The 72089-nt window shown below is 44.7% G+C and overlaps 1 protein-coding gene across 1 annotated transcript; it reads right to left on the reverse strand.

Moving 5' to 3' along the window:
* Positions 1–39576: 39576 nt before the first annotated feature.
* On the reverse strand, positions 39577–40179 carry LOC110587510 (60S ribosomal protein L7a; the record flags this gene model as incomplete). The annotated part of the gene is made up of 1 exon (XM_021697725.1): positions 39577–40179. A coding segment is annotated over one exon (552 nt), but the record flags the coding sequence as incomplete, so codon positions are not given.
* Between the last annotated feature and the right edge of the window lie 31910 nt (positions 40180–72089).

The following is a 72089-nucleotide window of genomic DNA, read 5'->3' on the forward strand; positions in this document are numbered from 1 at the left end:
GAGAAAATACCCCGCACTCCACAGACTTCTGGAATTCACAGCCCCTACATACTCCATGTCAGTAGTGAGCCCTGATCACTGGCCAAAAAAATGTCCTCATATATTTCCACAATGCCTATGGTCTAATCCCAAACCCGGAACTTCACAGATGGTCCCTGGAGGGAAGTGGCTTCCCCCAGATCACACTGAATCCAAGGGATCACCGGCACCAGAACTTGGGTGCTTGACTCCTAATTCTGTCCTATTGTTCACAGCCCAAAGTCTCCTTGGGACACTGCTTACACTCAATCCTGCTCAGTTCTATGACTGGCTATCAGTCCTATCGGCCATTAACTCTCTATTGCCTGTAAAGCATTAATGAGCTAAAATGTTACCTGAAACTCTTGAAAGCCTCTCTGCAAGATTTTGATAATGTACCCTCAGGTGACTCCGATGTAGAATGTCTATGACTTGTTCACACTCTGAGAATTATTCCCTAAATTTAGTGTTAAAAAAAAATCTATGGAAAAAAACATGGTTGTGGGGCACCTGGGTGGCTCAGTTGGTTAAATGTCTGCCTTTGGCTCAGGTCATGATCCTAGGGTCCTGGGATCAAGCCCCGCATCGGGCTCCCTGCTCAGCGGGGAGTCTGCTTCTTCCTTTCCCTCTGCCCCTCTCCCCGCTCATGCTCTCTCTCTCTCTCAAATAAGTAAATAAAGTCTTTTTGAAAAAATGGTTCTATGGTCAGATAAGTTTTGGAAATCCTGGATTAACCAAAGGTGAAAAGTTCTCTTACAGACCCTTTGATTAGTGAACATGAAGGTAAATCTCTAAGATGGAATATGACTTGATTCGTTTTCCAAGTTTATTTGATCATGAACTGTCTCCATCCCATGCTTTGTTGTTTTTTGGTTAAGTAGCCTGTTGCTAATGAAATAGAGATTATTCACATCTCTACCCTCATTTTGTAGATAAAGAAGAGTGAATAGATACTGCCTGAAGTGAGAAGTCTAAAAAGGCTATGGGAGGTTTGTGTATTATTTCAAATAGAAAATAAAGGAAAGAGATATTTGACCCTTTTCACTTTCATTTTCTAGGCCCCATAAGGACAAGCTCATGTCTTACTTTTTTGTTGTTGTTGGTTTGATTCTTTCTATTGCTCTGGCACAGAGCCTGGCCCATAGTTGTTACTCAAATAATGCTTGTTAAATAAGTTATCTAATGAATTAAACAATCAATAGCAGTCTACTTAAAAGATGATGGGATAGCTTCAGGTCATTCTGAGAAGTGGGATGTTTCCTTATATCTCTTAGGAACAGATTGATCAGAGAACTCAGTCAAAGACTCTTCAGCAAGAGCATCGCAGAGCCAGGAAAAACTTTTAATCTCCACATTTAATACTAACCATAATCAGGATGGGCAGGAACAGTTGTGTAGGTTATGCACTGCACAAACTATTGGTGCACCAGCCACTCTTTCCAAGTAATGTGTTTACAGCTGGGGCGGGCTGACAAGACATGCTCATAGAAACAATTAAAGAACAATCAAAGAGAGTTTGCCGTTATTTTTACATGCCAGGGGGTGCTATGGTTCAAGCTTTAGTGTATTTGTTTATATTATTTTTATCCTTGGTTGGCTTTGTGGGGTGCAAGTAGTCATGGACTATAGGGAGTAGATTGTGGGTGTTCAGCAAATTTTTCTGTGATAAAATCTTGTAGTTCCAAACCTGCTCACTTTCTGCCTGTTGCTGCTTCCCAAACACTAGATTCCCGTGCCTTTGCCCAAGCTGTTCCCTCTCCCTAAGTCACCCTGTCCTCTGGTCTTCCTGACACATTGCAGCTTATCCTTCAGGGCCCACTTCAAATGTCACCTCTTCTCTGCAGTTTTCTGAGACCTCTCTGGGCATTCTCCCGCCAGTGGCTGAATTCACTGTTCACTCATATCTGTGCCAGCAGCACCTTTGATAAAGACTGTTTGCAAATCGGGGCGCCTGGGTGGCTCAGTCGGTTAAGCGGCTGCTCAGGTCATGGTCCCAACGTCCTGGGATCGAGCCCCGCATCAGGCTCCCTGCTCAGCGAGGAGTCTGCTTCTCCCTCTGCCTCTGCCCCTCTCCCTGCTCATGCTCTCTCTCTCTCTCTCTGTCAAATAAATAAATAAAATCTTAAAAAAAAAAATAAGACTGTTTGCAAATTGATGAAAAGCAAGAGAGGGAAATGGTTAAACTTTACCTTATACCCTGAGAAGTTCAATCCACAAGCGAAGCCCATGCCTAGTTTGTATAAGTAACAGTGACTGTTAGCTTCTGGATGTTTCAGTCCTAGGTGTGTTCCCTGAAACTCTTCTGCACAGCTCCATGCTTATGGGCTGCTCTTCCCCACACATATTCTGTCTTCTGTCCCCTCAGCTATACGATGAAAACACTATCAACATGTTACATCCTCTTCATCTACCTCCCTAATTCGATTCGACCTTTCCCTTTGAAATTGTTCATTTGTGCTATAGATAAACTTCAAGCCAAAACCCTTGGTGCCTCTGCATATTCTCTTCTGACCCTTTTCAATGATTACGCTTAGTTTTTTATTCATATGAAATCAGTGTGAGCCTATTCTCGGTTTCCTTTAGTTTTTGCCACTTATCCTTCTCTCAGAGGCTCATTATATATTGACCACAGTCGACATCATTGCCATTTGAAGAATTTATAGTTTACTATCTTGTTAATGAGCTAGAGTTTTCTGTTTATTGTTTGTTTTTTTGATTGTTTACATTTGTCTCTATCTTGTAAATGGCACTAGTGGGAATAGTTTTGTACCTTTCATTTTTTTGGTTATTTCCTTGGAAGTTTATTTCCCAAACAGAATTGTCTGACCACAGCTCTTGTAACATTTGCAAGTTACTTATCCAACCAATTTGCAGCTACTGGAGTAATATATAAGTGTACCTGTTTCCTTATAAATCCTTATAAATTTTAAAAAATTAAAAATTAAAAAAAAATACTACTAAGAAAAAGAGTAGCTAAACCCAGTGAATGGCAACTAACATTCTGCCCAGTGTCAATAAAGTAGGATGGGGACTAGGGCCAGTTGGAGAATGCATACCCCCCCAATTTTTGTTTAACTTTTGATTATTCAACTTTCAAATATTTGTCATCAACTTAATAGAGATATAATAATGTCCTAAGCCTATTTTGGGTTGCATTTCTTTCTTTGCCAGAAAGCTTGTGAATTTTTCAAAGTAATCATGTACTCACTGCATTTTTTTGAGTACAAACAATATTTGATCACAGAATGAGTTACCTGCTTCTGGAGTGCCTGGGCTGCTCAGTCAGGTAAGCCTAGGCCTCCGGTCATGATCTCAGGCTCGTGAGATCAAGCCCTGGGTTGGGCTCCATGCTGGAGGTGGAGCCTGCTTAAGATTCTCTCTCTCCCTCTACCTCTGCCCCTCTCCTGCTCTCTCTCTCTCTCGCTCTTGCTCTCTCTCTTTCTAAAATAAGTAAATAAATTTAAAAAAAGGGGGGGGGATGATTTACCCACTTCTGCTGAACATTTAATAACAATTAGGCATAGTCGGAGATGGAGATTATGTTAATAACACAGAATTAATCATTTAATAAAAAAATTAGGAAAGAGAAAGAGCTGTTTTAAATTCCCCAGATAGGAAAACTTTCACAAAAGCCACTATGTGGAAAGTGTGGTCATCTTCACAACAGGAAGGATCGAAGGACATACAGGGTTGCAAGACTCTTGAAGATTAGCAGTGCCAATCTTCACGCCAGCATAGATACTGAATAAAACCACTGTCCCTCCTGTCTTAGATTTTAAAATCCAGATACCCGCAGGGGCAAAGTGAGGAACAAAAAAACATTTACGGGGCCAGATAATAACGTCGTAGGAGGTGAAGACTGGAGAGAATTGGCAAGTGATGCTCATCTACAACCTTGAACTTTTAGTGAGGAACATTCTTTGGGCCAAACAAAAACACATGTGTGGGCCAAGTTTGGCCATTGGCCACCAGGCTGTGCCCTAGGCTTAAGGCTTCTTTTAGAGACAGTACTCAGATGCCAGCAGGGGCCTTGCACAGATGAGGAAGATGAGGCAGACAAGTGAGGTGTGAGAAAGAGTTTGGTTGCCTTTTAATACTACTAAGAAAAGAGGCACCTGGGTGGCTCAGATGGTTAAGCGTCTGCCTTTGGCTCAGGTCATGATCCCAGGGTCCTGGGATCGAGTGCCGCATCGGGCTCCCTGCTAGGCAAATCTAGCATCCCTCTGTCTCTGCCCCTCTCTCTCTGACTCTCATGAATAAATAAATAAAACAAATAAATAAAATAAATAAAACACTGGGTGCCTGGGTGGCTCAGTCGTTAAGCGTCTGCCTTCGGCTCAGGTCATGATCCCAGGGTCCTGGGATCGAGTCCCACATCGGGCTCCCTGCTCAGCAGGAAGCCTGCTTCTCGCCCTCCCACTCTCCCTGCTGTGTTCCTGCTCTCGCTGTCTCTGTCTCTGTCGAATAAATAAATAAAATCTTTAAAATAAAATAAAATAAATAAAACATTAAAAAATTAAAAATTAAAAAACTAAAAATTAAAAAAAAATACTACTAAGAAAAAGAGTAGCTTAAACCCAGTGAATGGCAACTAACATTCTGCCCAGTGACAATAAAGTAGAATGGGGACTAGGGCCAGTTGGAGAATGCATGCCCCCCCAATTTTTGTTTAACTTTTGATTATGGACATTTAAACATACAAAATAGAGGGAGTATAATAAAGCCTTTGAGCCCATCAGCCAACTCAGTAATTCCAGCCAGTTAGGGAGATCCTTGCCCATTTTGCACCTGTGAGTGGGAGCAGGCACTAGGCCACCCCACCTGAAAATTAGATGCCAGAGTATGCCAGCCCCACCGGGCTTTTAAAAGAAGCCAGACGTTTTGATTTTTATTTGAAACCTCCTGACTTTTATATGTTGGTAATTAGTTTGAAGTTTGTAATACATTGCCGAGGTCAAGATTGTGCTGCCAGTTGCTGATTTTTGGTAATAACATTACTTGGAAAAAATGCTCGTGGTAGAACAGGAATGCAGTCCAATGCGGAGCTGATTCTGAGTCCCTTAAATATATTTTATGTGTCCCTTAAATTTTGTGTGCAAAAACATTGCCCCATGGGATGGGCCATGGCCGGGCCTACACGTAGCTTTGTGATGGTTCTCCTAGGTGCAGTCTTGCAGGGATGTGTACCCAGGCTTTCCTCTTCCTTTACACAGTGAGCTCCTTGGGGAAACTCCTTGAGGGAACTCACAGTCTCTCCCTAAGGCCCAGAAGATAATAACAATCAATCAAGTTTTGAGGAATGAACGACCAAATAAAAACATGAGAGCCTTTTCTTTTTTTTTAAGTAGGGTCCACACCTAACGCAGAGCCTGAACTCACGACCCTGAGATCAAGAATCAGACGCTTAACCAACTGAGCCACCCAGGCACCCCCTTTGAGAGCCTTTTTTGTTACACTTGAGTCTGAGTCACTTCCAACACCATCAAATGAAGACGTCTTCAGGCCCACTGACATGTCTAATATTTTCCTTGTTGCTTAGAAAAAAATTTATTGTAAAATGCTCCATTCTTAATAATTAAAAATTGAATAACTAATGCAATGTATTTTTTGACTGATTTATATTTTTATTTTTTAGGTCATGAGTTGATTAATGCATCAAGAATAACATGATCGGGAGGATGGGTTAGCCTGGTGGTGGGCATTGAGGAGGGCACATTCTGCATGGAGCACTGAGTGTTGTGCACAAACAATGAATCATGGAACACTACATCTAAAACTAATGATGTAATGTATGGGTATTAGCATAAGAATAATAAAAAAAAAAGAATAACATGATCTGTGGCCTCCTCCGAAGATAAAAGCATACGGTAATTAGATGGTGTCGAACAGGAATATTTGAGCACTGAAGATTGTCGGCTACTTGAGCGTGAGGACAATGCCTCAGACTTAAAACATTTGATATATAAAATTGATATATAATTCAGATACCATAAAATTCAGCCCTTTAAAGTGTCCAATTCAGTGGCTTTTAGTATATTCACAAAGCTGGGGCGCCTGGGTGGCTCAGTCGTTAAGTGTCTGCCTTTGGCTCAGGTCATGATCCCAGGGTCCTGGGATCAAGTCCCACATTGGGCTCCCTGCTCAACGGGAAGCCTGCTTCTCCCTCTCCCACTCCCCCTGCTTGTGTTCCCTCTTTTGCTGTCTCTCTCTCTCTCTGTTGAAAAATAAATAAAATCTTAAAAAAAAAAAATATTCGCAAAGCTGAGCAACCATCACCACTATTGAGTTCCAGAACATTTTCATCACCCCAGAAAGAAGACCTTACCCCTTATTAGTCATTCATCATTCCCTGCTCATCCCATCCCCAGCGACCACTAACCTACTTTCGGTTACTATGAATTGGCCTATTCCGGGCACTTCATGTAAATGGTAACGTACAATATGTGACCTTTTGTGTCTGGCTTCTTTTACTTAACATGTCTTCATTTATTTTTTTAAATGATTTTTATTTATTTATTTGAGAGAGAGAGAACACAGCCGGGAGGTGGGGGCAGGGCAGAGGGAGAAGCTGACTCCCTGCTGAGCAGGGAGCCTGACAGGGGGCTCAGCCCAACAGGGGGCTGCAGGATCATGACCTGAGCCGAAGGCAAATGCTTAACCGACTGAGCCACCCAGGCACCCGTACTTAGCATGTTTTTAAAGTTCATCCCTGTTATAGCATGCATCAGTACCAAATTCCTTTTTATGGCTACATACTATTCTATTGCTTGGATATACCACTTTGTATTTATCCATTCATCAGTTAATAGACATCTGGGTTGGCTATGAATATTCATGTCCAACTTTTTGTGCAGATATACACTTTCAGTTCTTTCAGATATGTATCAAGGAGTAGAATTCTTGGGTTATGTAGTAGTAATTCTGTGTTTAACTTTTTGAGAAACTGTCAGACATTGATTTTACATTCCAAGCAGCAGTGTATGAGGGTTCTACCTTCTCCACATCCTGTCAACACTTGTTATTGTCCATCTGTTTGATTATAGCCATTCTAGTAGATGTGAAATGGTATCTCACTGTGGTTTCAATTTGCATTTCCCTAATGACTAATGATATTGAGCATCTTTTTGTGTGCTTAGAGGCCATTTGTATATTTCCTTTGGAGAAATGTTTATTCAAATTAAAAAAAAATCAGATTATTTGTCTTTTTATTGTTGAGCTGTCATTGTTCTTTATATATTCTGGATACTAGACTATTATCAGATCCGTAATGTGCAAATATTTTCTCCTGCTCTGTTGTCTTGATGGTGTCCTTTGAAGAACAAAAAATTTTTATTTTGATAAAGTCCAATTTATCTATTCTTTTTTGTTGTTGTTGCTCGTGCTTTTGGTGTCTTAGCAAAGATATCATTTCCTAATTCAAGGTCATAATTGTTTATGTCTCTGCTTTCTCTTAAGAGTTTTATGGTTTTAACTCTTATATTTCAGTCTTTGATCTATTTTGAGTAAATTTTTGTTATCTGTTGTGGATAGAGGTCCAAATTCATTTATTTGCATGTGGATATCCAGTTGTTCCAGCTCATTAGTTGAAAAAAACTATTCTTTCCCCATTGAAGGTCTTGGCACAATGCTTTAGACTTTTAAAATGTTATTCTCTGTAGGACTTAGCATAGTTCCTCCTTTTACCTGGTAAGCAGGCAAATATGTTTGTTGAATTAAAGTGGGATTCTGAGTAATTGAAGCTCTTTTTTTTTTTTTTAATGTAAGAAGTAAAACTTTTACAGACAACTTACTGAAAGAAGAAAAACTTTTTTCAGGAGCTTGGGTACATGGCTGTGCAACAGAGTCCCCATTTACTCCTGGATTGAACTAAATCAACTCGGGAATACCATTAAACTGATTAACCAATGAGGGTTTACAGTTCGTTGTTTTGGTCTCCACTTTCTGGGGTGCAGGATTGGGCTACCAAGGTGATTCTTTCCCAAGAAGACATTGGGAAAGTGTTCTATACTTTCCAATGCAGGTGAGTTTACCAGGGCGACGCAGGGTGTGGGCACCATTACCTGCCACCCTGGTGCCCCAGCAGAGCTCACTGATCCATCCTGGCCCTCTTTCCTGCCACGCCCACAGAGGATGGCCCCATCTTCCCCAACACTGGACTCGAGGTATAGCTGGCACTCAATGTAGATGGGAACAAAAACGAAACTTGCTTGCCTAACCCTGCAGAATCAAAATGAATCCCAAAGGTAATATGGCAAGTTACGTGATTATGTGGCTCTCCCAGAGAGCCCAGCAAGTGAACAAAGGCTTTTTTTTTTTTTAATCTTAAGCTTTTTCTTTTAATGGGGTTAAATTATGAATTACGCCGTATTTGGTTTTCCAAGTTCACACTAGTTTGCTTCGGGCAAATTTGTTCGTGATATAATGTGCTTATTATGTAATACCTGGTTTGGATTATAATATTTTGGGTAGGATTTTTGCTTATGTGCTAACGTGTTTCTTATTCTCCTCTTTTTTTTTTTTATCTTTTTTTTTAAAGATTTTATTTATTTATTTGACAGAGAGAGACACAGCGAGAGAGGGAACACACCAGGGGGAGTGGGAGGGGGAGAAGCAGACTCCCTGCTGAGCAGGGAGCCCGATGCGGGGCTCGATCCCAGGACCCTGAGATCATGACCTGAGCTGAAGGCAGACGCTTAACGACTGAACCACTCAGGCGCCTCTTATTCTCCTCTTTAAGAAAAGTATCCATTTAGCCTCGCACACAGCAAGAAGTCCGGATGTAGATGGGCTTGAGGTTCTCTTTCTCTGAGGTTCTCGGGCTCTTCCACTCTCTGAGAATATGGACTGATTTTTTTCAGTCTGTTGTCAGAGAGCATTGCCTACCCTATCTCTCCGGCCTTCCCCCAAAACACCTGGACGCTTAGCACGACAAGTGAGCGGATCCCAGGGCTGCACTGGTACAGCCGACACCAGACACGGGACATCAGGGGACACCACCCAGGAGAGAGTCGGTGATGGTAGCACCCCCTTCCGCCTGGTCGAGGTCACCGTGGGCAACACCCGGCCTCTGAGAAGGGGCACCGGGCAGGCGTGCTGCTCCTCTGCAGGCTGCCCTGCGTTGGCCCGGGGTGGCAGTGGTGGGAAGTGCCAGCCAGCACAGAGTGAGGGGGAGCCCAGGTAGCAATTAAGTGGGGATAAATAGCCATTACCAAGGAGGCCTAACAACTGCAGGAGACCGCAGTCTATGCACGAGCAACCGCTTATTTTCCCATTGATCCTTGGCGGGATAGGGCCCTGCCTTCTGCAGTGCCCCAAATAACAGGCTCACAAAGCCCAGTGCTAAGAGGTGGCATCTGAGAAGAATCCGTTCAGGTCTTCCTGTCTGTTTCATCTTAAGGCCTGCCAGGAGAAGAGATAATTACGGGTCTGAGATTTTGCTCCATCACAGACAATGGAGGGATCAACAGATGCCTCTCTGAAATCAGATTAAAAAATTTTTAAAAGGTTTCGGCTCAGGAGGATACCAGCATTTCCCACAGGTTTCAATTGGATGAAAACGGAAAGGGAGAGATGGGGAAGGAAGAAAGGAAGGGAGGGAGGGAGGGAGGAAGGAAGGGAAACCTGAATTCTTAAACATGGAAATGATCCATGGGGAGGGTGCTAAACACACTCTGCTTTCCCATTGCCTCCGCTGAGATATCGCCCTTGGCCTGTCATGTCACCTGAAGGCTCCTCTTCAGGACTCATTCCATTTGGAGTCGAGACTCCCCCATAATCCTTTGTGGTCACTGCCCACCCCAGCTAACCATGATCTGATTTCTACCACCATGCATCACTTTTGCCTATTTTAGAACTTCCTATAAAAGGAATACATACGGGCTCCTGGGTGGCTCAGTCCATTAAGCGACTCTTGATTTTGGTTCTGGCTCATGATCTCCGGGTTGTGAGATCGAGCCCCACATGGGGCTCTGCACTGGGCATGAGTGCTAGAGATTCTCTCTCTCCCTCTCCCTCTGTGCCTCCCTGCGCCACCCCCTTTTTCCCTCTCGAAAGAAGGAAAGAAAGAAAGAAAGAAAGAAAGAAAGAAAGAAAGAAAGAGAAAGAAAGAAAGAAAGAAAGATAGAAATAATATGTACTCTTCTGTCTGGCTTCTTTCACTCAGTGTAATTGTGAGATTCATCCATGTTACTGCAGGTACCAACAGTTTGTTGTTTTGTGTTGCTGACTAGTATTTCCTTGTGTAGGTATACCGCAATTGGTTAATCTATTCACCTATTGATAGACATTTGATTGTTTCCAGGTTTTGGCTATTATGGATAAAGTTACCAGGAATATTTATAGGAAAGTCATTTTGTGGATATGTTTCTACCTAGAAATAGAATTTGCTGGATCCAGGAGAGGTAAAATTATAAATTTTGTAGGAAAGTCACAATAAGGTTTTCAAAAGGATTTATACCATTTTACTCTCCTATCATCTTTGAATGAGCTTTTGGTTGTTTCACATCCTTGTCAACTGTGGCAATTTATCAGCCTTTTAAAATTTCGCTACAATTGCGTTTTTCATATGCATTTCCTTGGTAACTCATGATGTTGGATACAGTTTCATGTGCTTATTATTCATTTGTATACATTCTTTGGTGAAATTTCTGATCAAGATTTTGACCATTTAAAAAAATTGGGTTGTTTTTCTTATTGTTGAGTTGGATGGATTCTTTTTTTTTTAAAGATTTTATTGATTTATTTATTTGAGAGAGAGAGAGCATGAGCAGGGGGTGGCAGGGGGAGAGCAAGAGGTAGAAGCAGACTCCCCACTGAGCTTGGAGCCCAACCCGGGACTTGATCCCAGGACCTGAGACCATGATCTGAGCTGAAGTCCGACGCTTAACTGACTGAGCCACCCAGGCGCCCTTGGATTCTTTTAAATTGGAATTCAAGACATTTGTCACATATAGGCATTGGGAATATTTTCTCCCACTCTGAGGCTTGCTTTTCTACACTCTTTGAAAAAAAGAAGTATTGATGAAGTCACATTTGCTTCTTTCTTCTTTAGTAGTTAATATTTTTTGTGTCTTGTCCAAGAAATCTTAGCTCACCCCAAGATTGCTTTTTTTTTTTCATTTTCCCTTGAAAGCTTTATAGTTTGGGCTTTTCTGTTTGGTCTGTGATCTATTTCAAAGTTAATTTTTTTTTTAAAGATTTTATTTATTTATTTGACAGAGAGAGACACAGTGAGAGAGGGAACGCAAGCAGGGGGAGTGGGAGAGGGAGAAGCAGGCTTCCCGTGGAGCAGGGAGCCCGATGCGGGGCTTGATCCCAGGACCCTGGGATCCTGACCTGAGCCGAAGGCAGATGCTTAACGACTGAGCCACCCAGGTGCCCCTCAAGTTAATTTTATGTATGAGTAAGACTGGGGTTGAGATTCACTTTCCCCCCTCAAATATATACAATTGTTTCAACACTGTTTGTTAAAAAGACTTTCCTTTCTCCACTGAATTGATGACATTTCAGCTGAAAATTAATTGGTCATATATAGGCGGGTTCATTTCTGGACTCTCTTGTTCAGTTTTTCTGGGAGAATGGAAATATTAGCAACATTAGGGGCTTCTAATCCATGAATGTAGCATACCTCTCCATTTCATAGGTCTTTAATTTCAGCAGTGTTTTGTTGTTTTAAGTGTAGAAGTCTTACACATCTTTTGCTAAATTTCATCCCAGATAGTTGATGTTTTTCGATGTTATTGTAAATATACATTTAAAACTTTTAGTTTTTACTTGTTAATATCTAGAAATACAATTTATTTTTGCATATTAACCTTGTATTTTGCAATCTTGTTAAATTCACTTACAAGATCTAGTGTTTGTTCTATAGATTCCCATAAGGTTTTCTACTTACACAATCAAGTTGTCTATAAATATCGACAGCTTCAGTTTTTTCCAGGCCCTATGCTTTTTATTTCTTTTGGGGGGGGAGGGGGCTCAATTTTGAATAAAGCTGGCAAAAGCAGACATCTTTGCCTTGTTCTCAGACTTAGTGAGAAATGGTTTAATTCACCATGAACTATGATATTAATTGTAAGTTTTATCGTTCCTTTCATCGAGTTGAGGAAGCGCCCTTCTCTTAGCTTGCTGACAGCTTTGATTGTGAAAGGTGTTCAATTTTGTCAAATTATTTTTCTGCATCTACTGAAGTTTTAGTATCAGGCTTATATTAGACTCATAAAACAAGTTGAGAAGTGTTTCTTCCCTCTTTATTTTTCGGGAAGAGTTTGTGTATGATGGTATTATTTCTCTCTTTAATGTTTGATGGAATTAACCAGTGAAGTCATTTGGGCCTGGAGATTTCTCTGTGGGTTTTAATTATAAGTTCAGCCTATTTAATAGATAGGGAGCTTTTTAGAATTTTTTTTTATTTCTCCTTTGTCTGTTTTGGTAAGTTATGTTTTTGATAAGTTATGTTAAGTTATCCATTTTTGGTGGTGGGTTGGAGAATTTATCCATTTTATCTATGTCTTTTATTATATTGAATGAAGTTATTCATAATATCCTCAGAGTACTTGTTTATATCCATAGGATCTATTGTGACTAAAAAGAGCACTCCTACATTGAATGGGAGTTGGCAGAAAATCTCTAAGAATCTTTCCAATGGGAAATTCCAGGGTTAACAAACTGTCGTGGGAAGAAAGACAAGACGAGTCTTCTCTGTGGTCCTCTGCCTTTAGATTCTTAGCTCTTCAGCTGGGATGGGAAACAGGAATACTTTCCTCACTTACTGTCACATCCTTTCCTCTTCCTTTCCTTTCCTGCTCGCCTTTTTAGAGGACTTGCTCCAGTCTTTTGCTCTCTTGCAAATGAACCTAAAATGGCGACTGGAATTTGTCATGGTAATTTAAACAGAGTTGCTTCCTTAGCCACAAAAATTTATTTGTGATTCAGACTCTTAGATGTCTCAGAGGTCTAATTAGGATTTTTCACTGAGCAAGCCATTTATAACCAATACTTTGAAAACATAACATAACCTTAGATAGTGAGTTAAGGTGATTTTACCACAGCAGGTACGGGAGACACAGGTTCCCCCCAGCTTTCTCCCCGTGAGCTTCCTGGAACTGAGACTTGCAAAAACACCTAAGGAGGCAATGTCTTGGCTGAGGGCAGGTCTAACTGCTCCTCTAGCCCATTGCGTCAGCCAGGGGTGAAGTAGTAACCTCAGAAAAGATGGTCATTCTTCCCAGTTCCCCGACTATTGTAACCCAGTAACAGGTATTAGAAAGGTTTCGTTCCTGGGTGGGACAGGAATGCAGGACCGATCCTCCTCCCTAGCCACCTGCCTGCCCTCTACTGCCAACACTCACTCGCACACTCACACACACAGCAGTGTTCTGCACTGTTTCTTCTCCAAATTATCAAATTATCCCGTGGTCAAAAGGTATTCGGTCCCATCCAGTCCCTCTCAGTTTGTGGTAGGACTAATTTGTTAATGGGGCTCCAGAAGGAAAGTGCCTAATGTTCCTTCTAATTGGACATGACTGCTTCAGAATGACTGCGGCTGCCAGCCAGCTCTCACTGTCCCTGAGGCTGGATAATAAGCTTCTGCCCCCCGCCCCTGGGTCCTGACCAAGACCATTTGAGGTAATGAACTTGGAAGGTTCATTGTAGATTGTAAAAAAAAAAAAAAGAAAAGAGAGAGAAAAGCACAGTCCAGCTCTTGTCAGTGGGTTCAGTTAGGGCTTCTGTCAGCTTAACAAAAGAAATTCAGGAAAGCTAGACTAGGAAGGGGTGGGAGGGAACACGCAAAGACGGACGGGGGTGGGGAGAACCCATGATGGTAGTGCCAGACTGAAATTCCGCCAGGACCTTGGTTTCTAGAAGGAGAAGTTCAGAAGTTACCATGATAGGGGTTGAGTTCCCAGTGTCAAATGGGAGGCTCCGTAGCGATGGGTACCATAGGGCAAGGTTCACTACGCATCACTGATCTGAGCAAACAAGCTCCCCCATACCTCTCGAGCTCACCATAAATCCCCATCACCCACACTGATACAGAAACAGGGCCCATTGTGCATATTTAGACTAATAATTACCCTAATCATTGCTGATTGCTTTCTGAGACCGAATCTTAGAGCATTAAACTCAGAATCTATCACTAAAACCATTCCAAAGATATTTTTTAAAGCTTTTTTTTTTTTTTTTACTGTGAAATATGGAAAACATACAGAAAAGTGCGTCAAACATAAATGTACAGCTGGAGGTATTATTAAAAAGAGAACACCTGTAATTCGCACTCAGGTAAAGAAACAGGACTTTGCCAGAAGCCCCATCCTGCCCTGTCCTGATCACAACCCTTTCCTTCACCCCTAAAGGTAACCACACCCCTGACTTTTATGCTAATAAGTTCCTTGCTTTTTTTTTTTATAGTTTCACTACCTAAATAAGCATTCCTAAACATTAGTTTAGTTCTGCCTGTTTTTGAGCTGTATGTAAATGGGAATTCATACAGTATGTATTAGCCTGGCCTCCTTTGCTCCACACTGTAAGATTCATTTACGTTTTTCATGTGACTTCACTGTTGCTATGGAATATTCCATCCTATAAATGTGGCACAATATATGTATTCAGTTGTTGAATTGCACTTAGGCTACTGGCCATTTGACTATTACAAACAATGTTTCTTGGAACAGTCTTGCTCATAAATACACATATCTCCATATTATGTAGCTAGCAGAGAAACTGCTGGTGAGAAGCCTCCCAGAGAGATTTGACAAGACTAGTTGTTAAGTCATTATAGATGGACAGAGGAGAGACTGCTTATCAGAAACTAATCTGTAGCTTTATGTGGTAACCGGCCTTCAAGATGGCCCTGAGTTATCCCTACTTTCTGATATTCATGCTTTTCTGTTGTCCCCTTTCACACTGTGTCAGGGATGGTCTTTGCAGCCAACAGAATATGGCAGAAGTGATGGGTAAGGATTTCCAAGGCTAGGTCATAAAAGACATTGTGGTTTCTATCTGGCTTTCTTGGGTCACTCCCTCTGTTGGAAGCCTGCAGCCACGTTGTAAGGACACTCAAGCAGCCCTGTGGAGAAACCCAGGGAGCAAACAGCTGAGATCTCCAGTCCGTGTGAATGAGCCATCTTAGAAACAGATCCCCCAGCCCCAGTCCAGCCTTCAGATGATTCAGCCCCGGCTGTCATCTTGACTGCAACCTCACAAAAGACCCTGAGCTGCACCCACCCATCTTAGCTGCCCCTGGATTCCTTACTCTCAGAAACCGCGGGATGTCAAATGTTTGCTATTGGAAGCTACTAAGTTTGGCGATAATTTGTTGTGCTGTAATAGACACCTTGGTTTATCTAGCCTGGCCCAGGCAGGAAAACAAAGCATTCCCATATGTCAACTGTTCAGAAATGATCTATTGTGTATAATTAATCTCCTCTCCTACATGGCATAGAATTAAAATAGCAGTCACCATCAGACTGTGTTTTTATTCTTGCCCCCTCTTCCTTCCTCTTTCCTTTTCCTTCTTTCCTCCCTCCTTCCGTCATAAGTGCTCTTCTCCTTAAGTTTCCAGGGATAAGAACAGGTGCTCTGGCATCAGGCAACCTGGGTTTGAATTCTTGCTTCAGAACTTACAAGCTGGGTGATCTTGGGAAAGTTTCTTTACATCTCTGCGCCTTGGGTTCCATTTTTCTGAGCGGTAAAACAGAGATAGTAATACCACCACCCTCACCGGAGAGGACAACACAAAAACCCGTGCAGCGCTTAGAATGGCTGTCACATACTAAACATCCAGTAAGCGTTCACTATCATCCTCTCGTCTCTTTCCCTCAGCTCCGCTCCCCCCACCTCTCCCCTCCTCTTCCCTTCCCTCTCCCATCCCCTGCCCGTCTCTCTTTGCCCCCTGCTTCCTTCATTCTCCTCTCTTCTTCATTCCCCTCACTCATTTACTCTTCAACTTCTGTTTTCTCATCTCTCTTGCTTTCTCTCTCCTCCCATCTCCTCTTCCAGCCCTTCTGCCAAGGCATAGGCAGAGCAAGCTTCCCGGGGTCTGGGACTCCCCCAGAAGAAGAAATGAAGCATTTCTAACCATAATGACATCCATGGGCATGGTGAACCGGCTATATCATCAAACAGCACTCCATCAAAAGATGGGGTCCGGGCCCAGGACAATAAGCATCTGACTGCCAATTCCAGCATCAGGGCAGTAACTTGGCTCTTCTCAGAGAAGGTATGGGAAGTTGCCTCAAATTTTTGGCATCTATTTGAAAACTGTTTCCCTAGCATGACACCAATTTGTAGATATTCCTCCTACTCAAATTTATTTCAGCATTTAAGAGATTTAATAGACTGTTAAGTTATTACATAAGCAACAGTTGCTGAAAGATTGTCAGACAAAATAAGCATGAGTAGTGAAAAGAGTAATGTCCTCCTTCCCCTATCCTCACATTCCTGGTTGGTGTGAGGACTTCTTTTCTATATTCACATGGGCGTTGTGGCTTTGTTTTACTTACATAAATGGGCCTACATGCTTCATAGTGTGCTGTGACTTTCTTTTTTTTCACATACAATATTCAGTGGACCTCTGTCCACACCAGGACCTACGGATCTACCTTATTCTTTTTTTAATATATATTTTAGCAAATATACCTTATTCTTTTTTTAATATATATTTTATTTATTTATTTGAGAGAGAGAGAGAGAGAGCACACAAGCAGGGGGAGCGGCAGAGGGAGATGGAGAGGCAGACTCCCCCACTGAGCAGGGAGCCCGATGCGGGGCTCGATCCCAGGACCCCGGGATCATGACCTGAGCCAAAGGCAGACGCTTAACCGACTGAGCCACCCGGGCGCCCCTACCTTATTCTTTTCAATGGCTACATAGTACTGCAATTTGACCATTCTTCTCTTGAAGGACATTTAAATTCTTAACAACTCTTTACTCCTAACAATGCTACCATAAATATCCTTTTATATATATTGGTGGGTACTATAAAAACATTCCTTCAAAATGGATTTCTAGAATTATTTTTCGTGGGCCCATGGGCAGATCTCTTATGTTCCGAGGTATTTTCAAATTGTAACGAACCTGAAAAGAGGCAGCTACTCACTTGACAGAGTATGGAGAACATACCGGGCTAAGAGTCCCTGAAGGCTAAGGCCCTGGGGCAAAAGAGAGATAGACCTGTTCCAGGAACTGAAGGAAGATGGGGTGACTGGATTTAGAGAAGAGGAGAGTGGCCTCAGCTGACGTTAGTGAGATAAGCTTGACAGAGTCAAAGAGGGCCATTGGGGGGATTACATTTATTGTAAATGCTATTTAGAGCCATTGAGGAGTATTAAACAAGCGTGGCTCTACTGATGGAGATCTCTGATTACACAGTGCCTTCAGGCATTCACCTTGAAGTCAAAGCCAATCTTCAGGTTTAGGTCATTCATAGACACAAAGATCCACACACACATACACATACACACGCACTCAAAGATACAAGGGACTACCTGGAGTGTTCTGGAGATAACCTGATTGATCCAAGCTCCAATACTTTTCAACTAAATGACTCAGATGATGGCAGTAAACGTTCGTTCTGAGTTGAAGTCATGGGGCTGCTGATGTTTTGAGGTTTCATGCTCTAACCAGGCTGAGAGGGCCTTGGGCTTTAAGATGGTTTGAAGGGAACCTGGGGAGGAGGAGGGAAATTCCAGTGAATCAAGAAAAGGATGAGAGGGCGCCTGGGTGGCTCAATCGTTAAGCGTCTGCCTTCAGCTCAGGTCATGATCCCAGGGTCCTGGGATCGAGTCCCACATCAGGCTCCCTGCTCAGCAGGAAGCCTGCTTCTCCCTCTCCCACTCTCCCTGCTTGTATTCCTGCTCTCGCTGTCTCTCTCTGTCAAATAAATAAATAAAATCTTTAAAAAAAAGAAAGAAAAGAAAAGAAAAGGATGAGAACCTGAAGTCGATTGAGTAGATCATGTGGTTCACTGTGGTAAGAAATCCTGGAAAAAAGAACTTTAAAAAATGAGTAACTGTTTCAAGGCAGATGTCTTGAGAATGGAGTTCCCAAGACTCTATGCTGTACTGAAACCAGAGCATCTAGAGGGAGTGACTTTCAAACTTCTTTGCTCATGTTACCCTATAAAAGAATTTTGAAAAACTGTGTATGCTTTTATATACTTTTTAAGTTGACATTAAACATTTCTTATTTGTTTAGCTGGAAAATGTGATTTCTGAATATATATACATACATACACATACATGTGACTTAAAAATATAATTTTGTCATTTAAATTTATCTTAAATTTATCTAATGTGACCTACATTTCAGTGATTTTCATATTGATCAGCTGCTTAAAAAAATGCATAAACTCTCCTGTAGAGTTGGAAATTTTACATCCCACTTTTCTTCCCTGAACCTTATCTTAATGTAATTTTTGCCTAAAACTGTTTTACTGACTGTTCACTCTCATACACCTCTGCAATAAACGTATTTATGTTACTTTTTTAATGTTCTATAACAATAAAGCTTTCCATTAAAGTATGTGGTCATTTCCAATGATTATTAAAACCTAATTGATCAAAACATCGTAAGAGTCCAAAATTTGATATTTATTAAATATAACAAGCATTTATTAAAAACGCAGTATTTTTTCTCTGCCAATTAGTTCATTTTTCTATGGATGTGAAGGTTAATTTTGTGTGTCAACTTGCCTAGCCTTTGGTGCCCACTTGCTTAGTCAAACACCAGTCTGAATGTTGCTGTGAAGATGTTTTTAGATGTGATTAGCATTTGAATCAGGAGAGTTGGAGTAAAGCAGATTACCCTCCACAATGTGGGTCCGCTTCATCAAATCAACTGGCCTTTACAGAAAAGACAGTTTTCTCAAAGATGGATTTCTCCTCAAGACTCAAAGATGGAAACCCAGCCTGAGCTTCCTCCCTGCTGCCTTGTGGTATTTGGACTTAAGAGTCTCCAGCCTGGCAGCGTGTCCTACAGATTTTGGGCTTGTCAGTCACCCCAATTGTGTGAGTCAATTATTTAAAAATAAATCTCTGTTTCTGTCTGTGTATCTCTCTGTTATCTATCTATCCATCCAACTATCTATCTATCTATAGCTATCTCTGTATCTGTAACTCTTGAAGGCAACTTGTTAATGAAACCAGATTAAAAATTATTCTGATAAATTGGTAATGGTGCATTTTATAATTTTTCCTGGTACCTGTGGAGAAAGTTCCAAATATACGTGTGAAATTTTATTTTTATGGGCAAGTTTGGAATGTCTTACATGAGTGTGATATACAGACAGAGAAATGGACAGTTGAGAGTGATTGTAGTTCAGTAATTCATTTCATGGTTGAATATGATTATATCTAATAATGACGTATTTTCAAATAGACTGATTTAATGTCGGTTTTGCTTTAAAACAATGGGGATAAGGAAGTAGGTAAAGGTGTATAGACACCTTCCATGAGCTGGAATTTGTTGAAGCCAGATGATGCATACATGAGGTTTCACGACACGATTTTTTCTAATTCTAAGTATGTTTGCAGCTTTCCCAAATAAAAAGTTAGGAAGAGGAGAAACAAACTGGTTATATTTATGACTATGTTGTTTTTTAAAGAATGATTTTATTTATTTATTTTAGAGAGAGAGCGCACAGGGGAAGGAGCAGAGCGGGAGGGAGAGGGACAAGCAGACACCACGCTGAGCATGGGGCCTGAATTGGGGCTTGATCCCAAGACCCCGAGATCATGACCTGAGCTGAAACCAAGAGTCAGACGCTTAACCGACTGAGCCACCCAGGCGCGCCTGTTTATAATTATGTGTATTAATTCTATTATCATTTTAGTTTTTGGATCTATAGATGATCTGCCATTGACTTGGTAGATCTCTAGTGCCTTCATACAGATTTCTTAATAGTTTTTTAGTGGAAAGGCTGGTCTGCAATAACACGAGCTGCTATTGATAGAATTATCCAGCTTTTTTTTTTTTTTGATGGTTTCTTAATCCTTTTTCATGTTTTCAATGATCTCTTTAATTTCTTTAAATATCTTAAATATATTTATGTTGGCTCTACAGCTTTTTCTGCTGACTCTTGGTCTTAAAACCTTGTTTTGTCATGTGTATTTCAACTGTAAACTCATATTTGTTAGAAGGCTACCAGTGGGAACCTTCTGAGGTTTCTGAAGGAGGTACATGCCTTTGGAAAGAATTTGCATTATTTTCTGGAGACAACTTGAAACATTGCCAGGTTTGGTCCATTTTATTTAATTTTTTAACTCATGATAGAAAATTTCAAACAGGGGCACCTGGGGGGCTCAGTTGGTTAAGCGTCTGCCTTCCGCTCAGGTCGTGATCCTAGGGCCCTGGGTTCAAGCACCACATCGGGCTCCTTGCTCAGCGGAGAGCCTGCTTCTCCCTCTCCCTCTGTTCCCCCTGCTTGTGCTCTCTCCCTCTCTGTCAAATTAATTAATTAATTAATTTCAAAAAGAATAGTATAACACCTCATTTTTCTAACCCCCAGCTTTGACAATTGTTAACTCATGGCCAATCTAATTTCATTGATAAACCTCAATCCACATCCCCCTCACATATCATTATGAGTAAATTCCAACATATAATCGTGTCCATAAATATTTTACTACATATCTCTAATAGATAAGTACTTTAAAAGATCAAAACCACAGTACCATTATCACATGTAAAAAAAACGAACAGTAGTTCCTTAATATTCAATATTCAAGCAGTGTTTAATTTCCAATTATATTATGAAAGTCATATTTTTGTCTGTATATTTATTTGAACCATGATCTAAATAAGGTCTTCACATTGCAGTTGGTTGATATGCATATTAACTTCCTTCACTTATAAGTTTTCCCTCCATCTTTTTTTTTTCTCCTTATAATCCATTCATCGAAAAAACTGGACTATTTGTCCAGTAAAGTTTCCTACTGTCTAGTGTTTGCTGAAGGCAACCCTGTGGTGCATTTGACATAAGTTTTAAAAACTTGATTGGATTCAGGTCTGATTATTTTTTTTCTTTTTGCCATCTCATTTTTTAAAAAAAGATTTTACTTATTTATTTGAGAGAGGGAGAGCATGAGTGGGTGAGGGGCAGAGGGAGAAGCAGGCTCCCCGCTGAGCAGGGAGCCCGATGCGGGACTCAAGCCCAGGACCCTGGGATCATGACCTGAGCTGAAGGCAGACGCTTAACTGACTGAGCCACCCAGAAGCCCCATGCTATCTCATTTTAAATTAAAATGCTTATCTTCAAAAAATTTTTTTTTGACCTTGCAAATGATGTGAAGACAAGCCCATATCCATTGGCACTCAGGCTTTTGACTGAGATTTCTGAGGAGACTCTCCTTGTCCTCACCAAGAGCCAGGCCGAGACAAACTTCCATACTGACTTCTCTCAGTGCCAGATTTTTCCTCGTTTCCATAAGGTGTGGCCCTTTGTAGGGGTCCAACTTTAAAAAGGGTCTCTGATCTCACTCCTCGCTCCGGAGAGTCTTCGTCCAGTTCTCTGTGTGTGGTCTCCATGCTAGGTGCCTGGGGTGAGTAGATTCCTCGGGGGAGCTGATAGCTTCCACTGGTGATTACCCTGCACTGCTTCTTCTCTCTAGGATTCCCCCCCCACCCGTGTTTGTTTTTCCTTTTTGCAAACTCGCGCATGCGCTTTAAAGTGTAGAACTGTTTTGTCCTGGAGGATTTCAGTATATTTACTTTATTTCTGGAAACCCTGAACTCCTACGTAAAAACCAAGTGTTAGAACTACCTTTGAACTATCCCCTAGCTACAATTTTGAGCAGAAGGAAGGTTTGAGCAGAAGGGGTGTCTGATGGAGATCTGCTCCTGGAAATGATGTTAAACCTGAGACCCGACTGGTGAGTAAGAGGGGGACCGGAGGAGTGGGGAGGAGGCCGTGGTTTGGAATTGGGGAAGAGTGTTCCAACCGGAAGAAGCGCTGCCATGAAGTCTTTGTGGCACAGAAGGAAGGAATGAAAAGCTGGAGCGAAGGCAGAGGGCCCAGGAGGAGGCAGAGGGAGAGACCTATTCCATCTGGCCTCACCAGAGAGGCTGGGCTGGAGCCTTGAGATTTCCACCACACCCGAACTCTTCACTGTGATCTCACCACCCAGCCTCTCTTATCGTCACAAAAGTTTCAGGATGTACAAAGGCCTCCCCCGCCCCCCCTTCAACAGCGGAGAGTTAGTCTCACTGCACCAGTCAGGAAATTGAGGCTGGAAAACCTAAACTGTCCATAAGCTTCTGGATAAGCTCAGGTTTATGCCCCGAGAATGGTTGCCCTATAAATTTATTTAGAGCAAGTGGGCTGGTCTGGGTGATCAATACCACACCCTCGGATTTCTTTGCTCAAACGTCCCACCTTCCTTTTCTTGTGTTGTTTGGGAGGCACTTTCCTTGTCAGGTAAATCCAGCCCCAAAGTAGCTAAGGGAGCTTGGGTGGCTTCCCCTTGGGGGGCAGCTGCCTGGGAAGCCAGCCAAGTTGCCTTTTGGTCTTCTGAGGGGAAGCCAGGGTACAGGTTGGGGCGAGGGGCTGAGGAGAGGGAGGGCTCAGCCTGCTTCATGTGCCTGCCAATAGTCTTGTACACCCCTGCCACCAGCCATCTCTTTAGAGTTAAAAATACAAGTTGAACGACTCCATTAAAAACGAAAGACTTGTTGGTTAGCAGACTTGGAAAGAACTCATTCGATGATGCCTGAATAATATTTCTCCCTTTTTAGAGAGTCTGTTTGTTTCCTAGGGCTGCCATAACAACATCCCACAAACTGGGTGACTTAAAACAACAGAAATGTCTTCTCACACAGTTCTGGAGGTGAGAAGTCCAACATCTAGACTGTTGGCAGGGTTGGTTCCTTTGGAGGGCTCTGATGGAGAACCTGTCACATGCCTTTCTCCTAGCTTCTGGTGTTGCCAGCCATCCTGGGCATCCCCTGGCTCATTAGATGTACCACTCCAATCTCTGCCTCTGTCCTCACGAGGCGTCTCCTTGGGCCTCTGTCCTCACCGGGCCATCTTCTTATAAGGATGGCAGTCATGCTGGATTAAGGGCCCACCCTAATTCGGTGTGACCTCATTTTAGCTTCACTAATTCCATCTGCCATTATTGTCGTTCCAAATAGAGTCACATTCGGAAGTCCCGGGGGTGAGGACTTCAACACATCTTTTGAGGGAATACAATTCAACTCATGACAGGGTGAGAAAAGGTAAGTAAAAGATCTGTAATACCTGTTCATTCCTCTGCAGTCTGGCTAGAGGTCAACTGCTGTTTTTAACTTCCATCGTCCTCTAGGCCTCCATGTCTGAGAATATACCAGCTCAACTCTTCAAAAAGGCAAAAGAAATCCTCCAAGTTTTCCTCACTAATGACCTCATGCAGCAGCTGAGTCCAAGGGTCAGCCCTTGCTGAGGACCTCACTTAGAGACACTCGGACTGGCTCACCGAGGACTCTTGGCAAGAAGATACGAAATGACAAGGTGGGGAGGAGAAAAATCGGAATCTTTTTGGAATTTATTTTGGAGTATGATGTCAGACAGGGATTTTATTGTTACTCCAGCGAGTATCCAGTTATCTCTCTGCTCTTCATTGAGATACAAATGTAATATGTGGAAGCCTCCTCTTGTCACACACTGAAGCTTTAAGTATATTTGTGTCTTTCCATCCAGAATCATAACGCGCGTCTCTAGTTCTTCAAGTGTCCTCCAGAAAGCGCTGAAGTTCTGTTCATGTACATCCTGCATGTTTATTATTTTGTTTACTTTTTGGTATTTTGTTTGTTATTGCTCTTGTTGCCGAAAGGAGACTGTCCCCCATTATATCTACTAATTGCTTACAAAAAGAAGAAAACGACTGATTTTTCTCACGTATATTTTGTAACAAGCCACTTTGCCAAAGACTCTTAAACCCTAATAATTTTTCAGATGATTCTTTTGTGCTTTCGGTGTAGACACTCATGTCATCTGAAAATAGTGAACCGTTCTCCAAATGTAGTCTGTACATTCCTGCCTCAAGGCCTTTGATTTTGCTCTTAATTGTCTGAATTGCCATCATTCACATCTCCTAAAAGCCTTCTCTTCATCAAGACTTAATTTCTCTGTGAGACTTCTTTCAACCTCCCTGGAAAAGTTAAATTCCCTCTCCCCGAACTTCCATAAAACGTTGTACATGCCTTTATTACAACCGTAGCAAAACGCATTATAATAATCTGCTTATAAAACTGCTTTCCCTCAGGACACTCAAAAAAAAAAAAAAAAGCCTACATTTTTTTCTCTGGGCTAAGAGTCAAGTTGGAAAAGTTCTATTTGGATGATAGAGGAATGAAGCCCTTATTCACCTAAGTATTCCCTCTTCTGCGGTTTGGGGATTGATGCAGACAAGTGAGGGAGTGAGCCACTAAGACCCAGACGAACAGACAAAGGAGCCCACGAGGCAGAAAGAGCTGGAAGCAGACCTCAGACCTAGGACCATGGCTTTGGTGCCCAGATGCTGAACTGCAGCAGGGACCTCCTGTCCCCAAGGCTCTCTGCCGGCAGCTCGTGTGGGGACTTGATCAACCTGGAGGAAAGGAAGTGGGCTGTCTGGTCTGTGTCCTGCGCCCTTCCCAGACCTCGGTCCCTGCTCTGCAGCCCGGACCCAGCCAGGGTTCACTGACGGCTCCTTGAGAAGAATCGTGCCACCTAGAGGCCCGACGGCGGAAGTCCTCCTCCTACAAACCGGTCCAGGGCTTGAATTCCAGTCCCCTCAGCGGACGTGGGGACCCCTCCCAGGAGGTGCTTGCGTCCGTGGTGGAATCTTCCGCGAGGGGCTGCCTAACCTGAGAGCTACGGGGGCACGCTTGCTGAGGTAGGAGCCGGGGAGGGGGCTGCCTTCTCTGCTTCCCACCGCCAATTCCCAACCCAGGCCGGAACAGGGCGGAGGGAAGAAAGGCTCAGCCTGCAGGGGACTCCGCCAGCTCGCTGCTCTCTGATCCTCCCCCCCCCACCGCGAAGGCCTCGGCGAGGCCGGGATTGCCAGGCGCGGGGGGGGGGGAACAAGGCAGCTTTATTTTGCATAATGCCTTCGGACAAACGGCCCCACAACGGGGCGGAGGAGGCGGCTGTCAGGCCAGGAATGCACACACCTGTACCTGGGAAGGTTCCTTTGAATTGCTGCTGCTCCGCGGCCTCCCCGGGGCCTGGCCGCTGGCGGTGGGTGGGAGCTTGGCAGCCTGTGCCCTGGGGAGGAGCACTCCACCCAGACCTCCAAGTCGGGCGGCCACCAGGGGAGACATGATGGCACACAACCGATTTCTAAAGTTCCCCCCAAAGCGCCTGCCTTCCTCGAGTCCCCCCGACTCCCTCCCCACCTGCCGTTCCCACCCCTCCCCCACCCCAGACCCAGTGGGAACAGAGCTTTCCAGAAAAAGAAATAGTTGGCTGACAGACTTCCTCAGGGGCTTTCAGGCGAAGAATGGACCACAGAGAGCACACAGGAGGCCCCTTTATCCTGTCAGCCGGAGCCTTGCTCTTCGTTTTCCTTGCTTCCTAGTTCTTTATCTGACGGATGAGGAAACCGAAGCCCAGAGCAGTTAAATGCCCTTCCTACTTCTCCAGCTGACGGGTCGCAGAGCCGCACTAGTACTTGTTTACTTTTCATGACTGGTTCTGTCAGAATTATTATTATTTTATTTGAGAGAGAGAGAGAATGCACAAGCAGGGGGAGGGGCAGAGGGAGAGGGAGAAGCAGGCTCTCCTCTGAGCAGGGAGCCCGATGCGGGACTCGATCCCAGGACGCTGGGATCATGACCTGAGCTGAAGGCAGACGCTCAACCAACTGAACCACCCAGGCGCGCCTCTGTCAGAATTATTGTATAACAGAGCCATGCTTGACCTTTTCAGATTAGTACCGCTCACGAATCAGTATTTTGGAAACTTCACATGAAAGGCTCTCTAATGGGATCAGAGGGAAGTGGGTGATCCGCTCTGACTGCACGGGGCCTAGTGCTCAAGATGGCAGCCCCAGCCCCAACTGCACATCTTCCCTGCCTCATGCCTAGACCAGCTGCTGCTCGGGAGAGGGAGAGGGTGAGGGCTCGCTGCAGTGGACAGGCCAGCCTTCAGCCAGGAGGCAGCCGAAATAGGAGTGAGATGTAGTGTAGAGACTAGAGTTCTACCTGTTGCTTTCCTTTAGTTCTACATAGAAGACCCATCTGAAAAGTTTCTCCTTATCCCTGTGAAGTGAGGGCAAAAGGAGTTTTCTGGTTTTTCCTCCTGCGTCAGGGCAAGCTGGCACCTGGGGACCGAGAGTTTTGGGCAGAGCCCAGCACGGTTCAAGAAAACCCCAGGGAGGGGGGAAAACGAGGGAGGTCTGCAGGCCCCTTTGGCCCTGGGCCATGTGTCCAGGAAGCTGGGAGGGTGTGTCTCACGGCTGTGGGGTCTGTTTGCAGCTAGAACAGAAGGAAATTCTTGAACAAGGACTGGTGCCGAAGGAGAGAGTAGATGAGGAGGATCAGCAAAGAGAGACGGAAAGAGGGAAAGAGGAGACAGGGTGCCCATGGACTCTCACCAGACCTCTCATTAAAGGAGCATTTCTTTGAGCCAAAGAACCCTGTGCAAGGTGTGGTGAGCCGGTTGGTAACGATGGAGTTGATCATGACGGGTGCCAGGAGAGGTCCCCCAGCAGCAGTGGGGGGTGGGTACAGACCTCCCTCTAGGGGTATAGAAGAGCCTGGGCTACAGTTCCAGCCCTCAGGCCAGCACAGCTGGGCCTGTGTCTTCTAGCTGGGATAGGATATGATGGATGAGAGATTTCAGCTGGAAAATGATCCTAGATTTTTCTCATCTCTGAAAGGCTTCTGAATGAACAGCAAAATGACAAACCACAAGAGCTCCAAGGATGCAAGGAAGTCAGCAAAATGATCACTTTGGTTCCAGAACCAGCAACCTTTCCCTATGTCTTCTGGGCCCAGTTGGGTATTTGGTCAGGGGACAGCGCCCAGGCTTTATTGCTCTCACGGGGAGCAGAGGGCTCACAGAGGGCCAGGACTTGCAATCTGAAAATTGTGTCCAAAGCATGTCATATATTTGAGTACAGCGGCAGGCTGTGTTTTCTAAAAATGACCACAACAGTGTTTTCAGTCCCACCCGTCTTCCAGAAGCTTGTCTCTCTCCAATCAAGAGATGCTATTTCTCCTCCCCTTGAACAAGGGCAGGCCTTGGGACTGCCTCACCTGATAAGCCGAAGTGATGATCCCTGATTTCCAAGGCTTGCTCATTAGAGGTGACACAGATGCCATGTGACTTCCTTTCTTAGGACTTGGGAGCCCCGAGCTGATATTTAAGAAGCTCAGATATCCTGAAACCACCACCTGGAAAGACTATCTATACCTGTCCCTATACCTGTATCCATCTATACTATATCGAGAGAGATGCTCATGGAGCCCCCCACATGTTCCAGTCCCCAGATGTTTGAATCTTCCCTGCCCAGGTGCCAGGCATGGGAGTGAGTGACCTTCAGATCACTCTGGCTCCCACCCCTCGGCCACTCCAGCTGCTGCCAGATGGAGCAGAGATGAGCTGTCCCTGCCAAGCCCCCAAAATGTTATTTTAAGTCACCAAGTTTTGGCGTGGCTTGTTGTACAGTATCGGATAATTGAAACACACTTGTTTCTTCACCTCATTTAAGGCTGTCAGTCACCATAAGAGGTGTGTATCACCATCCCTAATTTATAGGCAAGAAAACCAAGGCTCAGAATAGATCAGTCACAAGATGTTATGGACTGACTTGTGTCCTCCCCAAATTCATATGTTGAAGCTCTAACCCCCAGTGTGATGGTATGTGGAGATGGGGCTTGAGGGAGATAATTAAGGTTAAATGAGGTCATAAGAGTGGGGCTGTAATCTCTTAAGACTGGTGTCCTTTTAGGAAGAGGAAGAGACACCAGAAGAACTCTTGTCCGCCTCCCCTATTTGCACACAGAGAAGAGGCCATGTGAGGACACAGTGAGGAAGAGAAGTGTCACCCCAAACCAACCCTGGTGGCACCTTGATCTTGGACTTTTGGACTTCTGATCTCCAGAACTGTGAGAAAATAAGTTTCTGTTGTTCACGCCACTCAAGTCTGTGGTATTTTGTTATGGCAGCTGACTAAGCACGAGAAAGTGCCATGGGCATGATTCATATTGCAATTCTCTTGACTCCAGCATCCGTAGCACGCTTGCCCGCACTGCCTAGCTGTTGAAACAAGACTCTGTTCGTGAGTAATAGTGCTCCTTGGTCTAGACTCCCAAGTCAGGGTCTTGTTCCAAGAGTCAGGCAGAACCAGAGCAGGGTAACTTTTAATTCAGGATTTGCCTGATCTGCTGGTAGAGCTCAAATATTGGACGAGGCCTGGGGTCAAGGGCCAGAACCTCCAGCACGCAGTTTCCAGAAGCCAAGGGAGGCACTCAATTTTCGCCTTGGCTGGGACAGGCTTGAGGTAGCCCCTAAATCATTTTTGGGACTCGTACTAGATCAGGAAATGGGGAGATAACCAGGATTTTTTCTTAAACTTCTCTCTTTCTCAAAGTATTTGTTGAATGTCAGTGATTTGCCAGGTGCTATTCTAGGCATTGGGAATAGAGTAGCAAACAAGCCAGACAAGGTCGCTGATGGCATGGAACTTATATATATATATATATATTTTTTTTTAAGATTTGATTTATTTATTTGACAGAGAGAGACACAGCAAGAGAGGGAACACAAGCAGGGGGAGCGGGAGAGGGAGAAGCAGGCTTCCCGCGGAGCAGGGAGCCCGATGCGGGGCTCGATCCCAGGACCCCGGGACCATGACCTGAGCCGAAGGCAGACGCTTAACGACTGAGCCCCCCGGGCGCCCCTGGAACTTATATTCTAATAAATGTAGTAAACAGAGAAGTAAATGAATAAATACAAAAACAAACAAATGAGCTTCTAATTGTGATAAATGCTGTGAAAGAAAGAAACAGCCGACCTGAGAGAGAATGTCTTGGCGGGTGGGGGGATCTGAGGGGTGAGATTTGAGCTGGAATGTAAAGAATGAGAAGCAGCTACCATGTAAAGAGTGGCAGGTGAGTGTTCCAGACAGAGGGAAGTGCAGGTGCAAAGGCCCCAAGGTGGGACATAGCTAGGCCCATTGGAGGAACAGAGGGAGAGGGAGTTGCTAAGATGATAGTGATGATGTGAGGCATGGTATGAAGGAAAGTTGATGGGGGAGGCTAGACTTTACAGGCCTTAGAGGCCACAGCAAGAAGTTTGATTTTTAATACACTAGGGGTAGAATTTTGTCACCGTGGTGCTGAACAAATGCACAGACACTGTTGTTGATGGAAAGCATGCTCACCCTCTCTGCGAGGGTCTGGACAGCGCCTGGTGTTGAGCCTTTTGTCTGTTTGCCGGCCCAGCCAGGATCCCCTCTTCCCCTACTGGGGACACGGGGAAGAAATGACCACTAACTTCCTTCCAAAATTGCTTCTCAGGGCACAGGGGCATCAGAGCCCTCAGTGGCCACTGCTGGGAGTAGGGACTGACAGCTCAGGAGGAGAGTAAAGGGAACCACAGTGCTGGTACTCAGGTCCTAGTGCTGTAATACAACAAGCTTGGTGGCTTATAACAACACAAATTTATTATCTTACAGTTCTGGATGTCAGAAGTCAGACATGGGTCTGGTTGGGTAAGATCAAGGTGTTGGCAGGGCTGACCTCCCTTCTGGAGGCTCCATAGGAGGATTTATTTCCTTGACTTTTCCAACTTATGGGGGCTGCCTACATTCCTTGGCCCATGCCCCCCCCTCCCCCGCATCTTCAACCAGCAATGGCAGGATGAGTCCTTCTCTATTTCTTCTTATGTCCTCCTGACCATAGCCAGGAAAGGTTCTCCACTTCTAAGGACCCATGTGATGAAATTGGGCCCATGTCTTAGTTAGGGCTGCTGCAATAAAATACCACAGACTGAGGAACTTCTAAAGAACAGAAATTTATTTCTCGTGGTTCTGGGGCTGGAAGTCTGAGATCAGGGCAACAGCATGGCTTCGTTCTGGTGAGGACCCTCTTCCCGATCAAAGATTTCTTGTATCCTCAGGTGGTGGAAGAGGTCTCTTTTGTAAGGGGACTAATCCCGCTCACAAGGGCTCTGCCCTATGACCTCATCACCCCAAAGATCCCACTCCTAATACCCTCACCTTGGGGGCTAGGTTTCAACATATGAATTGTGGAGGGACACAAACATTCAGACAGTAACAGCTTACCTCAACAATCCCGTGTAATCTCTCCATCTCAAGATCCTTAACTTCGGGGCGCCTGGGTGGCTCAGTTGGTTAAGCAACTGCCTTCGGCTCAGGTCATGGTCCTGGAGTCCCTGGATCGAGTCCTGCATCGGGCTCCCTGCTCGGCGGGGAGTCTGCTTCTCCCTCTGACCCTTCCCCCTCTCATGTGCTCTCTCTCATTCTCTCTCTCTCAAATAAATAAATAAAATCTTTAAAAAAAAAGATCCTTAACTTCATCATATCTGTAAAGTCCCTTTTGTCATGTAAAGTAACAAACTCACAGGTTCCAAAGATTAAAATGCAGACATCTTTCTGGATCACACTTTTGCCTACCACAAAGTTAGTTAAGGGCTAAAAGAAGGCTAAAAGTGTTAAGCCTGGGGTCCCTCAGGTGGACACATCCAGATAGTCTATTTAGTAAAGCTTGGTGAGTTTTTGTCTGAAGTTTAATGCTTGTTCAGGGAGACAGATATGAACTAAAAACAATCATCATTTATTGGGAACCCATCGTGTACCAGCCGCCTTGCTGTAACTACTATACTTACTACTTATAAGAGTTTGCACTTGCTACACGCCATGCATTATGAGAAGTGCCCTACATAAGTGATAAGAATGAAAAGTACTTAATACTTGCAGAACTAGCTTTATAGTGCCTCACTTCAGAAACCCCAGCATCAGCTGGCTGGTGCCCCCTCTGAAGGGTCTAGTTCCCAGGCTCAGAAGGACCTCCCTCTGAGCTCAGAGACACCAGTACTTGTTAAGTAGTGCCTCTTCTTAGGATTTTGAGTTTCAGCTCCTTAGTACTCCTTCTCCTCTGCATCCTAGGCATTAATATTTTTAATCTCTTTCCTGTGTTCCCTCAGCCCTGGAAGCTTCCTGTAATTCTTACCCTCATGATGCCTTAAGGGTTAGGATTTACCCTTTCATTCACCTAGCTAACAAATGTATACTAGGTAACATTTTTTTTTAAAGATTTTATTTTTATTTATTTGAGAGACTGAGATAGAGCATGAGAGGGGGGAGGGTCAGAGGGAGAAGCAGACTCCCTGCTGAGCAGGGAGCCCGATGTGGGACTCGATCCCAGGACTCCAGGATCATGACCTGAGCTGAAGGCAGTCGCTTAACCAACTGAGCCACCCAGGCACCCTAGGTAACATTTTTTAATATTACATCTCCTCTGTTTAAATAATGGTACTATTTCTGTCATCTGGATGGTTCTTGACTAATACAGAAATTGGGTCTGGATATCGGGAGATAGAAATAAAGTGGGGCCTTTCATGATTATATCTAATAACCCACTTGCAGAATTTTTGCTTCCCATCTCCACCATTTTGAGCTCTGTTGATTTTAAAGTCTTCATTCTCAAGGGGGAAAGAAAATGCTTCCATCAAAGGACACATTAGCAATTCCATTGAGCTAACAGATGAAACTGCCACCTGGCCATTTTGGTCCGCTCTTGACAAAGACTCCGCAGACAAGGAAAAGTGTTACTATTCTTTACGGAGACTAAGGGGTGACTGATCTCAATACCAAGAAGGAATGGAGTTCCAGCTGCACCACAGGGGCATGCAGGACATGTCTGGAACCTAAGAGAGTCCCTGGGATTTCTCTTTACTTCCATGTGCAATGGTAAAAGTCAATGAAAATGTCAGCAACCCCCCAAAATGACAAGGACACTGAAGATGCACTTTCCAAGAATGAACGTTTGTGTCACTTGGCCAGGTAAAAGGAAACCTAGAAGGGGCTGTGGAGAAGGAAGTTCATGTCAACTACATCTTCACGACCATTTACAGAATTAAGACTACCAGAGCTAGACGTATGTGCTTCTTCACTTGCGTGTATGTGTACATATTAATGATTTACCCCTTCTCTGTCCTTCTTGACTGAGGTAGACCTTTTGCCCTCTTTGAAATTTTGGAGTAAACCAAGGCTGAATCCCAAGTTTGCATCTTTTCTATATGCAGGCTCTTTGGATAATGTCATCTATGGCTTTAAATCTTATATGCCAGTGATTCCCAAATTCATATCTCTTGCCCTGGCCTCTCACTAGGATTCCAGACATATATTTTAATATCTACTTGATATCTCCACTTGAAAATTGAGTAAGTATTTCAAGCTTAACATGGCCAAGATAGAACTCGTGATTCTGTGTATCTCCTTCATACCACCTACTCAAGCCTACTTCTCCCTAGGTTTTCTCCTTTGCAGTAAATTACACAGCCATCCAGCCAGTTCTTCATGTAAAAAGCATAGACATCTTGATTTCTTTCTTCCCCTTACTCTCTACATCTAATCCATCAGCAAGGCCTAATAAAGATGTCTCCAATGCATACTTTGGTCTGTAAAATATATCCACATCTCACCATGTCCTTCGCTACCACTCTGGTCCAAGCCACCATGTTCTTTAACCCTGACATCTGCAGTAGTCTTCTAGAAGGTATTCCATTCCTTATCCCATTCTTGTGAATCCCCTACACCCCACCCTCTATATGGTAGCCAGAATGATCTTTTAGATACATAAATCAGCTTTAAATTCCTCTAAAGCTTCCCTAACATACACATCATAAAATGAACATGGTTTATCCTAGTCTCTACAAAGCCTTACCCAATCAAATCCCTGACCATCACCCCTCTCACGCCACTCCCTCCCTGCCTTTCCTCTTGAGGCTGAGACATTTGTTAGAGTCCGAGAGCTACATCGTAAGGAGTAGAGCCTAAACAGGGGGAGATGCAGAGACGAAACTCTAAGGCTCGACATCTCACAGGCTGGTAACCGGAGGTCTCAGCCACAATGAACCGATTATCCGCTACCCATTTCCTCCCTGACCTGCAGTCATCTCTAAGATCATTATAGCTCCTGGAGATCAACCCCCACCCCAGCTCACCTCTGTTCATCCCATAGCACCTTATTATAGTCTCTCAATACCTGACAAGACTCTTTCTATCAATTCCCAGGGAATTACAACACAGAGGAAACAGAGAAGCTGCTTGTCTTTGTCCTTTGTCGTGCTCTAGCTCCCCTGACTTCTGACATTAAAGCTTCTGTCAGAGTGGATACACTAACCTGAGTTTGACCGTAGGTTGGTTTGATTCTGGCTGTTGCAATTTGAAACCTTACCTGAGTTTTCAGCAAAAGATCGGGGTGCAGTAGACAGCCTGTGGGTTTCTTTTTTCTGTCAAGAATTATCCTCTTTGGTAATTGTGGTTGTTCAGGTGAACTTAATAATGAGATAATAACTAGATACATCCGTTTCACTTTGTATTGAAGATACAAGCAAGGAGATCTGTGTCGGTTGGTCTGTCAGTCAATCAGGAATCATTAGGGAAGTTAAAAAAAAAAAGAGAAAAAGAAAAGAGTACTCTCCAAGCTCTGCTTCAAAGACATCAGGAATCAGAATTTCCTCTACTGAAGAGATTTTTATGTGAAATTAAGATTTAAAAGCTTCATGAGTGATTTTTTTTTAAAGATTTTATTTATTTGTCAGAGAGCACAAGCAGGAGGGAGAGGCGGAGAGAGAGAGTGGGAGAAGCAGGCTCCCTCTGAGCAGGGAGCCCGATGCGGGGCTCGATCCTAGGACCCTGTGATCATGACCTGAACCAAAGGCAGATGCTTAACCGACTGAGCCACCCAGGTGTCCCTTCATGAGTGATTCTAATGCATGTCCTGGATAATATGGGATGCTTTACAAGGCTTCCCAGGAGTGGTTTAAGCATTCCTGCCCTCAAAGACGCCAAGTGGAACTTCAACTAGAAGCAGAGACTTACACCTGCTGTCACATCTCATTTGAAGGTTGAGAAAAAGAGGCTCAGAGAAGTCAGCAGCATCATCCCCAGCTCACACAACATCCTAGTGTCAAAGCCAGGGCCTCGACTTAGGTCTCTGAATGAATGGGACAGAAGGAAAGCAGCATTTATCATGGCACAATGATTCCCTCATCAGAGAGATCGAACTTTTAACAGTAAGGAACATTCTGAAGGGGAAAAGGGAGGAAACAAATATGGATATTTTGAAGGAAGAACAGGACTGGGGAAGGTCAGTGAGGGGCAAGGGCAACACCCATTCTCACCCTTTAGCCCCCACCATACCCCCTCCCCCACCTCTGCAACTATGATGGATTTTCCCAATGAAGGTAAACTCTATCTGGCAGGGTTGCTGGAAGAATGGGAAGGTAACATCTGGTGAGGGTAAAAATAGAAAGTATTATTGGGCTTTTGAGGCTGCTCACTTGAAAGAGGAGAATAAATCATTCCTTCGCCCAGAGCCCTTATCTGTTCTTTATGCCTCTAACTGTGGGTGTGTAGCAGGTGGGGATAGAGAAGGTGAGGAAGTTTTTCCTCAGTGGAAATCCCCTCTTGGTCAGGCATCCATTTGAGGGAGATGGGCGTTGTACCCATAGTATCTGTATGGGGAGGAACATCTCCACAGAATAATGGAGAAACAGACATGAATGAGACACTGGGAGAGGGTAAAGACAAGAGGGACACTGACTGATACAATGATAGAAACAGGAAGGTCCTATAGGGACGGGGGAGGTAGGAAAAAGAAGAAAAGAATGGGATGGGGCCTATTATACTCCAAGTCCAATTTATATGCCTCTCTGATGTTTTTTGTGGCTCTCTGGTTTTCTAGACACATCTCTCGCACATTGCTTCCATATCTCCTGGGGCTTAGCTCTTTTTGGCATCCAGTACTTATGATGAGGTTTCTCCCAGGGTTGAGAATTTGGTTAGGGATTGAAAGATGGGGCCAGGGGACCTCTGGCAGTCCCTTGGTTGTCTACTCATCATCAGCGAGGACCCCAAAGATGCTCCTATGCCTTGACTTCTCCCCCAGGCTAGAAACCTGGCATTCTTATTCACCTTTGACTTCCAGCCCTATCCCCCTGCAAGCAGGCGGGCTGAGGAGATTTTCTTTTAATGTGCATCCCCTCTTAGTCAGCACAAAGGCCTCTATTCTGTTCAACCGATATCCTGCTCCTCTCCCTACAGTCAACATTTCTTTAGCCTTAATCCCTTAAAACCCCCTTAAACAACTCAAAAGCAATAAAGAGATAGTTCTTGGTTACATTTCTCCCTTTTGCTTTGTTCTTCCTAAACCTGTTCTCAGATTGCAGGCCAGAAGGTCTTTGTGTGAATGTTGACTCATCTCATTCTAATGAGATCACCGACAGCATAACTGGGCGGCTGGCTGCTCCTGGGCTGGGTGTTGGGTAACAGAGCTGTCTGGCTATGGGACGAGCTTCCTGGAGCAGAAAAGGAGGGAAACCTTCTGTGCCTGGGACTTTGCAACATCAGTTACTCCCAGGGGTCTAAACTTGTGATCTTTGGATACTGCAGGACTGTGCATTTGCAAGTGACTGGATCTCTTCTGTCCATCCCTACAGTCCCTAAACACCTACAGCCTGTAATGAGGCTGGTAATCTGTCTTCCATCTTACTCCTGGGGTTTGTATTATAGCCACAAGTGGAAATACGCATTGTACTCATTAAACTGTTAACTTTAATTTGGTTTCTTAGCACGAAGGTGTTTGATTGAAATTAGCTAGGAAAGATAGATTTTTTTTTAACATTTTATTTATTTATTTGAGAGAGAGAGAGACCACAAGTGGGGGGGGGGAGCAGAGAGCTAAGGAGACTCCCTGCTGAGCGGGGAGCCGGAGGCGGGGCTTGATCCCAGGACCTCAAGATCATGATCCGAGCTGAGGTCAGCCACTTAACCAACTGAGCCATCCAGGTGCCCCAGAAAGATAGATTTTAATGAAGAAAATAAGTAAGTCTTTGGATTATAACTGAGGAGGACAAGCCTTGGCCAGGTGAAGAAATAGAAAATCCAGAATGCAGTCTATGGGGACCTGGGGAAGGGCACCTCCTAGCAGATGGTAAATTTGGACAAAGGCCATTGCCTCTTGGAACCTCATCTGTAAAACAAGGAAAATATAATATTGCTAGTTATTTGATATGGGCAAGTATAGACAAACAACAAGTAAATAGAACGGATCAATATGTTGGCCATTAAGCAGTAATTGGTAGGCCAGATCAGGAAGCAAACTATGAAGGGAGTGGATGCTGTGTGTGTCCATGCATGAGTGCACACAATTAAACTAACTGTAATCATTCGGCATAGAGATAAGCAGTGTGGGGACAGGGCAGGAGGCAGGAGTGAGGTGGTGGTGAAGGGGAAGGGCAAAATTCTACCCAAACCAAGCAATTAAAGGTAATAAATGTTGTTAATATATAAAGTAATATAACACACATATTTACATACACATTCACAGGCACATACATATGTTCGTATGTATGTGTGTATATATATATTTATATTTATCTATGGAAGGAGGTGTGTGGATAAAGGGATTAGGTGAAGGTGATGCATGAAAAGATGTGGGCTTGAAAAAAAATTCTCCAAAATAAGATGAGGCTTTGTGTATTAACCTGTGTCTCAGGTAGCATCAATCTGAACATTGATCTTCCAGTCTACAAACATAATACATCTCTCCACTGACTTAGGTCTTCTTTAATTTATTTTTGCAAGGTTCTATAGTCTTCAGTATACAGATCTTGCACATCGCCATTAAGTTTATTTCTTGAGTATTTTATTTTTTTGATTGCAATTTAGATGGTGTCATTTAATGGAGTTAAGTTCATTTTCTAAGTGTTCCTTGCTACAAGACAAAAATGCAAGGGATTTTTGTATATTCACGTAGTACTGTACAGTCTTGCTAAGTTATTAGTTTTCCTAGCCTATATGTAGATGCCTTAGGAATTTTTAATTTATTTTTAAGTTTAATTCCCACCCCAGGGAATATTTGGCAATGTCTAGAGACATTTTAGTTGTTACAACTAGAGGGGTACAACTGCCATCTAGTAGGTAGATCCAAGGATGCTGCTAAGCACAGAATAGCCATGCACAACAAATTTTCCAGCCTAAGATAGAGAAGCCCTGATGTAAAAGTATGTTTTTTTTTTAAGTGTGTTGTTTCATTTCCCCAAATAGGGTTTTTTTTTTTTCCCTAGTTATTTGATTGTTACTGATTTCTAAGTTAATTCCATTGTGGTCAGAGGAAGTACTTGATATGATTTAATTTTTAAAATTTGTTGAGAGGGTTGTATGGCCCAACGTGTGGTCTATTCTGGTGAATATACCATATGCACTTGAGAAGAATGTATGTTCTGACTTGGTGGGTGTAATGTTTTATTGGTATCAGTTAGGTTAAGGTGGTTGATAGTGTTGCTCATTTTGTCTGTGTGTTTGCTGATTTTATTTTATCTGATCTATTCATTGCTGAGAGAGAAATCTTAACACCTCTAAATATGATAATGGGATTATTCTCTCTTTAATTTTGGCAAATTTTACTTCATGTGTTTTGAAGCTCTGTAATTAGGTCTACACACATTTATGACCATTAAGTCTTCCTAATGAATTGATCTTTTTGCTATTATGAAATGTTCCTCTTCATCTCCTGTAGTACTTTCTGTCTTCAAATATCTTTTATTTGATATGACTATAACCACTTCAGCTTTATTCTACTTACTGTTTGAATGGTATAAACTTCCTCATCCATTTATTTTCAGCCTCTGTGTGTCTTCTAAAGAAAGCATGTAGTTGTTGTCTTAGTCAGCTTGGGCTGTCTATATAACCAAACACCATACACTGGATGGCTTAAACAACAGACATTTACTTTCTCATTGTTCTGGAGGCCGAGGATCCCGAGATCAAGGTGCTGGCCAGTTAGTTGCTAGTGAGGACTCTTTTCCTGTCTTGTAGGTGGCCACCCTCTTGCTGTGTTCTCACACGATGGAGAAGAAAGAGAGCAAATTCTCGGGTCTTCTCTGATGAGAACACTAATCTTTTCAGATCAGGGTTCCACCCTTATGACCTTATTTAACCTTGATTAATTTCTTATTCCAAGTATAGCCACACACTCTATGTGGGGTTAGGGCTTCAGTGTATGAATTTGGGGGGGACACAGCTTAGTCCACAGCAGTTGGGTCTTGCTTTTTTTATCTATTTTGATAATTTCTGCCCTTTAAGAAGTTTCAGTTCATTAACCTTTAATGTAATTGTTGATATATTTAAGCTTGGGCTTATCATTTTATAATTTGTTTTCTATGTCTCTCTATTTTTTTTTTCTTTTCCTCCTTTCTTGTTCCTCTTTTTTTTTTCATTACTTGAATATATTTTAGAATTCCAGTTTAATATTTTTCTTTTTTTTTTAAGATTTTATTTATTTATTTGACAGAGAGATAGAGTGAGCAAGAGATCACAAGCAGGATGAATGGCAGAGGGAGAGGGAGAAGCAGGCTCCCTGCTCAGGAGCCCAGTGCGGGGCTCAATCCCAGGACCCTGGGATCATGACCTGAGCCAAAGGCAGACACTTAATGGACTGAGCCACCCAGGTGTCCCTTTTTCTTGTTTTTTAAGTTATATTTCTCTGCACTACTTTTAGTGGTTGTTCTGGGATTATAATATACATTTTTATCTTTTCACCATCCACTTATAGCTATTGATTTTTTTTTACTTCCTGAAAAATATAGAAACCTTGTAACCATATATGTCTCTTACCTCCTTCCTTTATATTATAACTATTATATGTCCTATATCAAGACAGGTTATAAATCCCACAAAAAATGTTATCACTTTTGCTTTTGGCAGTCATGTGTATAAAGACATTAAGAGAAAGCCAAAAAAAAATCAGTCTTTTAATTTACCCAGATATGTACCTTTTCCAATGCTCTCTATTCGTTTGTTTATATCTGGTAATATTTTCATTCAGCATAAAGAAATTCCTTACTATTTTTGCAGTGAGGGTTTACTGGTGAAAAAGTCTGTATTTTACCTGCATTCTTGAAGGATATTTTTGCTGGATATAAAATTCTGGTTTGGTGGTTTTTCCTTTAAGTACTTTAAGATGTTTTTCACTCTCTTCTGGTCTTCATAGTTTCTGATGATGAGTCATCTTTAATCATTGTTCCACTATATATATAATTTGTCTTTTTTTTACTTCCTTCAAAACTGGCTATGAACATATATTGCCTTACTTCATTAAGGATAGTAATAATAGCTGCTTTAAAATTCTTAACATGTCCCTATAAGGGAACAACTAGTAACAAATGAACGACGGAAGTCATGTATGATACTCTAGTTCCCTTGCCTCTTGAAGGCATGAGTGTGAGCGAGGCATATGTTTGACTTTGGCTCCCAAAGTTCTTACAGGGTCCTAAGTTTTAGCTGCCTTCAATGGTTGTTAGCCTTTACACCCCTTTATTTATTTATTTTTTATTTTATTTTTTTTGAAAGACAATGTTTTATTACTTTTATGTATAGAAAATTCAACAGCATCCACTCAGCCCAGTTTGGTGGCCAGTTCTTTAGCCTTTGCCTTTTCCAGCTTGGCAATGCAAGCCACAGACTTCGGACCCAGGATGTTGCCTCCCCAGTGGCGGTGGATCTCATCGTATCTGTCATTGTAATTGGTCCTGATGGCTTCCACCAGCTTTGCCAGAGCTCCTTTGTCTTCCGAGTTGACCTGTGTGAAGGCGACAGTGGTGCAGGTCTTCCTGTGGACCAGACGCCCCAGCCTGGCCTTCCCCTTGATAATGCAGTAGGGAACCCCCATCTTACGACACAGGGCAGGCAGGAAAACCACCAGCTCAGTGGGATCCACATCATGTGCAATCACTACCAGCTGAGCCTTCTTGTTTTCCACCAAGGTGATGACAGTGTTAACCCCAGCTCGAAGGACAGGTGGCCTCTTAGTGGGGACATCCCCTTTGCCCGCAGCTTTCTTCTCGGCCCGGGCCAACAATCTCTGCTTCTTCTCCTGCTTTGTCTCTGGTCTGTACTTGTGGGCCAGCTTAAGCAGTTGAGTAGCTGTCTGGCGGTCCAAGGCCTGGGTTTACACCCCTTTATTAAACTGTCTTCTTGACCCTGTTTCATTGCCTCACTCCCCAACTGGTGTTTCCTTCACCAATAAAGCAAACTATTGGCTCTTGAATCTTTATCTTGGGGTCTACATCTAGGGGAACTCAAACTAAGACAGAAGTTGTAGTCGAAGAACATTTTCTATAATTCTTGCTACACAAAGTACAGTCTACAGACCAGCAGCATCAGACATCACTTAGGGACTTAATAAAAAAGCAGAATCTCAGGCATCATCACCAGAATTGTAATATCCATTATACCAAGATCTTTGGGGATGCCTGGGTGGCTCAGTCGGTTAAGCATCTGCCTTCAGCTCAGGTCATGATCCCAGGGTCCTGGGATTGAGTCCTGTATCGGGTTCCTTGCTCAGCAGGGAGTCTGCTTCTCCCTCTGCCTGCCACTCTCCCTGCTTGCTCTCTCTCTCTCTCTCTCTGACAAATAAATAAATAAATCTTAAAAAAAAAACCCAAAACACCAAGATTGTTGGGTGATTTGTGTACCTATTAGTTCGAAAAGCAGTGGTCTATATGATACCTATTCTTTGACATTTGCTGAGTCTTGCTTCATGACTACATGACACATTTTCTTTTTTAAGATTTTAGTTATTTATTTCAGAGAGGGAGAGAGAGCACGAGCTAGTGCAAGCATGAGCAGGCACGAGCACAAGTGAGGGGAGAGGCAGAGGGAGAAGCCCACACTCTACTGAGCAGGGAGCCCGTTGCAGGGCTCGATCCCAGGACTCTGGGAGCATGACCTGAGCTGAAGGCAGACATTTAGCCAACTGAGCCCCCCAGGTGCTCCATTCCTTTCTTTTCTTTTAAAAAAAGATTTTATTGGGGTGCCTGGGTGGCTCAGTTGGTTAAGCGTCTGCCTTCGGCTCAGGTCATGATCTCAGGGTCCTGGGATTGAGCCCCGCATCAGGCTCCCTGCTCAGCAGGAAGCCTGCTTCTCTCTTTCCCACTCCCCCTGCTTGTGTTCCCTCTCTTGCTGTCTCTCTCTCTGTCAAATAAATAAATAAAATCTTTAAAAAAATAAAAAAATAAAAACAAAAAAAGATTTTATTTATTTATTATTTGAGAGAGAGAGCATAAGCAGGGAGAGGAGCAGAGGGAGAGGGACAAGCGGACTCCATGCTGAGTGTGGAGCTCAATGTGGGGCTTGATCTCAAGACCCTAAGATCATGACCTGAGCCAAAACCAACTCATGACGCTTAACCAACTGAGCCACCGAGGCGCCCCACATCCATTCCTCTCAAGATTGCTCGTCCTGTTTGTTCATCTTGATCTTTCTGTTTCATATTGTTGGCCGCTAACAAGTCTCTGGTGATCCTTGGTTGTCTGTTCGTATTTCTAAATGAAAGACTCTTGCTAAGTGTTTGTAGCTATGACAAATTCCTCTGCCATTATTCAGGTCTGTTTCCCCAGCAGACCTCACCCTTAAATAGGAGACTGAGTAGATGGCACCTACAGGGCACGTGCGTGGGCAACAGCAGGCTGGCAGGCAGCTCGGAGCCCTCACAGCTGTCAAAGAGGAAGGCTTTACTTGGCAGGAGAAACACTTTGGTGTATTTGATTTTGGGGGAAGAACTGAATATCTCTCAGCTTCTGCTCATCCATCATGGATGTGCAGAGTTACTAGGCTTTGCTCTGCTTCTTCTGGCTCTAATACCATGTCCCAGAGTTTCCCTCAGCAGATCCTTCAGTTCATTCAAGAGCTATTCTCAGGGGTTTACCTGAGGATGATGCCCTCACTGGCTGCTCTGAGCAGGAGAAGGGGCTGCACAGGTGATCTTTAACTCGTTATCCCAGTGATCACCCCTGACAGCCCACCTGGTCTCTGCACTTTGAGATGAAGAGTTGGAGTTTCCTTAGGGACCTTCTAAAGGAACATTCCTCACTGTATCTGCCTCAGATGTGCTTTCTCCATAAACCTAATCACATCTATTTTCCAGTTTCCACCAATCTCTTAAAATTTTTGTGCTATTGATGGCCCCATGTCTTCCCAGACCTGTTCTAAATTTATTATTTGAAAATTATGCAACCCATTATTTCACTTAAATGCATATGCTTAACCCATCATGTTGAACTAGATGTTTTATTACTTTCTAAGTTTAGATTTGTAGATTTCAACTGAATTTACTCTTACAGGAAATTGTTCATTCCATTTCTCTGCCTCAACAAAATATAGCTCTTTGTTTAAAGAACTATTTTGATAACCCTATCAAATTATTTTAATAACCCTAGTTAAAAAGAACTTCCCTTTAGAACAACAGAAGAAAAAATAAGCATCCAGGTTCCCATATTAACTAACTGGAATAATTATTCCTATTAACAGACTTGATTTTGAATATTCTGTTGTAATTCAATTAGTCATATGTCCTTCCTTATCTTCCAGTATTTTACTATATGAATTGTAACTATTCTTTTTTTTTCTTTTCTCATTTAATAAGAATAAACACTTCAGTTGCCTGTTCCATCCCTTTCTCTACCTTATGACACCTGTGAAACCTTACAAATTTTCCTAAATTACAATGTCCCTGATAACTTAGCTTTGTAGAAGAGATACCAATCTGTCTTTTGTATTCCATTGTCAGAGTTAATGAAAATTGACATTTATATCTAATAACTATAAATTTTATCAGTTAATCAATACTTTGGAAATTTTCTTTAAAAACTTCAATTCGGGGGTGCCTGGGTGACTCAGTCATTAAGTGTCTGCCTTCGGCTCTGGTCATGATCCCGGAGTCCCGGGATCAAGCCCCGCATCGGGCTCCCTGCTCGGCGGGAAGCCTGCTTCTCTCTCTCTCCCACTCCCCCTACTTGTGTTCCCTCTCTCGCTGTGTCTCTCTCTGTCAAATAAATAAATAAAATCTTTAAAAATAAATAAATAAAAACTTCAATCGGGGCACCTAGGTGGCTCAGTGGGTTAAGCGTCTGCCTTTGGCTTAGGCCATGCTCCCGGGGTCCTCGGACTGAGCCTGTTTCTCCCTCTCCCTCTGCTGCTCCCCCTGCTTGTGCTCTCTCGCGTGCTCTCTCTCTTTCAAATAAATAAATTTTTAAAAAACCTTCAATTCGGGGCGCCTGGGTGGCTCAGATGGTTAAGCGTCTGCCTTCGGCTCAGGTCATGATCCCGGGGTCCTGGGATCGAGTCCCGTGTCGGGCTCCCTGCTCAGCAGGGAGTCTGCTTCTTCCTCTGCCTTTCTCTCTCTCTCTCTCTCTGTCTCTCATGAATAAATAAATAAATAAATCTTTAAAAAAAAATAAAAAATAAAAAACCTTCAATTCACCAGCTTATGTCTGCATTCTGTTAAAAGATCACATTCTTTTAGCTAGAACACAAACTTTGAGGGAAAAGAAATCTACCCGTTTTAATAGAAAACTTGAGTTTTGCAGAAAGACACTTCAGTGTAGACCGGTAGAAACATACACGTTTCTCAAGGCACACATGGCACCCAGGGTTGCCCACGATGAGTCACCTTCAGAACCAGAACCTGGTGATTGTGGGCTCTAAGGCTGGGTTTCCTGGGGAGCTATTCATGTTAGTTCCTGAACACAGGACATTTATTATCTGGATTATTTCCATCAGATTCTTCGGTGTCCTTTCATAAGATGCTATAAGGCAGAGCAAGACCTATTCCACTTTTTCTCTTGGTCTGGGGTATGGATCTATGTGTTCAGGGAGGGAGAGAGAGAGAGAGAGGGAGGGAGAGAGAGATTATCTTCTCAGACTCTCAGGAGAGGGGAGGGGTAGTGTGGATGCCTGTCACAAGCCTCCTTTTCTTCTTACTGTAAAGTAATAAAAACAAACAGCATCCTAACCTCTCTCTGCCGGGGGAATGGGGCCGCTGTTTACAGATAAACAGAGACCTGCTGCCTGTTAGGATCCCAGGAACAAAATTCAGTCAGAAGACTGAAAACACAATTGTGTTTACAGATCAGCAGCGACATGCCAATGTCATGTTGGTGGCAGAAGGCAAAGGTCATGTTTACTGCAAGCAGAGGTGCCCGGAGCTGCCACGGGGGCTGCCGGCGGGGGATCTTGAGGAGGAGCGCGGCTGCAGCTGTGAATCCGCGCTTGCCTGACGCAGACAGCCTCAAACCTCAAACCACCCGGTGAGGGATCGCGGAGGTGAGGTCCCCCGACGGTCGTGCGGTACGGCATCGAGGCCCCTTGGCGGCTGGAATGGGCTACCTTGGCCCTGTGCGCGTGCTCTGATTTTTCCAGTCCTCAGAAAATTTGCTTTCTCCTGGGGAAAGCCCTCTTCCAAAAAAAAGGAAGCGAAGCCGCAGCAGCCTAGGGTCACAAATGCCATTAGAAAAGCGTCTGCCCTATGTGCATATTACTGTGTCGGCGGGAAGACAAGAGCGCCCTCCCCTAAAGACAGGTAGTGACGGTCCGCTGGGTCAGTCCCTTTAAAGGCCAACGGCTCAATGGTTCCGAGTGCCTGTTCCGCGGTCAGAGACACCTGACACTCTTCTGGCTCTGCCACCAACTTTCAGTGTGACCTTGAGCAATTATTTAAGCTCTCATTGCCAGAGTTTCATCATCTATATAATAAAAATAAAATTGCTTGTCTCTCAGGATTAGGAAGAGGATTAACAAATAGTAGAGGAGACTGTTTTCCACATTTCCTGGGGTGAGCACTCGATAAAGGGGAACCGTTGTTGTAACAAGGAAATTTGGGGGAAGAGCCTTGCATCTAGGAGAATTGGGGATAAATCGCTGATTCATAAGGAGTTCTAATAGCTCAGGAAAATAGTCCAGCGGATCTGTGCTTTGTCTTCTCAGCTGGAGGGCTCCACAAAACTGCAGCATCAAGGTAGGAAGGGAAGGTAACCAGCTCATCCCCATTTGCCTTGGTTCTGTGATCTCCTGTCCTGGGAAACTCCTTGATCCCAGGCAAACGTGGATGGTTGGTCACTCTAGAGGCCAACCAGAATCTGACTAGGGAATGATTCGAAGTAAAGTGCCTCGTGGAGTATTTGCTCCTAGGCTGACCCACTGTGTCTTAAAGCCCAGGCTTTTGGCGAAAGGGACCTAACAAGGGATAACGGTCCTTGGCTTCATTTCTCATTAATGGCTTTAATTGGAGCTAGGGTTATCTGGCAGGGTAACTTCCACCCAGCCTGCTGGGCAAATCCCCTCCCCACTGGGCCCAGTCATCAGGCAGATTTGTGTGGGGTGGCAGGGACACAGTTTTCCCTTGCTCTTCTCCAGGGAGAATACACGCAGGATGTTTATGTGATGCTGCCGACCATCTGCATTCTGGGGCAGAACTGTAGGGTGAAGCAGGGTCTCCACCGACCCTGATCCTCCTGGGTATGGGGCAGCTGTTGCACTCCTCCCTGAAGCCCACATCTGTGGCCCCTTTGGAACTTGTCCTCAGCATCAGGAAAAAGCTAGAATCGAGACTTCCAGAAATCAGCTAGCCTAATGCATCCAGGCCAAGTGCTACAGCTTGTGATTTCCAACTTGCTGTCGGACATTTGGGGGTAGTACCACAGCCTGTCCTGATTTAAAGGAGCCACACACCAGCATCCCCAGGATCCTTCAGTCCTTCCAGCTTCCTCCCCTGAGCTCTAGGCAGGAGTAAAGGGTGCTGATTAGTATCAGTATTTGGGGAGCATTCAATATCCATGTTTTAATTGAAAGATGTGGTTTAGGAGTTATAATACTTAATTTCAGGCTATTGACTTACACGAACATACTATTTCTACAGTACACATTGCCTAACAGTACGCAAGCTTGCAGGTCAAAGAGGAAAATGTTGTCTGAGTGTGCAAATGTGTCAGTTTCCTATTGCTGCTGTAACAAATTACCACAAACTTAGTGCCTTTAAACAACACAGATTTATTAGCTCACAGTTCTGGAAGTTAGAAGTCCAAAATAGGTCACTTACCTTTTTCCTTCCCTCCAACCCTTGACAACCACTAATATGTTTTCTGCCCCTATGGATTTACCTCTTCTGGACCTTGCATGTAAATGGAATCATACAATATGTGGCCTTTAGTAAATGGCTCCTTTCACCTAGCATAATGTTTCCATAGTTCACCCATGTTGTAGCAAGAATGAGCCCTTCATTCCTTTTTGTAGCTGAATAATATTCCATTGTATGGTTATACCATATTTTGTTTATCCATTCATCAGCTGATGAACATTTAGGTTGCTTCCACTTTTTGGCTGTTATGAACAATGCTACCATGAACATTTTGTGTGCAAACTGTGTGTGAACATAGTTTTCATTTCCCTTGGATATCTATCTAGGAGTGGAATTGCTGGTCATAAGGTAAGTCTATGTTTAACATTTTAGGAACTGCTAAAATGTTTTCCAAAGTGATTCTACCATTTTGAAATTTTACCAGGAAGGAATGAGAGTTCCTCTTTCTCTGCATCTTTGATAGAAATTTATATTTTCAGATCTATGGATTTTAGAGACTCTAAGAGATATATAGTAGCATCTTTTTTGCTTTAATTTGCATTTCCCTAATGACAATGATGTTGATATCTTTTCTTATGCTTATTTTCCATCTGCAAATCTTTTTTTTTTTTTTTTTAAGTAGGCTCCACACCCAGCATGGAGCCCAATGTGGGACCTGAACTCATGACCCAGAGATCAAGACCTGAGCTGAATCAAGCATCAAGAATCAGATGCTCGGGGCGCCTGGGTGGCTCAGTCATTAAGCGTCTGCCTTCGGCTCAGGTCAGGATCCCAGGCTCCTGGGATCGAGCCCCGCATTGGGCTCCCTGCTCTGCAGGAAACCTGCTTCTCTCTCTCCCACTCCCCCTGCTTGTGTTCCCTCTCTCGCTATGTCTCTCTCTGTCAAATAAATAAATAAAATCTTAAAAAAAAAAAAGAATCAGATGCTCAACCAACTGAGCCACCCAGGTGCCCCTGCACATCTTTTTTAATGAAGTGTCTGTTCAGATCTCTTGCTCATTTTTAATTGGGGTGTTCATTTTTTTTTATTGTTGAGTTTTAAGGGTTCTTTGTATATTGTGTATGCAAGTCTTTATTGGATATGTGATATCCCATATCCCATTTGGCCCAACCCCAAAATGATAATTTAAATATTTTATTTTTAAGTACTCTCTATACCCAGTGCAGGGCTTGAACTCACAACCCTGAGATCGAGAGTCCCATGCTCCACCGTGTGAGCCAGCCAGGTGCCCCTAACCAAGTGATAATTTAAAAAAACAAAACTGAAAAAGCATGTAAGCCAAGAGAGGAAAGTAAAAAAGGTGGGGAGGGCATGGTCTCTGGAGCTGGTAATCCTGAATTCAGCTTCTGGTTCTGCTCTTTGTTAGTGGTATGACCTTCTGGAGTCTCAGTTTTTCCCTCTAAAGATTAAATAATATCTATCTCTGAGAGCGTTTAAATAAGATGATTACTGGAAATTGCTGGTGCTTAGTAAACGTTCACTAAATAGTAGTTTTAATTGACTTACCTTATCTAGGTTCACTTGGTCAGCAAGTTGTGGAACCAGAATGCAATATAGGGGTTTCTGGTTATAAAACCTGTGCCTTTCCCATACTGCCCACAAGAGGGCAGCATTCAAAGTCCGGCAGTCCTGGGCACCAATTTTACCTGTGCTGCCTGCTAGCTGGGTGACATTGGAAAAGTGACTTCTCTCTGAGCCTCAGTTTTCTCATCTGTGAGGTTAGATGAACGAACGTATTTTTAAAAAGAGTCTAGTACTGTCTCGGGAACATAGTAGATGGTATAAATTTCATTTATATACATTTTGAAAAGATACACCATAGTGCATTGGGAAGACACCGAACTAAGGGTCAGAAGTCCTAGGCTCTTGTTCTCTCTTGGCCTCACCTTGCTGTGTGACCTTGGGCAAGTCTTGACCTCTCGGGACTTTGAAGGCTTCATCTCGATTAAAGCATTAGAACGACAAGGGAGAAGAGGAGCTTTTAAAATGCCAATAAAAATTATGAAATAGATACGTGAATGATAGACACCAAAAATCCAGATAGCAGATGCTTCTGGAGAGGAAAAGAAGAGAATGAGAATGAAGAAGGACACACAGAGGTTCAATTGTGTTTATGACACTTTATTTCTCAAAGAAAATTTGACATAAATATGGCACAAAGTGTTTGACTTTCATAAATCTACCTGGTAGAATATGGTGGACATTATTCTCTATGCTTTTTAAAGGGAGAGAAGAGTTTGGTGAAAAGGAGATATGGTTAATCTTTTACTGAGCCTCATTTATAAATTAAACTTTTTCATAGTATATATGCACAGGAAAAAACATAGTATATATAGGGTTCAGTACTATCTGCGGTTTCAGGCATCAGGGTCTTGGAACATATCCTCTTAGCTCTAAGACTTTTGAACTGGGCAGCTGACCTCTTATTAACCGGTAGATAATACGTGTGTATTGTTTAGGCCACCATGTTTGTGATAAATTGTTGTAGCAGCAATAGAAAGCGAACAACCCCTCCCACATGAAGGGGCAGGGAGGAGAAGAGGAAGCAGCTGAGGGGATGGAGAAACAGCCAGGGGGTAAGAGGAAAACAAAGAACAGGGTGTCCTGGGAGCCAAGGAGGAGGCAGCAGTAGACTGGTTCGTATTGCTCACAGGTCACATAGGATGAGGACGGAGATTCCACCATTGGACTTAGGAATGTGGGGGGGTAATTCTCTGAAGAGTTTTTCTGTCAAGAGGGACAAAGAAATGGGATGGTCCTTAAGGGATGTTTGCAGTCATTGTGGCTGTTTTAAAACGGGAGAAGTAACAGTGTGTTTGTAAACTGATAGGAGTAATCTGGAGAAAGGGAGAAATGCAGAGGGCAGAGACCAGCTGCGGGAGCAGGACAGCAGTGAGCGCAGTTAGAATCAGCTTTCCAGGACAGAGAATGGCGACTGGCGGGAAAGCAGGGCACGCGGCTGGTAGCTGGGTGGCTATGGCAGCCCAAGTCTTTGACCTTCTCTTATGCTTGTCCTGTTTTCTCGGTGAGGCAGAAGATGGGGCAGGGGACGAGGAGGTTTGCAGAGAAAGATGTAGAATGATCTTCTAGGAGAGTGGGAACATGAATGGACCCGGGAAGCCCCGTATGATTGCCAGGCAGCATTCAAGACCCACTTTGGCGTCAAGTATTTCCAAAGGGCAAGCAAGGAAATAGAAATCGTAACCAAAAGTTGATTTGCCAAGTGCAGGTTTCTCATGATGCTAGCCATCTAATTCCCAGCCCACATTTGCCTGAAACAGAGGCTCTCAGCACTGGGTCTTGGACTCTCTATTAGCAACTTTTTGGCCTCTCATCTATGAGGCCTCTGGGCTCTGTGTTTTTGCCTGCCTCCCCGGAGCTAGTCTGATGAATATCCTGTTCTGTTCAAGGCCAGATGAAACGAATTTTTCTGTTTCCAGCTGCACCACACCCTTTAGCGACCTCCCACTGAGGTCTGGTTTCTGGTCTAGACAAGACACTTGGTTTTTTGGCTCATTTGCATAGCAGAGATTATTGACATCAGCCAGATCCCAATGAGTGCACAAACCTGTCTCAGCCCAGGTTCTCAGCCCCAGCCCTGCTCCAGTCTCCTCTCCCAGGTGGCATCTCTCCTTTCTCCTTCCTGTGGAGAAGTGTATCTGGCAAAAGTCCCATGTGTACGTAACAGTGATACACATCCTATAGAAATAAATGATAGTGATCCCTGTGAGCTGTTCTTTCACAGACCTTGAGCACTCAGGGGGAAAGTGAGCACCAGCAAGGAGGGAGAGGGAGGGGGGCACCAGCTGATTTAAAAGGTGAGGCCAAAGACAAAACTTCCTTATCCAATTTGGTCACGTTCTGGCTATCCGTAGGACTGAAGGGTTGAAGCTATTAAAGAAGGAAAAGACATAGAACAGGTCACCATCTAATTAGGAAGAAATTTTTACATGCATATGAAATAGTCTGCATTTTCCATGGAAGATTCCAGGATTCCCTGCTTTGAACCCCTGCTCCACTGGGAGTCAACTATTTGCTGTTTTAACTGTAGGACAGCTCCTTTCCAACCTCCAGAATCCCATTTACCCATTCCCTCTACCTAGAATGCCTCCTCCCCTAATCTCCAACAACCAAAATCTTTTTGGTGTCAAGTCCTTCTTCAAAATTTACCTCCTATATCGAGACCTCCTCGATTTCTTCAGCCAAAAGTTGTCTAAGTTTCTCCTTGAACTCTTAAAGCACTATCTCGCAAACTTCTTCTTCTTCTTCTTTTTTTTTTTCATTATTACCCTACTAGGGAGACCTTTTTAGATTCCACACACCCTCCCACCCCTGCCCTGAGTAACCTTCTGAAATTGTAATACTCCAGGGTAAGGGTGTCTAGAAGAAGGCTTGTCTGCAGGACTTTAAAGCCATGGTAATAAGAAGGAAGCAATACAAGTCACGTGGCTAAAGAACGGGCACAGCTGATTTCCTCTACTGGTTTGAGTAAGGCTCTGCCCACAGGATTCCAGGTTCTTTGATTCCTTCTTTGACCAGAAGACCAGTCACTGACACAGATGCCAAAAACCTGGCTCAGACATTCCTAAAGCACAATTGAACAAGAAGGAACACACAAAATGTAGAAGGGCTCCATTTCAGAAAGTGATTATGAATATCTTAAATTTGAGTCAGATAAACTATGGATAGATTACAAGATATTTGCACTACTGAGGTGCCTTAGAGGGTGCCTTTAGGTAGTAGTATTGTGTGGGGCAATGCAAATAGAATTGGACTTGCAAAAAAAATACAGAAATTTGGGGGAACATATATATTGTACCAAGCATGGTGTACTAACATAGTATCTATCTGAATACAAAATATTGTATGAATAGGGAGGCCTCAGGGGAGGGAGAGAGATGGACAAGGGAATAGTCAGAACACAAATGTGTATTGATTAAATTCACCATCTTATATAAGTGTGGTTTGTGGTGCCCCAAAATAATTACAATAACAACATCAAAGATCACTGATCACAGGGGTGCCTGGGTGGCGCAGTAGGTTAAGTGCCCAACTCGGTTTCGGCTCAGGTCATGATCTCAGGGTCGTGAGATCAAGCCCTGAGTTGGGTTCCATGCTGAGTGTGGAGTCTGCTTGAGACCCTCTCTCCCTCTCCCTCTGCCCTTCCCACTTGTGCTCTCTCTCGCCCTCTCTAAAATAAATAAATCTTTTAAAAAAGGTAAAAAAAAATCACTGATCACAGATCACCATAACAAATATGATAATAATGAAAAAGTTTGAAATATTGCTAAAATTACCAAAATGTGACCCAGGGACATGAAGTGAGCAAATGCTGTTGGAAAAATGGTGTCAACAGATTTGCTCAACACAGAGTTGCCACAAACTTCAATTTGTAAGGAAAAAACAAAACAAAACCACCATATCTGTGAAGCATAAGAAAGTGAAGAATACCAAGAGGTACGCTTGTATAAAATTAATGCTTTAATCATTGAGGAAAAGTTGGAGGATACTGAAAAACATAAAAACCAAAATGAAGTAATCCCAACTATCTAGAACTAGCCACTGGCAATATTTTGATGAGCATCCTTTCCGTCTTTTTGCTATCCACCCATTTATCTATTTATCTATCATACCCATCTCCCTTATCTTGTAGCACCACGGCTTTCTTGATTTTCCTTCCTCTTTTCTCTAGCCATTTTTCTTCATGGTTTCTTTTTCTCTATTCATTCTGATGACACTGTTTGTCTCTTACTGGTGGAGATTAACAGACACTGTAAAGTATCTCAGTGTCCTCAGTCCTCGAATATAAGCATTCAGTGAATGTGTGCAGAATGACTGAACTTTCCTAGGCAAGATCGAGATTTCCTTTCACCTAAAACTATGCGTTCTCTGGTAAACACAGTGACTATTCACATGTGTTTGGTTCTCTTTTCCTTTAGAGTAGATTATACTTCTCTGCCTGTTGAATTCAAGTGGGTCAGCGTGACTTGCTTTGGACAATAAAATGTGAGCAGAATAGATGCATCATGTGGGGGCAGAAGCTTTCAGAACCAATACACATTTTGCCCGTTTCTTTCCCTCTGCTTAGGTGATTAGTCATGTACCGTTTAGAGGCTCCTCCATTGAGCTGGGTTGTAGATTAAGAATGATTGTCCTATGAAGCAGAGCCCCCACTTACCCACGATGGACACGGAACACAAGCATGAAATAAACCTTTGTTGTTTCACACCATGGGTTGGCAAACTATGCCTAAGGGCGGACTGTGTTTGTAAATAAAGTTTTATTGCAACACAGTCATGGCCACTGAGTCATGTAATGGCTGTTTTCATGCTAGAAAGGCAGAGTTGAGTAGTTGTTACGTAGACCTTAGGGCCTGTGGTCCTAACTGATACACATTCCAAATATCCACATGAGTATCAGGAACAGGCTGGAGGGAGAAGAAAACCACAGCAAAGCCAGATACACTGACCCTAGAAGACCACAGTAGCTGTATCTGCTTTTCTTAACCTTTTAAAACCCATCACAGACCTTTTTCATATCTTCCTTAAAACTCAGACATTCTTAATGTTTAAAATATAAATCATTTGTTCTTTAGTAACAATAAGTCAAAACTGTGGTAATTTCTGAAGAAAGTTTTACTTTGATCTTGAAAGAGGCACTTTTTGTTTGTTTTGTTTTGTTTGGCGGGGTATCAGGGCGAACAGCAAGTCTGGAAGGAGAGTAGAACACAGTGGGGAACTTACTCTCTGCTTTGTCATCAGGGATATGCCTCCTCCCAGAGTCTCAGAGCCACCACCTGGCCCCTCTGAAGGATGGTGACTATGGGACGGACAACATCACCAGAGACAGGAAAAACTCGAGGGGAGATGCCAGGAGGGTTTTGTGCAGGATTCCAGCAGACATGTAGTCCTCTCAGCCAGAGTCCACAGGGGAGGCCGCACGGGAACAGGAGGATGGAATGATTGAGAGTCAGAAGGACAGAACCTGGGGGTGAGGGTTCTGAGAGGATCTGAAGGATCTGCGGACTAAAGGGGAGGGATGACAGGAAGTGCCTGGAAGGCTTTGCTCATACTTTATAACTGAGCCAAACTACCTGAACAAGGAGAGACTGTTCTTCTGAGGACCCTTGCTGATCTGTAGCTGCTGGGGACACACGTGGCTTCCGTGCCCTCTGGGGCCCAGCCCAGCTCCTTTGCTCTCTCCTCTCTTCTCCCAGGACTCCTCCTCTATTTCTAGCCACAGCCTACTCTACTTCCTAGGATTCCTGAGATTGACATTCCCACCCTCTGGCACTTCCCATCCCCCCCCCCCCAAAGGAGCACAAGAGTTGTTTACATTTCCCTGGAGTGCAACTACCCCGGGACCAACTGTGATGCCCCAACTCCAGGTTCTAGCTCCACCTTGACCAGTGCCTAATGGGGCCATCTTGGGTCACGAGTCCATTTGCCTCACTGAGTTCACCTGTAAAATTAGGAGTTTGATGATATAATCTGTAAAATCACTTTTAACTCTCAAAGTGTTTCTGCAAATCACTACAGGGAAATAGAGATCACCAAAAACAAACAAACAAATAAAGGAACGTTACAGGCTTCTAGGAAACCTCAACATAGCCTCATAAAAGTTTTGTCTGAGTTATGGTGAAATGAAAATGGGGTCAATCCTTTCTCCAGTGCCTTTTCTTGACAGAGGGAAATCTCCTAGGATACAGGAAACTCATTTGTATGTCAAAAGGTGGGACTCACAGGAAGGTTTCCTGTTGTTTCCAGAAGTAAGAAGTCAGCCTGGCAATTTGGATCCCAGATAACAATTTGTCTGAGATATGTTCATTACTAAGTATACCAGCACAAACTCTTGGACATGAGGATGGGCCTGAAATCTTTGGAACATTTAGCCACTAAATAGTCTCTTATTCTATTTCCTGAAAAGAACTTACTGCTTCATTCAAAGCCAATGAAGCTCATCCAGCCCCTTCCTCCCTGGAAACCCTGGCTTCTAGATCTCACCTGGCCATGGAGGCTAAGCCAGTCTTTAAAGAGCCAGATAATAGAGGAGTTCAAGTGAGACTCCAGAGTCAGCCAGCTTGAGTTTGGATCTCCTCCCACCACTTATCTGAATGGCTAAGGGCAAATACATAACTCTTTCTAAGCCTCAGTTTCCTCATCTGTACAATGGGTACTTATTTTATAGAGCAACAGTTTAATTGAGAGAAAGCCAGTCATGACCTGAATGAGTGCTAACAGATACCAGCAATTGTTATTATACTGAATCTTGGTAGACTAGATAAATCTTATGGCAGAAGACCCTCCCCTCCCCGCAGGCCCCTGTCTGCCACCTGCTCTTCTCGCCACAGCCCGTTTTTATAGGATTCACCATTCCTTGATACCCTATAGGCAAGATGGCCTCAGGACTTGTGTGTTGAGCCCCAGGCAGAGTGGTAGAGCAGCTTAGCAGCATTTTGATCCAGAAATCCTCCCTTTTCACCCTTGGTTGGTGGGCAGGGGGCAAAGTGAAAACACCAGGTCCAATGGGAGCTTCCCTTCTGGGGCAAGGGATGAATGAAGAGCTTTCTTTTTTTTTTTTAAAGATTTTATTTATTTGACAGAGAGACCACAAGAAGACGGAGAGAGAGGGAGAGGCAGGTTCCCTGCTGAGCAAGGAGCCTGATGTGGGACCCGATCCCAGGACCCTGGGATCATGACCTGGGCCGAAGGCAGCCGCTTAACCGACTGAGCCACCCAGGCGTCCGGAATGAAGAGCTTTCAAAGCCCTGCTCTGCCAGTGACTTGGGCCAGCACTTGGTACATGGTGAGACTCGAGATCTATTTGCTTCTCAATTCCATCCGTGGCCCCTGAAGCCATGAGAAAAGGGGCCAAGTCCCTTGCCAACCCTTCTCTTCTCCCTCCCCTAAAGAAAGTTCTCACCTGTCTCTTTCCTTATTAGAGTTTACCTGGAGCTTCCCCCTGACCCAGACACCCCACCACCCCTGAGCCACCTGGGGAAGAGTCTCACCAAAGGCGCTTGGGGCCCTTTCCAGGTGCAAAGCTGGTACTGAGGCCGGCCTGGGGGCAGGTGCGGCTGCGGATTGGCAGGCAGGGTGGCGAGCAGCCCCGAGCCCAAACTTGGTGGGCGCCGCGGGCCGAGCGGGGAGCGGGGGGGAGGGGGGGCTCGACGCAACATCAAAGACTGGGGGGGCGTGGCGCGGGGCCGGAGCCCACCTGCGAAAGCCCGGCCGACCCGCAGGTTTGGGCTTTTCTCAGGAGAAGAGAAAATTCCTGGGTTAAGGACGGCGATCGCTTTCGTCTTCCCCGACAGCCGCCGTCCTGCCTAACTCCGCCGCTCGGAGGAGGCCGCCGGGCATCTGGGGCGACCTGGCCGCGCGGTCCCCACAGCGCAGCTCGGCGCCCGGCCCGATGGCTCAGATCTCTCCGAATACAGGAGGTTGAAGGGAAACAGGACGAGGCGGCGCGGGATGCGGATCTCCGGCCGGCGCAAAGGCTTCTTTCTCCAAGGAAGCCCGGGCTCCGAGGACCCGAGGTTCCGGGACTGGACAGAGGGGCGACATTTGCCCCTGGCAGGGTCAGCAGGCGGAGCGGCGGCTGGACTCCCCTCTGCCTCGGCTGGGCGTCGGAAAGGGGGCAGTTTAAGGGTGCGGGGCAGATGATGGGGAGAGGGCCACGTGGCTCTGCCGCAGCGGACCTCCAGAAAATAGGTAACTGAGAAAAGTGAGGATGGGGGTTAAAAAAAAAATGGCTAAGAAAAAAAAAGATGAGAAAAACGCAAAGAGGGAAAGGACGGTGGGAAAAGAAGGGTGCAATCAACGGGAACAGTCAGTTGCTGGGTCGGTGCCAGGATGATAAGTTCCCAAATAAAAAGTGGACGTGAAAAAGTAGTTCTCGAAGTGCTTCCCAAGACCGCATCAGCATCACCCGGGGAACTCGTTAGAAATGCAAACCTACTGCTCAGAAACTTCCACCCAGCAATCTGCATTTCACCAGGTCCTCTGGGTGATTCTGCTGCCGGCTCAAGTTCAAGAACCACTGGTACCGGACGCCTGGGTGGCTCAGTTGGTTAAGCGACTGCCTTCGGCTCAGCTCATGATCCAGGAGTCCCGGGATCGAGTCCCACATCGGGCTCCCTGCTCAGCAGGGAGTCTGCTTCTCCCTCTGACCCTCCCCCCTCTCATGCTCTCTCTCTCTATCTCATTCTCTCTCAAATAAATAAATAAAATCTTAAAAAAAAAAAAAAAGAACCACTGGTACCAAGGAAGGGCATGGCCTGGGGGCTGGGAAACTGGGCCTCTCGATTTTGCCATCAGTAGAAAGGAGGGTTGGACTAGATGGGGGGAGGCTGGTGGATGGAGCCAGACAGGTCACACAGAGTAAGGTGGGCCAGGTTGGGAATGTCACCACCCAGAGGGCCTGTGCCCTGGGCCAGCCAGTTTTTGCCTGGCTTGAATGAGGGACAGGTGTTGCGATATTATTGGGTTTTGCAAGAGTGGCTGGAAACCTGGATTTTTTAAATGTGAAATCTCTTGGGTTTCTTTTTTTTTTTTTTTTTAAGATTTTATTTATTTATTTGAGAGAGAGAATGAGATAGAGAGAGCATGAGAGGGGGGAGGGTCAGAGGGAGAAGCAGACTCCCTGCTGAGCAGGGACCCCGATGCAGGACTCGATCCTGGGACTCCAGGATCATGATCTGAGCCGAAGGCAGTTGCTTAACCAACTGAGCCACCCAGGCGCCCTCTTTTTTTTTTTTTTTTAACGTTGGCAACTAATTAAACATTTTTTAAAAAATATTTGTTTTTATTTATTTGACAGAGAAAGACACAGCGTGAGAGAGAGCACAAGCAGGGGGAGTGGGAGAGGGAGAAGCAGGCTTCCCGCCAAGCAGGGAGCCTGATGCGGGGCTCGATCCCAGGACCCTGGGATCATGACCTGAGCCAAGGGCAGATGCTTAACAACCGGGCCACCCAGGTGCCCCAGCTAATTAAACATTTTAAAAACATTGTTTGGGTCTTCGCTAACGGCCAAGCAAGACAAACCTGCAGCCTGGATTTGCCCTATGGGTCCCAGCTTATATTCTTTAGACTCCAAGATCTCACCTTATTCTGAAAGGGTCTGTGAGACTGATGGAAAGTGCGGCTGCTGCCCTGAAATGGAAAAGTCCGACCTCCTGAACTTCTAGAAACTATTATTAGGAGAAAGATTTTTGAGCACCTCACAGTCACATGAAACTGTGATTGTTCCTTGAACTCCCTCCTTGCTGCTACCGCTCATCCTCTTAACCAGGGAACATCACTGTTCTCATAATTTAGACCTAAAAACAGAAACAGTAAGCAACCTGCTCAGAGGCACCTGCCAGAGCCAGCCTGCAAAGTACCACCTCCTGGACGGCAGCTTCCTTGTTAAAACCCACTCTAAAAAACACCCAGTGTTTATCAAATGTTTTTCCTCCGTGCCAGAGATGGTTCTAAGTACCTTACACGAATTAATTCTTTTAATCCTATAACAACTCTATGAAATAGGTATGGTTATTGTCTCGTATTTTATAGATGAGGAGAGAGAGGCCCAGAGAGGTTAAGTGACTTGCCCAAGGTCACCCAGCTTGTATGCAGCGAGTGGCAGAGTTGGGATTTGAACCCAGGCGCCCTGGCTGGCTCCAGAGCCCACCCCACTTTACTGCCTCCCGTGCTGTCAGTGATAAGCCTCATCCTGTCCCACCCCGATGGGACCCCTAGGAATGTGGCCATTCAGAAGGACATTAAAGGGTCTGTGCCGCTGGAGCTGGGCAGGCCCAGCACACATGGAGCTGTGACCCAAGCAGGTGGGCCCCTCAGCAGCATGCCTGCTAATGTAGCCAGTCGGGCTTAAGGTGTCATGGAGTTTGACAGCTTTAACAAAGGAGGTGTCATCCGGAGGAGATGAAAGAGCAGAGCTGTTTATTTGAGGATTAGAGCCTTAAGAAATGTCTATAACTCTGCAGGCTGCATTTCTGCATCTTATCCTCCTTGTTCTTGACAGAGTGTTCTCAGGGTTTTAGAGGTAAGAATGCTCCATAATCTAGTTTAATGTTACAAGGCTTTCTAGGCAGAGGAACCGTCTCCCTACCACACAGCATGTGTTCTGAAGGGCTCCAGGTGGAAAGAGCACCGAAAAAGGAGTCAGGAGACCTGGGTCCTAACCCTCGCCTTACACCTAATTGACTGTGAGGCCTGGGGAAACCATTTTACCTTTCTGGGTTCCAGATGCTTCCTTTCCTGTGTTGTCTGCTCAAGTAGCTGCTCACCACATGAGGCTAAATTAAAAATTCAGTTTCCGACCTGCACCAGCTGCATTTTCTGTGCTCAAGAGCTCCATGTGGCTAGTGGCGGTCACATTGGCTGGTGCAGATGTAGAATATCTCTATTATGGCAGCAAGTTCTATTGTGTGGTGCTGCTTGTGATTGAATTAGATCATCCTAAAGCCCTCTGAACAATTAAATTCTATGTTTTGTTTGTTTCTGCTACATGAGCATCACTACTCACACCTGTGAGACATGCCCTGGGGTTGGCTAATCTCTGCCAGCAAGATGGGTACAGTGAACTGGTCCATTCTCAGCTTTGCGGCCAAGAGCAGCTACTAGAGAGACATCTGGTCAGAAATAGTGATGCAGCTTTTGACCACGAACATTCCTATCAGCTCACAAAGGAAGTGATCTTGGATCGGATCTAATCATTTGGGGTAAAAGTAAAAATATTGTTGTGACTTCACGAACTCTAATAGTCTGCCCCTGGCCTGGTTTGGGGATGAAAACAGTGGAAGGGCACCACCAAATACTAGTGAAAGCCAACATTTATCTAGTGCTTGGCATATGCCAGGCATTGTCGTAAGCACTTAACAAATTTTAACCTATTTAATCCTAATAGCAGTACTAGGAGGTGAGTACTACTATTGCCTCATTTTGCAGAGGGGGAAACTGAGGTACAGGGAGGCTCAGCAGTGCCCACTGTCCGATGGCTAGTAAGTGCTGGAGCTGGGATTAGCATTGCCAGATAAAGTACAGCACTGAAATTCAGTTTTTACTGGATGTCCTGTATTTTTGTTGGCTAAATCGGCAACCCTACCTGAGATCCAAGTTCAGGCTTTCTGGGTCCAGAGTCTGTACTCTTCATGCCTTTATTTACTGCCTCTTACAAGAGAAAGGTAATTCTGGATACTCTGTTGTAAAACACAAGGAAGCACCTCTTTGGAACTATGCAGCTCCCCTCCTCCGTGTACCCTCAAGCCCTCATACGCAAATGCGTGAACATCAGCCGGGAATCTTGGGAGTACACATTGTCTACACCTTGACAAATTACAGATGCCCAGTCAGAGAATCCAGCTCTTCTTTCCTAAAGCGTAAGCCCAGCTTCACACCTAGACAAGTAGACACCATTATCCCCACAGTTCCATGAGCAAACCACCTCCCCCACTGGCCCAGGGAAGTCCTCTCAATACTTTAGCTTTAACACCAGACACAAAAGTCAGGTTGCTGCATGAGAATACCTGGGGCTTATATTTAAAAATGGTTACATAACTGACCGCAAATCTGCTGGAATTGAATCCCCAGGGGTAGGGCTAGGGGCATCTACAGTGGGTTTTTTAAAGATTTTATCTATCTATCTATTTATTTATTTATTTAGAGAGTGTGAGAGCAGGGGGAGGGGCAGAGGGAGACAGAGAATCTCAAGCAGACTCCCCGCTGAGCACAGAGCCCGACATGAGGCTAGATCTCATACTCCTGAGATCATGACCTGAGCTGAAATCAAGTCTGTCCCTTAACTGACTGAGCCACCCAGGCACCCCATGGGCACCTATAATTTTAATAAGCTCCCCAGGTAGTTCTGTGGGATCCCTAGGTGCTGCCTGGAGCCCCTGCCCACTCTGAGGAACCTCCTCTTCCTCTGAAGGACCTAACCTACATCACATTCCACACACCCCAGCTCCTGGTGCCTACCGCCTGCCACGTTACCTTGCATCCTTTCTAGTCTCTTCCACCACTGCCTATTTCCTCCATTCGTCTCTTGTTGATTCTTCCTACCCAGAGCTGGAGCTTCCCAGGCTTTCTCTCCTAGTGTTGTTTTGCACGCTATGTAGTAAAATTTCTGGCCTATCACTATATCCAGAGTCTCATGACTCAGTCTTGTACCACCTCCACTGTCACGGAATCTTAGTGGGTTGGATGTGTGGACAAGACCACAAAGAAAAAAAAATCCTCATTTTACAGTTGGAAAAAAACAAAAAAAGCTTAAAGATATGGAGTAACCTTCCCAAGATGCAGAGAGAGCTTGAGGAGAATCTGTCTAGAGAATCTGGCCTCCGGAGACCTGGGCATGTGCACATAGGATATCTCATATTTACAGGGACAAATGTCTGTTATTTCCAAGCTAGATCGGATCTCAAACAAAAGATGTTTGCTACATTTTCACCCCTGCTGCAGGAATGGTTTTAACAACTGGAAGTCTACTGATGAGTGATCAGCCCAAATCAACTAGCCACAGCCTAGGAATTCTAGGAGTCTCCAAAATGTGAGATAAGCAGGCCTGTCAACCATTTAATTAACTATGTGTACTTTGCAGAAACGATGACTCCACTACCAACAATCTGAGCTGACAGGTGCGCCTGACAGGTGGGCAGGGGGGTGGGCAAGCTGGGTGTCCTCCGTAGCTTCCAGCTCAGAGACTAGACAAGCCCCCTTATTTTCCTTTAAAAAACTACCCTAGAGCTGCCATCTATTAGTAATTCAGTCTAATTTGGCAAGGACTTTTTGAGTATCCACTGTATCCCCAGAGCTTGTTAGCTCCATAGTGTATGAGAAAACAAGCATGTGCCATCTTAGACAGACAAGACAGTGAGAGATGAAATGGTTAGTGTAAGCTTCCCACTGGTACCCAAATCTGTGGGGAGCAACTCTAAGCATTAAGATACCTGCAAACAGAAGGCCCTCAGAACCCTTCAACGCATTCACAAAAATGCACTGAGGGCCTCCTGTGTGTTGAACACAGGCCCGAGTGCTGAAGACGGGGATGGAGGCAGATTGGATGTGGGCCCTGCCCTTCCCTGCAGGCTCTTACTGGGAATGACAACTGCGGGGCCTCTGGCCGCCAGGGGACCTCACTATGGCTGGGAGGGTTAAGTGACGAGAAGACCTGCGGGCTTGGGGCGGGGAGGGGCATCTGTGGTCCACCTGCTTCCGGGGGTGACTTGAAACGAACAGGGGGTTCATTTTTCTGTGCATTACCGTACATGTGAACATACGACCTTCATTATCACGCATGTTAGTGTGTGTTAGGCATGTATCACACATGGGCAAGCTCCTTAATCTCCTCTGCTTCCATTTCTTAATTGGTGAAATACAGAGAGTTCTATCTACTTTGCTGGATGGTCATGACGGTTTAATTAAATTAGATATAACAAATTAAACTGCCTTCTTAAAGTGCCTGACTCCTGGACATGATATGAAGAGGGTCCCTCGCCACCAGTCAATTCTACTGTTTAAAATAAAAACTGGTCCTACTATTTATTTGGTTTGGAATTCGATAGAGCAAACGCTGGGGGTTGACGTTATCACCAAATCACCAGAATGACGGGGTCATATGGCCCTGTGGCAAAGCATAGCCAAAGAAGGAGAGAAGGAAAGAGAAACAAGAGCAGAGAAAAGGCAGAAAGAGAAAGAAACGGTGAGGGAACTGGGAGAGAGAATGCAGAGACATGATAAGAGCCAGGTGGAGAGATATTTTATGTTCGCTTTGGATGAGCCATTCATAGCCCACACAAAAGAAAGCAATGCGATAGTAGATAATTATTTAGATAGTATCTACTTAATCAGTCCCAAATAGTGCTCAATTACTACAGAATTAGAAATCCTTAATTATTGGTGTGGAATTTCAAAAGAAGAGCCTAGGAAGGATGCAAATGCTCCCGCCGGGTGCCCAGGTGGGACCCAGGCGTGCCAGGCTGGTGCTATCACTCACCTGGAAAAGGGGCTGGGCTGATGTTTTCAGAAAGCAGCTGGGACAATTACAGGTCTGTGGAGAATAGCTGGAGAGCCAGGAGAAGCAAGTGGAAGCTAAGCTGTGCCTGAAGCTATATTTGAATAATTGTGTTTTATCTGTGGCTTTTTTACTTAAAAAGAAAAGAAAAAGCACAGCTACGATGCACCCTGAATGAATGAATGACTGAATGAGCTTGAGAAGCTTTTATTACTTTAATACATATTCTCTCTCTCATGCTGGCTCCATTCACAAAACAGAAAAAATTACTTTTGTCTAAAAGAGGGAATGCTGATTATAATAAAGTGACACATGGTGCTATATTATTTTAAGTACTTTGCATAATTAATATAATCCCCAATCACTACCCTCTAAGGTAGGTACTATTATTATTCTCATTTTAGAGATAAGGGGCCTGAGGAATAAAGGTCAAGTAACTCACTCAAGATCAGGCAGCTGAGTGGTGGGGCTGAGACTCGCACGGAGCTGTCTGGCTGCAGAGTTTGTGTGTTTCTAGCCACTAGGCCCACGTCCTCTCCATTCAGGGCCTGAATGGCAGCCTCAGACACCGGGGCAGCAAGGCTGGAAGGGACTGGTAAGGAAGGCAGAGTGCATTTTCCTGCAGAGCCCACGCAGAGGACACACCCTCCGACGCCGCCCGTGGGGCCTGTCTCCGTTGGCTGACTGTGGTGTGGGCGTTGGACCTCTCCTCTGTCCCAGCCTGCCCTTGGGCCTCTCCTGCTCAACTAACTCCTTCAAGGGTATGATACTCAACACATCGCTTCTCTGGAGTCGTGAAAGGACTCTGTGTGTCCATTTTGATGATGCCTACCTAGTGAGCAGCACTCTCCCTGCTTCGCCCCAAAAGAATTCCAGGAAGACTTCGCTCCAAGTCCAAGGGGTCCTATTAGCACTTTGGATGTGTCAGAGATCTCTGTGTGGTCATATGAAAGCTATGTCAGTGGGTTACCTCTTGACTGATCAGATGGAACCTTCCCTAGAAATCAGAAGTTCTCCTGTGATAGGAGATTAAGGATCTATTGCTGGAAGAAGGCCCTGTGTAGGCTCAGAGGGAAGCAGGAGAGGCTGAGGAAGCTTGTGGGGCATTCCCTGGGGCCCTCTCGCCACCTTGCAGAAGCTCGCCCACCCCGAGTTAAGCTCTGCTCTCCTGTCTGATTTTCCAGCTGCACATGACTTCGCCCTGACAGACAGCTTGGTGGACAGTGGCTTGGACTGTGAGCCGGGAGAACGGAGCAGTGCTGACTCTGCCCCCATGAGATGTGCGACTCGGGTTGGCCGGCTCCCTTCTCTGGGTCTCACGGAGCTGACTTAAAAGGCAGAAGAGCCAGAGATGTCCTAACCTGGGCACTAAGGTCTCCCCCTCTGCAGTCCCTAGGAAGCAGCTCCTCCCAGACCCCAGGTCTCAGTCCTCCCTTCCTGCCCTCGTGGCCACCCCGACGCAGCCACCCATGAGAACCGCCTCAGCCTCCCTGTTGATATTTCAACACTTTTCCCCCCCTCCGCCCCCTCCCCCGGCGTCTTGCTGTGGGGGCCAAAGCCACAAGCAAGTAGGCATGTCCAAACCTCGGTTCTCACAGCACCGCCAAGCAGGCTGTTCTCAGAGGTGAGCCCCATCCTGACCCAGACTTCCAGCCCAGCTCGCTTATCTGCAGACGCTCTGTTCCTCCAGGCCCAGCACGAGACTCAGTTTCAACACAGCCCCGCAGATCCCAATCTTCCCAGCCCACCCCATCCTCAGGCGCTGCCTCCAGCCCCGTGCTCACCGCTTTCGGAGACTTGGCTCTTTGTCTCCAGGGATGCAGGCACCCACGCGCTCCCTCCCCAGTCTCCCTGGGTCCCAGGCAGGAGTGGTGACAGTAACAAGGGGCGGGGGGAATTGCATAAACCTCCCCTGGACGGGCAGTGAGAGCATCTATTTATTATTTTTCTGCTGATTTATTGGGCTAGCGGAGTCCTGCCTTTGGTGAGAAAGCCTTGGGAGCTCGCTGATGGCTGTGTTCTGGAAATCCGAAAGATGGTGGCAGTCACGGCCGCAGCAATAGGAGAGCGCCAAGTCTTAAGAGACGACCCCACATCACGTGGGACCGGGTGAACTCCAAGCACTCGGCTCCTCCTCGGGACACTCTACCTCTGGTCCTCAGAGGAGAAGCCACTAGGCGGGGGGTGGGAGAGAGGCTGTCCCAGGCAAGCTCCACAGATTCTCCTGTTCCGAGAACCATGTCCGGGCACTTCCCCTCTTCTGTAGGGAACAGGTGGAAGTCGGTCCTACATCGAAGCCACTGGAGTTTGCACTTTGCCAATGGTTGACTTTCACTGACGGCCTGAGTTCAGTTAATTATGGGCTTTAATAGAAACCAAAATAAACTAGAAGTAGCAAAGGTACCGGTCGGGGCTCCCTGGACATTTAACACCTTGATCCTTCTAGAAGATTCATGCTCAATCATTCCTATTCCTTCTCGCTAAGTTGTTACCCTCTTCCAAGTCCCTGAGCAAGTCTCCCCTGACCATCCCAGGCCTCATAATCACACCCTTTCTGAGCAGCGACTGCATGCAGAGCCGCCCACATAATTTGGCCCCTGATTGTGCAATATTGTCTATTGTTCACTAACTCCTTCTTATCTGCATTATCTCCCTAAAGAATCTCAACGACTAGGAGGCCTATTTTTTATTTCTTTTGGAGCCTGTCTTCCATTATTTTCTGGCACAGTCCTGATCGCAGAGTTGGGGCTTAATAAAGGCTTGCTTGATTGAGAAAGAGAACACGTCGTCAATAGATGAAAGAAGCCAGAGATAAGGCACAACTGTTCCAATCCCAAGGAAGAGACAGTTGCACTTAGCTACTGTTGTCCAAGCCCCCCTTCATTCTCTAATCACCCTCTTGGGGGTCATGGGACTAGTTCTGGCCAATGGATTGTGAGTAGCAATGCCAAGGTCACTTTCCATCCGAGGGACGTCAAGGCATTGTGAGCTTTCTGCAGTGTTCTCTGTCCTCTGCCCCTCACCGGTTGATACGGCTGTGTTATCAGAGAGTGGCATCTCCATTGGCTTGGGTCTCCAAGGGACCGTATGGAACAGACCTCCCAATGTGCAAGTCATGTGATCTAACCAGAAATAAACTTTCCATAAAACTCCTCAGGTGTGAGAATGTGTTTGTTACTGCAGCAGAACTTCACCTGGAGAATATGACATCTAGCCCACTTATTTTCAGAAATAGGATGATCTTCACATTGGAAAGGGAAACGCATTGGAAAGGGAAGACCAAGAGAAATCATTTTTAGCCCAGGCTAGGCCAAAAGAGGGCATCACGCCCCGTTGTTTGTTTTGCTTCTTCGCCATCTTGTTGTTTTTTAAAATGTGGTCAAGGGGCATGTGCATTAAAAGTACCTGAGACACTGGTTAAAAATGCAGATTTCTTGAAGGCCCCACTCTAGAGCTACGGAGTCAGACTCTCTATTGGCAACAGTTGTGTGTCTGCATTTTCAACGAGCTCCTAGGTAGTTTTTACCCACAGTCAAGTTTGAGAGACTCTGATCTCACCCCTTTAGATGGGATATTCTTCAGTCTGTGGCTCAAAACCTTGGCTGCACATTAGAATCATCCAGGAAGCTTTTAAAAATGCTGATTCTCTGCCTCACTCCTACCGACCCTTTTTAATTCGTCTGGAGAATGGCTTAGATATAACTTTATAGTTGTTGTTGTATAAAGTTCTCTCTGTTGGTTTTAATATGAACCGTTGACCTAGATTAATTGTTTAAAAGCATTTTCAGTTCATATTTCAGAGGGCCAACTAAGAAAGAATTGTTTCAAGATTAAGACATGAGCTGAGATGAATGTAACTGGCATGGGGTCCTGACTTAAACATCCATGACCTTCAACAGCAACAGCAAGATTCTCACTCCTCCATGGCTCATCCCCATTCCGGTGGCACCACCAACACACGCCATCTTTGGAACCCGTGTGCATGGCTGGCCTTATCCAGACGAAAGGACATTCTCTGGCACCAGAGACTTCGTTTTCCAAAAAGAGGGCTCCCTTTAAAATGTCCAGCTTTCATGACAAAGTATTTCTTGTCACCCAGTTTTGCTTCAACTATTTTCCTTATCTGTAAAGTAGGTGTAACAGTTTCTACCTTATAGGGTTTTGTTTTTTTTTTTTAAGTTTTAGTCTGATAAGCTTGCTGCCTGCCAACACAACATTTCAGAATCAGTCTTTCAACAGTGATCATCAGGAATTGATGCAGGTTCACTGAAAATAAGCCCTGCCAATTAAAAGCCTCTTCCTAATAAGACTGGTTATTGACCTGGCAAATTGGCAGATGTAATGTATCTTGACGTAAATGTCAAGCAAGGCATTTGGCAAGTTTTTTTTTTTAACTGTTATGAATAATTTAAAAGCATGTGTTTTTAGTTGAATTCTTTGAGTTTATCTAAAAAATATTCAGTTGATGGCTTTGTGAGCTTTCTGTAATATTATGTACTCTCAACTATACCTTAATTTGGAGTCATTCAGAAAGCCCAGTGTAGCATCTCACTCAGTGTGAAAACACCATAAATATTCATTAAAGGCGTGCTTGAAAGGGATCGAATTCTAGTTAACTTCCCCTCATGGCTCTTTGTGGCTCCCTTGTGTTTGATATATTGACTTACAGCTTAGATAACAATGATCAGCCATGAGGTCAAGGCTCCCAATGTTCTCTGCATGAAATCAGTGGGGAATAAGATGACCTCTGTTTTGCTTAATGAACAAGGACATGAATGCAGTTGGGGAGATCTGGCTTAGCAGCGTTCATGTAAAATCAGTGTTCATGTGACAACAAAGTTCATCTGAGCCAGTAATGTTCTTGGCAACTGAAATATTTAAAAATCTTAGCATTTATTAAGTCATGAGGTCATCGAAGCGATGGTCTCATTGGGGTCGGCACCAGTGAGACCTCATTGGTTCTCACTGTAATGGGCTAAATGGTACCCCCACCCCCACCCCCAAAAGATTCAGAATCTGGAAAAGGTTCTTTGCAGATATTATCAAGTTAAGGTGAATTAAGTTAAGGGAGATCATCTGGATTTAGGGTGGGTCTTAGGTCCAGGGACAGATGCCCTTATAAAAAGAGGGGAAGGCAGTGTGAAGAGGGAGGCAGGGACCGGCGTGGTGCAGCAACAGGGCAAGGACTCTAAGGATTGCCAGGAGCCCCTAGAGCCCGTAAGAGACAACAAAGGATTGGATTGGTCCCTTGGAACCTTTGGAGGACGTGCAGCTCTGCCAACACCTTGATTTTGCACTTCCGGCCTCCAGAACTGTGAGAGAGTCCATTTCTGTTGTGTTCAGCCCCCCAGTTTGTGGCAGTTTGCTGTGGCCGCCGCCGGCAACGGTTCTGCCACTGTCGCAGTTAAGCAGCGCTGTGGTGAATGGCTGGGGAAGTAGGATTGATGTCTCACGATTTAAGGGGCTGCCCGGGGAGAGAGGGAAAGAAAACGAGCTGGATTTGAGTACTGCTCAGCGTGTTTTGTCCCTTCCATGCCTCATAGCACTTCCGTCCAGGCGCTGCCTGCTTCACTCCTGCCTCAGGAAGACTCTCCTGAGCACAGAGTGTGTGCCAGGCCCTCCTGCAAAACGCTCAGGATAAAGCGGTGAACAACACAGGCGAAATCCCTGCCTTCAAGGAGCTTGTGTTCCCCTGGGGAGGAGTTCACCAGAGCAGGTAACTGGAAAACGGAACAAAAGCCAGAGTTTTGTTTGCTTGTAATTGTTTTTAATGCCTGGCTTAAATCACCACCAGCAGCCCCACGAATGGCTTTGAGTTGAGGAAGTGTTAACATCCAGGGTGAGTTAAAAGACCCCCATTCCACGTTGGAGGAAAACCGAAGGCCAAATTCTCTCTCTCTAAGAGAATTCTTTCTTTCTTTCTCTTTCTTTTTCTTTCTTTCTTTTTCTTTTTCTTCTTCTTCTTCTTCTTCCTTCCTTCCTTCCTTCCTTCCTTCCTTCCTTCCTTCCTTCCTCTTTCTTTCTTTCTTTTTAAAGATTTTACTTATCTATTTGAGAGAGAGCGAGCATGAGGTGGGGAGGGGCAGAGGGAGAAGGAGAGAATCTCAGGCAGACTCTGCACCTAGCGCCAAGCCTGGGGCCTCAATCTCACGACCCTGAGATCATGACCTGGGCCGAAACCAAGAGTCGGACGTTCATCCGACTGAGCCACCCAGGCACCCCGAAAGTCTGAATTCTCTTATGCAAAAGGAATTTGGAGGAAAGTTCCAAATTTTATCTGGACTGACTTTTCTTTTTGTCTTCTTCTCTGTCAGTGTTACTTAGTGGTCACAACCGATGTTACAGTTTTTACTTTAAAGGGCATATTTAAAGGAAAAGTATGTGACTTTTTCTCTAGGCCCAGGACCCCATGAGAAGCTTGGGTGGTTGAATCATGAAGCATTACTATCCAACTAGTGGTAATTTACTCTAATTGAGGACAAAATACCTAGGAGGAATTGAAAATGTCTTTTGATCGCTACTTTGTAAACCCAGACCTTAAAGAGACCGTGAGAAGCAGAGAAAGCATTTTCAATTTTATGAAGGGAATTAACAGGAAACCAATAGCCTTCTCTTGAAACAGAATCCATATTAGAATCCAATCGGTGTTAGTTTTGCTAGAATCCAGCTCTTTCACAAAGTAAAGGATACCACCAATGACAAATGTACCAATATGTGTATTGAAGCCGATAACCTCCAAGGACACAGCTGTATCAGAAACAGAGACATTTTGGTTGCATAGCTGCAGACCCAGACTGCTCTGCAGTCCCTGATTATGAAAATTTCATTTGTTATTGTTGACTTTGCTTTTGATACAATGAACTTTGTTATAAAGCTCCGTTCCCAAGAGATTTGTTATTCTAAGCAGTGCTGTGTTCCAGAAGGAAGGGGCAGTGGTACAGAAAAGCAAACCCCATCTTTCCTCCTGGCAGACTCTGTTGAGGAGCAAGGTAAATAAACGGAATAGATGCAAAAGCACTGGAGGCCGGAGGATTTCTTCCTCTTTCTGTAATGGCCAGTGAAGAGGAACAATCCAGAAGCCACTGTGCAAAAACCTCCTTTGCCTTCATGGCCTGAGATCTTGCGAGGAAACCACATCCAGGGCTGTGGATTTACCCGAACAAATAGACGGAGGCCTTCCAAAGCTGCAGCCTAAATGCTGTTTACAGTGTAAATAAGAAAGACACAAACAGCTCTCTGAGGAGCTACTGTCACATCGGGGCTGCCTCGTGGGAACGGGCATGTTAGGGAAGCTAGGCCGGCAGCAGGTGCATTCCCTAAGAGCTGCCCTCCTGGTAAAACCTGGGAGATGCAGCCGATAAGAGATCTGGAAATGATCGTTCTTGGCGCTTTCCATTTTATTCTTGAAAACAACACGGGCTGTCTCACCTGTTACTCCCCACACACTCGCCTTACGGGAATGGGCCGCAGAGATCCGACGGAGCTCAGCAGCCCCGCCTGGTGCTGGAATCCTGTCCACGCCTTCATCTCCGGGGCTGTGCCTGGATCTGCAAAGGCCCCCAGTGATGTTGGCTTGCCGGCAAGGGTGGGTGTGTCCCGACGGTCACTACCGGTTGAAAGAACACTCTGCATAAAGCTCTGTGCTCCTTGATGGGGAAGGTAGAAAGATAGTATAGACAGTCGCTGCCCTCAGAGCTGTCAGTCTTGCTGAGATCAACTGGGAAGCATTCAGTAACGGAGAGGCAGTGCAGGATGGCCCACAGGAAGGCTGAGCCAGCTCAGCCCTCATACTGACGGCTAGGACCCTCTAGGACCCTCGGCTCTCTGCGGCAGCCTGCTTTCTACTCTGTCTTCCTCCAGCTCGCCCAGGAGAGTTTCGCACGGAAACCACGGCCAGTGGAGCTCTGCTGACTTCCCTTGCACTTTGCACATGACCTTCTCTGCAGACACCCCTTTCTAGGCTGGCATGCTCCCATCCCCTTCCTTCTCACCCGGCCACGCCAGCAAGCCAGCCCCCATTTCTCCTCCTCCATGAAATCTTCTGTGAACCATTTTTGTGGGAACACTCCTGGCATTTATTATATGGAACTGTGGTTCTCAAACTATGTGCTGGGGCACCCAGGCCACTGCAGCAAGTTCATAGGGTGCTGGGGAATATTTTTAGATTTTCTCAAAGAAACATCTGTCAGACGCCCTGCAAACTACTAGCTTAGGGTCTCCTCTTTATTGGGCCACAGTCCTTCTGACAACGTAGTTTTGCACTTGCTATGATTTAAAAAAAAATAATAAAGTTTCATGTGAAAATCAATGTGCAATAGGAAATGAGGGTGGTGATGTTGTATCGCCCTTGATCCCGTGGTCTGAAAAGCTGTGCTGTGCCCCATAAATGATCGTAATTATTTCATAATGAAACATAAATATTTTTTCTTTCGATCTTTTGAGTATTAATTTTTCAAGTGGCTACTAAGTTGTTAAGCCATAAATACTTATTAAGTTGTTTGGACCTAATTACTTAATTACTTAATAAAGGGAACTGTTGGTATTTCTTTTGGCCTGGGGGCACCATGAAAATGTTACTGAGGCCCTAAGGGTTCTGTCTTAGAGAAAGTTTGGGCCTAGAACCTTCATTTGATACAGAGCATTGACTGCGTGTTTTATCTCCTCACCTGTGTCCTTGCGAAGCAAGGTGGGTTTTGTTGGTTTGTTTATTTGGCTTCCCCTGGGGCCAGGCTTGAGAAGGAAGAGGGCGTTTTCTTCAGAAGACCCAAAGGGGCTGCAAGAAAGGAGAAAAACTGCCCAGCAGATGGATTGGAGAGAACGGGGTGAGTTTGGATGGGAAGAGAACCCAAACAAGGGAAAGGCCAGGAGGAATCCATAAATAAAATTAAGTTCAATTAACTAAGTGGTTAGAGGATTGTATCACTTCTATGCAAAGGCATGTCACCACTCCTCTGGCTTGACTTTTGAACAGCGCATGTTTTTCCTTATTTCATAATGAGGGGTATATGTTAAGTACTCTTGTTTTATTACTATTAATAGGTGTTTTCAAAGTTTGTACTAATGAGGGAATGAAAACTTATTTCCACTTGTTTGTTTGTTTGTTATGTTTTGTTTTGTTTTCAGTGCTTTATATCTAGAGTCTTCCATGCTGAAAACACTCTGCTTTGCTATTCAAACAAAACGCCAGTTCACCCGCTGTTGGTAGTGAGATGTAAAGATGAACTTGAGTGGAGTCTTTCCCCAATGAATTTGCCAGCTCCTGGTGGACAGGAATGGTGCATGTGCTATGCTCTTTTGACTCCCTGCAGAGAGCCTTGAATGCTAAATACCTATGGATTTTTCACTGACTGGACCCATGGGAGCCATGAGCGGTGGAAACCTTGGGAAATTATAATGATAGTTTAGAATTTAGATCATTTTATGTCGACAGCCAGGAAGCCTTTGCTAACACTATAGCAGGACTAGTGGGTGGTAACTCAGACCCTCAGAACTCAGTTTCTATGAAAAATCTGACCTGAGGTCTAAATAAGATTGCACCTGGCAGGATAGGACACACAATCAACACCCGAGACTTCCTGGCCGGGTGGGACCCGCCATGTGGGCTCTACACATCCTTCCTTGCTTTGCCCTCCCACCACTGAATTTCTTTGATTTCCATTTGGGAACCTGCCCTCCGACTGTTGTCACACTGGCTGTTGCATTTGGGTGCTTGGTGCCTTCCGCTTGGGGTCTTGTAGGGCCTTCAACCTTCCATGGCTGCCTTGGTGAGGATCTGATGAGGATCGCGAAGGGTGCAGCTGTGACGTCTTCCAAGTTAAAACATGGGAACCACCCCCAAACCCTGGGTGAGATGTTGCTCTGAGCTTGGAAATTTACAATCAAGTAGTGGTTATATAATTGACTCCGGAGTCAGGCTGTCTCTGCTAGAAAACCA

Source organism: Neomonachus schauinslandi, chromosome 10 (genome assembly GCF_002201575.2).
Source record: "Neomonachus schauinslandi chromosome 10, ASM220157v2, whole genome shotgun sequence".
Taxonomy (NCBI): Eukaryota; Metazoa; Chordata; class Mammalia; order Carnivora; family Phocidae; genus Neomonachus; species Neomonachus schauinslandi.